At 46.7% G+C, this 72,089-nt stretch overlaps 1 protein-coding gene across 1 annotated transcript; it reads right to left on the reverse strand.

The window, feature by feature from the left end:
* Positions 1-22,182: 22,182 nt before the first annotated feature.
* LOC143768001 (uncharacterized) lies at positions 22,183-58,748 on the reverse strand. Its single transcript, XM_077256620.1, has 7 exons — positions 58,576-58,748; positions 55,413-55,550; positions 55,108-55,287; positions 54,902-55,025; positions 54,721-54,818; positions 54,435-54,525; positions 22,183-25,073 (listed from the first exon to the last, which is right to left on the reverse strand). Exons 2-7 carry the CDS (start codon positions 55,485-55,487, stop codon positions 23,455-23,457), a joined length of 2,187 nt encoding a protein of 728 aa, XP_077112735.1. The 5' UTR covers positions 55,488-55,550; positions 58,576-58,748; the 3' UTR covers positions 22,183-23,454.
* Between the last annotated feature and the right edge of the window lie 13,341 nt (positions 58,749-72,089).

Raw genomic sequence — 72,089 nt, forward strand, 5'->3', positions numbered from 1 at the left:
CCTATTTGTGATGCATAATTACAGAGAAATCCAAACTTTTTTACCTGATGGAGTTAGAAGCTCATGTTTACAGCAGTTGACAGATCCACCGAGGGAGATTCCAAATATGTATTTATTATTCTCCTATCTTAAATTGTTTGCCTAATATCTTACAATAACAGAACAAAGGACCCTCATGGATTCTAGAGTCTTCTAATCCAGTTCTAGCTGGCAAAGCTTTCGAATGCAGCTATGCCGGTCGTAAATTCCTCTCTTTAATAAAACTCCCCCACATACATTGGCAAGGCAAGGTATTGCCTGAGTGAAAAAGAAGGGGGTTTATTTTAGCCCACATCCTGGGCTGACAAGAGAAACTAAATTATTTATTTATATGATATTTCATACAATATCGTGACAGGAATCCTTTATGAATCTTTGGGATCGCATAGAATGTGGCAATTACTGGATATTTTGGCATGAGGTAAGCATATTCATTTTTTTAAATCAAGCCAGCTGTTTTAGCTTTGATTAGAATTTCCTCCAACTATCTTTCGTATTCTTTCGTAGGGTCCCGACGTAAAATCTCATAAGTTGTCTTATCAGCTAATATGTCCATACACATAACAACATATTAATCTCTACTCATAAGTACCATATTTCATCCTTTGTCTGAAGGTTTTACCACCAGAGATGTATCTGCACATAGATTCTCTAGGGCATTTTTTTCAGACTCGGTTATGTTAGAAGGTATTGATCTATTTCTTGGATTAATCCTCTTAATTTCCTCTGCTACCAATTTCATAAAAGTATCTATAGTGCCCTGTTCTCCTACGGGTGGCATTTGTGTGCTTTTTGGTTTCAGGTCTGTAAAAGTACCGTCCCCTATCCCCCTGGCTCCTTCTGCTAGATCCATCAGAAGGCACACATCACTTAATTCATCTGCTTTTATACCTAGTTCTTGACATTTTGTCCCGTCATTTTAAGCAAAGAACTTCCTCCATCTGAGTTTCCTCAGAAAGAGGTTAATATCGTTCACCCACAAGAATGGATCAAATTTTGAACAAATAACATACCTGCCATTAAAATCTGTCTTTCATCTGATGTTAAAATATGATTTGATAGATTAATGATGTTATTTTTTCCGTCATTCCCTTTTTGACGTCTCACTATATTTTCAGGTATTCTATCCTCTTTCAATTTTATTTGTTGTGTGCAATCGTACGACCCCGAAGATGGTATCGTATATCTCGATTCTCTAAAAAAGAGGGAGTGGCTGATGACGTACCCCAAGAGGATGACGCATATGCTTGTCCCTGTTCCATACGTTCTGAGCTTCACCATCTACTTGTATTTCCTCTTTTCCCCCTTCCTTTTGGTGTTCTAAAGGGTCTATAGTGGGCCCTTGAGTGACATTCAGGATCTGATGACTCAATGTCAGACGAAGAAATATCAATCATGTTGGTGGGTCTAATATTTGTCTGGGTATTGTTCAATGGAGGGTAGGCTTTCTTCTCCTTAAAATCTGTAAGGTCTTTGATAAACTTTTTATGTTTTCTGTCCTTTAAGGACAGCTGGTATTTTTCAACTGCTTGTTTCAGGTTTTCCTCTTTTATTGTAAACTCAGGGGATGTTTTAAACTTTAAAATGCTGTCAATTATTTCTTTCAAACTAGTTGAGGATTTTTCAAAGGTGGTCTTTTCCTCCTCTAGCAGGATCTGCATATACCTCAAAGATGAAGCTATGCTTTCTTTTTCCCACTTGTCTAACAAACTTGTAGATCTACTCCTTAAAGCTGGATAAATATTGATCCTAAGGCCCCCAGGTACAATACCTTATTTAATATAATTTTCTAGTGATTGTACCTCCCACCACGACTTAATATTTTCTTTATATGCAAAGAAACCCCGCCATTGCATTTGGAAAAAATCCAAATGAAATTTTCACTTAGGGTGTCATCATCCGATCTCATTAAAATAGGGGATTCCTAAGGGAGAGTTCCTCAGATTACGGAGGAACTGTTCCATGGACATTGACTATCACAATAAGTCTAAGGAACTAAAAATGAGATTCCATGATCGTGGATATCTGAGGGTTATTATAGATCAAGCCTGCTATAATGCCAGGACTTCTGATAGACCCACTTTACTTAATCCACGCAAACCAACTAATGAAGACTCCATGACGAGACTATAGGCACATATGATGACCAACAGCCAGAAATAATAAGAATACTAAGAAAATACTGGGGAATTCTAAAAACTGACCCCGATCTGTCCAAATGGATTTCCCCATATCCATCAGTGACATAGAGAAGGGGGAGATCAATAAAAGATCAAATCGTTAGTAGCCACTATACCCCCCCAAAAAAAGAAGGGTCATGGTTAGATCAGAGATCGGTAGGACCTTTAGATGTGGACATTGCAGCTCCTGTAAATATATTACACCCTCAAACACGTTTCAGAGCTCAGTTACCAAAAGAATTTATAAATACAAATGCTTTGCAAACTGTAGGACCGAGGGGGTGAACTACTTGGGAACCTGTTCCTGCCCCAAAGATTATGTGGGTAAAACCAAGAGACAATTACGTATTAGAATAGGAGAGCATCTGGGAGATATCAGGAACAAGAGAGACACCCCAATAGCAAGGCATGTGAGTTCTCAAACATCTGGGTGACCTTGAAAGCATTAGATTTAGAACCATTGAAGTGGTTACTCCATCTGTAAGACAAGGCAACTGATACAAGAAAATTCTACAGAGGGAAAGTAGGTGGACATTTTGGCTAGAGAGTTTGAGTCCAGCTGGTTTAAATGAGCAAATTAGCTTCGTAAGCTTCATATGAGTTTGTTGTTTTGTAGAAAAACTTCTGATAAAAGAACCCTATTAAGCCAATTGAACCTACTATCGGTTGATGTGTGCCAATATTGGATTGAGCACTATAGCAATGGAAGCACTTATAATGGTATGTAAATATACGGGAGGGGGTTATCGATAACCCTTCTTCTGGGTCCCATTATTCTCTTTGGATCCAATATGTATAACCTACCTTGTGGACTGTGCACAATTTTACAAAAGACAATCAAAACTTGTCTTTAATCAGCCGCTAAGTTTTAAATTATATATCGGTGGCGCTTTAAAAATAAATAAACATCTGTAATAAAGGTGCATAATGCGCACCTCAGTGGATTTAAATACATGTACAGTAGCAGATTAAACTGTCTGACTACGGGCTAGATGGATAATGCGGAGAGAATGCCTGTAGCTGCAGAATAGTAAATACGGTGTGCTCCTACTATCAGTGGAACGCAATCTGCGTGCCAAAGACCGGAAGTCTGCTTTTAGGAAGCTAGGCTGACACGCATATACGTTCCACCGACCGGAAGAATATCCGAATACCGGAAGTACTATCCAGCGCAGCAGACACAAGATTGTAAAGACAGCTAGGGTCTCACAAGTGCCTCTGATTGAGGTAATCATGGGTCCATGGCTATAAATAAGAGGCGTGAACAGCCCATTTCCACCTATTTTTATTTTATATCCTAGCTGGGCTGAACTTGGTGTCATACACATCTTGTTGTTTGGTATGCATGTTGGACTTATTCTCCTAGATGAGGGGTTTGCAGGGATATAAGGGACAGTCAACGTGGAGCGGGGGCGCCATATCGAATTTAGGGTGCCAACCTCTGCTGTCAGGAAGGCTACCAGATTATTAGGGTGTTGGTAGGGACATGACAGGAATATTTTTTTCCTAAAATCCCTGTATAAGTGTGTCTATACTAATATACACAAACCTTGGTCTTAAGGACTGAAAGGTGCTGTTTTGTATCTGCATTTTTTTGGAATTTTTAAAGCATATTTAATAAAAATAACGTTTTTAGGGATTTCCTGTGTTTTTTTTTTTCAAAGATCTTCCTGTGTCCTCAGGCTGTACTGTCAGATAGTGGTAGATCACTTCACGACAATGGCACATTTCACTCCATTGTCAGGTCTTCAGTCTGCTCCAGAACTTGAGAACTTCATTCAGCACACCTTCTGTTTTCATGGAAATTAGTGTCACATCATTTCTGACTGAGGTGGCCAGTTCAGATACAAAGTTTGGTGGGCTTTGTGTAAACTTCTAAACCTTGTCTTGAATTTCTCATCTGCATACCATCCTCAATCTAATGGACAAGTGGCAGATACTGGCAAACCTCTTGAGGCACTTCACTAATGCACATCATGACAATTGGGTCAAACTCTTACCTTGAGCAGAGTTCTCCTACAACAACCACATAAGTGAGTCTTTTGCGAGTTCTCCATTGTTGTAGAGACACGCGGGTTAGTAGTTGCTATCGTCAGCTAGCCCGGCTGCCTTAAAAAAGACCGCATGGACGTGGGCTCATCCCACTGAACATCCAAACTCCTTTCCCGTGGGCAAAATACCACTCAGGAAACACAGGATGATGGAAAAACAGTGTAGCAATAATTTATTGAACCAACAGACAATAACATGGTGGTGCAAAATTACAAAGTTTCACCCTCTGCTGACTCGTTGGGTGTAGAGCAGATGCAACTTTGGAGCTTTCAGGGCCAATTACTCCCACTTGTGGCACCCCACTTTTGTCAGGCACCCACAGAGAGGAGGTAAGGACAAGCTTAGGAAGCTGACAGTCCATTGAGGCATATGACTGAAGGGTCACAACCTGGATTGTCCGTACATCTCCATGGGGCAAGGTGAAGGATGCTTCCCCAAACGTACCATGGGTTCAGTGATGATCAGTGGAGCAGATCTGTATTCTTGCAGCTAGGGCCATGGTCCTTAAGCTGGCATCCTGTACAATGTCAAATCTTTGTTCCTTTTGATGGAGCCATGGTGGAGCTTGGCAGATGTCCTGTATTGTGTTCCTGGCTGTGGTTTTGTAAAGTAACTCTGATAAAGGGGCAGATTCCTTTTATAGTTCACAGCTCTTATTCAGGCATTTTTCCACAGGATTGGGTGAATTGTGGCAGGGGCTCATCTCTCAATGTTTGAATATTTAATCAATCTGCATAGTTTGTCCTCTGTTTTGCAGGTTAACAAACTGGATGATCTGGTACAATGAGTAATGAACACAATAGCAAACATCGATTGTTCAATGACCTTGCCTCCCTTGCTTGCAAAGATAGCAGACGATAACCTGCAGGAGCTGATATAAGAGGTAAACAGCACCCATTCAGCAATTTCACAATTATAAATTCTAGAGTCAATATTCAGATTCATATGACAATAGTCCATGTGTCTTGAACAACTAAAGAAAAAACACAAATTCAATAGTCCACTTTCAGACAATAGCCTATGTCTGCTGGCCTACTGATATAGATGTCTGGAAAATTAAGATCAAATGCTGTGTCATCACAATTGTTTTTGGACAACAGCCAGGAATTCCTCTTCATGTATCGGCGGCTTCTGGTGTTCATGCCGCCGATGATCTTACTGGGGATTTCTTGAAGATATGGTTTGACACTAAGGTCACTCTGGGGAGACTCTGCGTATGAATAAACATGTGTATTAAAGATGATTGGATTCACATTGTCATTTTCCTGGAGATAAGGTGTAGTTGTCCTTTAAGAACATTCCTTTTTGGCGGTGTGGCTTAGGCACCATCAAGAGAGGAAGCTTCTTCCAGGAGCTCCTGATCTCCAGCCTGGAAATCAACATCCATCAGCCACACTGCTGCTGTAAATCATCTTGTCTTACCATCTAAGCCTCCATGAGAGTGTGCTGCATTTGGTGGACCACAAGAAAATAGCTCTTACAGACTGTGAAGGGATCTCTGGAGCCTGAGCCTTGAGGCCTGGTGAGTGTAGCAGACCTGTGCTTCCCCTGTGGAGGAGAGCCTGTAATTTGCTCTCTGCACCTCTCGCTTCCCAAACATCTAACAGCAGAAACACCAGCACTTTTATCATCTTCCAGAGGTTTCCTTAATCCTTCTCTGCTCACAGCCAGATCTATTGGGAGATTCCCCCTGAGCGGAGGGGTGATTACAGCCTGCACACACTTGCAATAAGGCCCCGTCTCACATAGCGAGATCGCTAGCGAGATCGCTGCTGAGTCACAAGTTTTGTGACGCAACAGCGATCTCAGTAGCGATCTCGCTATGTGTGACACGTACCAGCGATCAGGCCCCTGCTGCGAGATCGCTGGTCGTGTCGGAATGGCCTGGACCTTTTTTTGGTCGTTGAGGTCCCGCTGACATTGCTGAATCGGTGTGTGTGACACCGATCCAGCGATGTCTTCACTGGTAACCAGGGTAAACATCGGGTTACTAAGCGCAGGGCCGCGCTTAGTAACCCGATGTTTACCCTGGTTACCAAAAAAACAAACAGTACATACTCGCCTTTCGGTGTCCAGGTCCCTTGCCGTCCGCTTCCTGCTCTGACTGCCGGCCGGAAAGTGAGAGCAGATCACAGCAGTGACGTCACCGCTGCGCTCTGCTCTCAGTGTACAGCGGCACTGTCAGAGCAGGAAGCAGACGGCAAGGGACCTGGACACCGAAAGGCGAGTATGTACTGTTTGTTTTTTTTGGTAACCAGGGTAAACATCGGGTTACTAAGCGCGGCCCTGCGCTTAGTAACCCGATGTTTACCCTGGTTACCGGGTGCTGCAGGGGGACTTCGGCATCGTTGATGACAGTTTCAACGATGCCGAAGTCGTTCCCCTGATCGTTGGTCGCTGGAGAGAGCTGTCTGTGTGACAGCTCCCCAGCGACCACACAGCGACAAAACAGCGACGCTGCAGCGATCAGCATCGTTGTCTGTATCGCTGCAGCGTCGCTGTGTGAGACGGGGCCTTTAGCCCTGTTCTCACAGTGGGGGGGCCCGGACAGATCCTCCTTTGCTGAGCAAACAGGACTCCAGTGTGAGAGATAAGGGAGGCTGACAATATCCCTTCTAGTCAACAGAAGCTGATCGTCTACCACTGTCACTCTCCTCCATAAGAAGAAGATAAACTACTTTGGAATCCCACCCCTTTTCCAGCAGCAGCACCCAGGAGAACAGTAAAGGTATCGTCACACTAAACGATATCGCTAGCGATCCGTGACGTTGCAGCGTCCTGGCTAGCGATATAGTTTAATTTGACAGGCAGCAGCGATCAGGATCCTGCTGTGATATCGCTGGTCGTTGATTAAAGTTCAGAACTTTATTTGGTCGTCAGACCGGCGTTTATCGTCGTGTTTGACACCAAAAGCAACGATGCCAGCGATGTTTTACACTGGTAACCAGGGTAAACATCGGGTTACTAAGCGCAGGGCCGCGCTTAGTAACCCGATGTTTACCCTGGTTACCAGTGTAAAATGTAAAAATAACAAACAGTACATACTCACCTGCACGTCCCCCGGCGTCCGCTTCCTGCACTGACTGAGCGCCGTAAAGTGAAAGTACAGCCGGCGCTCAGTCAGTGCGCAGGAAGCGGACGCCGGGGGACGCGCAGGTGAGTATGTACTGTTTGTTATTTTTACATTTTACACTGGTAACCTGTATGTTTTTTCCTCTGCTTCTACAACATCATCACTGAGTTGTACCCTCAAGTACACTGTCCTGGGCTGGTCCCACACCTAACCTTGTCATGCTGGACCTAAAATGAGGTGACGAGCTTCGGCACCACCAGACATAACGCGGCTCATACCGGCTTTCACTGACTCTCCTGACCTCTGAGGCGCTTACCGCTAGCACCGCAGCACAACTGGGCACATGATGACCCGAGGCAGATCTAATAAGAAGGCCTCTCCTCCTCGCCTGCCAGACTTCTTTCCGCGGTCTCAAACCGCACATGCCGCAGGGAAAATGGCGGCGGTTTCTCCCTCCAGATCATCATACTCTAAGGCTGTGTGCACACGTAGCAGATTTTTTGCATTTTTTTTGTGGTTTTTCGCTATAAAAACGCTATAAAACCGCGAAAAAAACGCTTACATTAAGCATCCTATGTAACAGAATGCAATCCGCATTTTTTGTGCACATGCTGCATTTTTTTCCTGAGCGGAATCGCAATCCAGGAAAAAACGCAGCATGTTCATTAAAATTGCGGAATCGCGGCGATTCTGCACACATAGGAGTGCATTGATCTGCTTACTTCCCGCACGGGGCTGTGCACACCATGCGGGAAGTAAGCAGATCAAGTGCGGTTGGTACCCAGGGTGGAGGAGAGGAGACTCTCCTCCACGGACTGGGCACCATATAAGTGGTAAAAAAAAAGAATTAAAATAAAAAATAGCGATATACTCACCCTCTGGCGGCCCGACCTCAACGGCTTCTGTGGTGTGTGTGAAGGACCTGCGATGACGTCACGGTCACATGACCCGCGGTCAATGGAAGGTCCTGAACACACAGCATTAGGAACGGACGCCGCTGAGGTGAGTATTACCTTTTTATTATTTTTTTTATTATTTTTAACATTCTATCTTTTACTATTGATGCTGCATAGGCAGCATCTATAGTAAAAAGTTGGTCACACTTGTCAAACACTATGTTTGACAAGTGTGACCAACCTGTCAGTCAGTTTTCCAAGCGATGCTACAGATCGCTTGGGAAACGCTAGCATTCTGCAAGCTAATTATGCTTGCAAAACGCTAGTTTTCTGCGGGTATATGCATGCAAATTCTGCATGCGATATACCCGCGGCAGGAGGCGCAGAATTGCCACAGAAATTTCCGCGGCAATTCTGCTACGTGTGCACATAGCCTAACTCTTACTTTAGCACACCAAGCTAACCCAGCCTTTAGGTGGCGATTAAATGACGCATTGCTGCTGAATGGGGAGGTTTTAGATAAAGTAATGTTCCAACTCCGAAGATATTCTAAGATAAATGATAATGGAGAGGTTTCTGATGAGTCCTTATGGTTGGCGCATAAAGTAGTGATTAGAGGTGTGCTTCTCCAACAAGCTTCCTACCTGAAAAGGAAGAGGGAGAGTGACAGAGAGGTATTACTTTCCCATCTGCAATATTTAGACAATATCAACAAGTCTGCTCCCACGCCTTCTATCTCCGAGGAGATCTATCAGATTAGGTTTAAATTGAGAGAAAATCTCCTGGCCAGATATGCACATACCATGAAGAAATTCAAGACTAATCTATATGCCGCAGGTGATAGGGCAGGTGCACTCCTGGCGTGCAGAGTACGTAAGAGGGAAGCTAAATCAAGAGTGGACCATATCTTAGATAAAAATGGGAAGGCCCTCAGGAACCCTTAGGACATAGTCCAAGCTTTTGCAGAATATTATACCGGATTGTATAACTTAAAAGATGACCCTTCTACTCCCCAACTGGATCACCAATCTATTTATAAATATCTAGACTCTATAAAATTACCCCGTATTACATCTGAGCAGCTAAACTACCTTAATTCTCCCTTCACAGATGTAGAAATTAACTCGATGATTAAACAAACTAAATCTCATAAGGCCCCAGGCCCAGACGTGCTGACGAATGACTATTATAAATCCTTTTATCTGTTGCTGACTCCATATTTGCAGAGATTATTCTCGGTGTGGAGAGACTCGGGTACTGTGGCGGCTCCTGGTTTGGAAGCTACCATATCTACCATACCCAAGCCTGGGAAACCCCTCACACACCCTGGTGACTTTAGACCCATTGCTCTGCTCAATTCGGATGTCAAAATATTCACTAAAATTATAGCGTCCAGACTAAAGCTTATTATCCCAACTATAATTTCACCGGACCAAGTGGGTTTTGTGGCCGGACGTGAGTCGAAAGATGGGGTGCGGCGCATGCTGAATCTGATTAAAATAGCCGAGCTGTCTGGCCTACCCAGTGCATTCCTGTCGCTTGATGCTGAGAAGGCTTTTGACAGGGTGCACTGGGGGTATCTTCGGGCAGTATTGGAAAGGTTTGGACTGCCGGGCCCAATATTCTCAGCAATCTGTGCTATGTACTTGACTCCTTGTGCCAGGGTCTTGACGTCCGGTTTTTTATCTGGTCCGTTTCAGATCACGAATGGCACTCGTCAAGGTTGCCCACTCTCTCCTATTATTTTCGCACTGTGCATGGAGCCGCTTGCTGAACGCATAAGAACCTCTACTAATATCACCGGCATCAGGGTTAGACAGATGGAGCACAGAATTGGCTTGTATGCTGATGATGTTATTCTATCCTGTATCCTTGGAGACATCCTTGACAGCTATTACCTTGGAACTCGGGGAATTCAGTAATGTGTCATACTACATATTGAATCCCACAAAGTCCTTGTTGTTTCCGGTGGCAGTTCCATGCGCGGCCAAGTCGAAAATGGAGGCTGAGTTTCCATTTAAATGGATGACAAAGGGTATCCCGTACTTGGGAGTTATTTTGACGGGCTCTGAACAGATTGTTGAGAAGAATTTCTCTAAATTGATCACACAGGTTAGGGCACAACTTGACCATTTTCACATAGTTATGACAACCTGGATTGCCAGGATTAATGTTTTCAAAATGATGATCCTGCCTAAAATACTGTATCTCCTTAGGTGTATCCCATTAAAAATCCCCAAACGTTTGATTTCGAAATTACAAACTATGACATACGATTATATTTGGTCACACAAAAAATCTAGAATCTCTAGGACCTTGATGTACTATCCGTACAAACGGGGAGGGCTGGGAATGCCGAACCTCATGCTGTACCATAGAGCGGTCATACTAACTGGACTTAGAGACTGGTGGCAGGCGGACAAAGACCATAGATGGCTCCAAATAGAAAACTACTATGCCAAAACTAGATCTACCCGCACGATTCTTGAGGCCGAATCTATTGCAATCACTGATTATTCCCCTACCTTACCAACCATGAAAATCGCCCTCCACTATTGGAGGACACTGGTCCCTTCCTTGATTAAATTATCTCATGACTCCCTATCCTTAAAAGCCCTTGAGACACACATCCCATTTATTAATCTCCAGCCTTGGGTTGATGCTGGAATCATAACATTACGGCAGATATTTGATACCACTGGCCTTATCCCCTTTGACCGCTTGGCCTCCAACTTCCCGAATGTCCGGAGATATTTCTATCAATATTTGCAGATACGTCATCTACTTCATAACTCCCCAGACTCGCCTTTCTTCAACTCCCATTTAAATAACAGGGTTAATGGTTATTTCTTGTTGCCTGACTCTGGCCCGAAGGGAATTTCAATATTATATAAAGCCTTAAATGACCCAGCAGAAGATGTTAAACTGCCATATATGATCAAGTGGGAACAGGATCTGGACTTCCTATCTGACCCGATGGATTGGGAGGAGGGACTGGGTGAAGTATTACGGGTATCTGCCTGCGCCAATCATCTCGAACAATTGAAAAAAGTACACCTTAGATGGTATCAATATCCGGTTCAGGTGGCTCACTATGACCCTGCCGGGTCGGATAAATGCTGGAGGGGGTGCGGTCACAGGGGAACTCTGGAACATACCTGGTGGTCGTGCCCAATTCTTCAACCCTGGTGGAGAGATATGGACCTTTTAATTGCACAGGTCTTGGGGATCCAGCTGACTCTGTCACCTAGGCAGGTCATTCTTCACATCGGCCTGGAGGACATTCCACACATACTTCGAGGTACACTATCACATATTCTAATAGCTGCCAGGTTATTAGTCGCCTCAAGATGGAAAGACACTAATTCTCCCAATATTAGAGAATTAATTAATAAACTTAATGTCCACTGCCAATATGAACTCGCCTTGGCTCACTCCATGACTGCCAACACCAAAAGACAAAATATTTGGCACCCTTGGTTACATAGCGGTCATTCCTCTATTGACCCGCACCACCTTGTTTGACCGTTTACTTGAGTGGGAATAAGTAAGCATAATTGACATGTATGTTTTTGTGTTTGTAATATTCGTATTCTGCCACAGTTTGCCAGGACCCCTTGTCTATAACTGAACTGCTAGATAATGTCTTGTGAATGCCTATACTCCTTTCCTCCCCCCCTATTCCCCCTACCGTACCAACCCCTCCCCCCCTTTCTGATTGGTTTTGTTTTTCTCCTCACTTATTTCTGGTCATTTTTAGTTGACCTCTGTTACTGTTATTACTGTTTGACTGTACTGTATTGTTTTGGAAATCTTAAATAAACACTAATTGATAAAAAAAAAGAACATTCCTTTTTGGAAGTGCATTTGAACAGCAAGGTGGCTTGTTGTTGAAGGGAAATAGAGAGAAAAAAAAATCTATAAATCTTCATCATAGCGAGTGTGAGCGAGCTGAGTGTGACCTGAGCGTAAGTGTGGAAGGCGGTAAGTGTGACTTGTGATTCAGTGACTTTGGAATCAGGGAGTTTCCAAGGGAGGAATTGCTCTCTGTTTTTTAGTAATACTTGTATTTATTTTTTATTTAACGTTTCTGTCTGGTGCAATCCCCATTAGGAATGTGCTCCACAATTGTTAATGCCATCCAATGCACATCTTGCCACATGTATGCAGTCCTTGACCAGCCGGTCGAGGGTGCATACTGCTGTGCGAGATGTGAGCACGTTGTGCATTTGGAATCCCAGATTCTGGATCTAAATGTGCAGCTGGCAACACTGAGATCCATAGACAATATGAAGAGGAGTCTTCTGCTCACAGAGCAGATGCTCAATGGGATAGATGAGAAGGGGGATGGTAGGATGGAGCTGCAGGACAGTGAAGTAGCAAGCTGGGTGACAGTTAGGAAGCGGGGTAGAGGGAAGAGTGCCAGGGAGGTTAGTCCTGATCTGGCTCACCCCAATAAGTTTGCTAAGTTGGCAGATGAGGGGGGTACCAGTACAGGGGTAGCACTGCTGCAGCCAGGCATGTCCTCTGAAAGCCGGAGGAGTGACTGCTCCAGTAAGGAGGGAAATAGGAGAGCAGGGCAGGCCAGACAGGTGCTGGTAGTGGGGGACTCAATTATTAGGGGAACAGATAGGGCAATCTGTCACAAAGACAGGGATCGTTGAACGGTGTGCTGCCTACCTGGCGCTCGAGTCCGACACATCGCTGATCGGGTGGACAGATTACTGGGAGGGGCTGGTGAGGACCCAGCGGTCATTGTGCACATTGGCACAAATGACAAAGTTAGAGGTAGGTGGAAGGTCCTTAAAGATGATTTCAGGGACTTAGGCTGTAAGCTGAAAGCAAGGACCTCCAACGTGGTATTTTCCGAAATACTGCCTGTACCACGTGCCACACCAGAGAGGCAACAGGAGATTAGGGAGGTTAATAAGTGGCTCAAGAATTGGTGTAGGAAGGAGGGGTTTGGGTTCCTGCAGAACTGGGCCGACTTCTCAGTTGGCTACAGGCTCTATGCTAGGGACGGGCTGCACCTCAATGGGGAAGGTGCAGCTGTGCTGGGGGAGAAAATGGCTAGAAGGTTGGAGGAGTGTTTAAACTAGGGATTGGGGGGAGGGTATTCATTTTATAGGAGGGGAAGATAGTGCAGATAGAGACCTGGGCACAAATAAGGAAGTTGGGGGTGGCGGTGGCATGGGGGGGTGGGGTTAGAACAGTTAGTAATTTAAGAAAGAATAGAAGTACAGAGAGGAACATCAAGTGCATGTATACTAATGCCAGAAGCCTCGCCAACAAAATGGACGAATTAGAACTAATGTTGTTGGAATATAATTATGACATGGTGGGGATATCTGAGACATGGCTGGATGAGAGCCATGACTGGGCTGTTAACTTGCAGGGCTATAGCCTTTTCAGAAATGACCATACAGATAAGCGAGGGGGTGGGGTGTGTCTGTATGTAAAATCGACCTTAAAACCCATCCTGCGTGATAATATAGGTGAATCAAATGAAAATGTAGAGTCCCTGTGGGCGGAGATAAGGGGAGGGGGAAAAAATAAATTACTGATAGGGGTTTGTTATAAATCTCCAAAAATAAGGGAAGCAATGGAGAATATCCTCGTAAAGCAAATAGATGAAGCTGCGACTCAAGGAGAAGTCATTATTATGGGGGACTTCAACTACCCTGAAATAGATTGGGGAACAGAAACCTGCAGTTCCAGTAAAGGTAATCGGTTTTTGACAACTAAGAGAGACAATTACCTTTCACAACTGGTTCAGGACCCAACAAGAAGGGGGGCACTGCTAGACCTAATATTAACCAACAGGCCAGACCGCATATCAAATATAAGGGTTGGGGGTCACTTGGGGAATAGTGATCACAAAATAATAAGTTTTCATGTCTCCTTTAATAAGATGTGTAGTAGAGGGGTGACAAGGACACTAAACTTCAGGAGGGCAAATTTCCAACGGATGAGAGAGGATCTTGGTGCAATTAACTGGGACGATATCCTGAGACATAAAAGTACACAAAGAAAATGGGAGATGTTTATTAGCATCCTGGATAGGACCTGTGCACAGTATATACCATATGGGAATAAACATACTAGAAATAGGAGGAAACCAATATGGCTAAATAGAGCTGTAAGGGGCGCAATAAGGGACAAAAAGAAAGCATTTAGAGAATTAAAGGAAGTAGGTAGTGAGGAGGCATTAAATAAATACAGAAAATTAAATAAATTCTGTAAAAAGCAAATCAAGACAGCAAAGACTGAGACAGAGAGACTCATTGCCAGAGAGAGCAAAAATAATCCCAAAATATTCTTTAACTACATAAATAGTAAGAAACTAAAATATGATAGTGTTGGCCCCCTTAAAAATAGTCTGGGTGAAATGGTGGATGAGGAAAAAGCCAATATGCTAAATGACTTTTATTCATCAGTATTTACAAAAGAAAATCCCATGGCAGACAAAATGACTAGTGATAAAAATTCCCAATTAAATGTTACCTGCTTAACCCAGCAGGAAGTACGGCGGCGTCTAAAAATCACAAAAATTGACAAATCTCCGGGCCCAGATGGGATACACACCCGAGTACTGCAGGAATTAAGTACAGTCATTGATAGACCATTATTTTTAATCTTTAAAGAGTCCATAATAACAGGGTCTGTACCACAGGACTGGCGTATAGCAAATGTGGTGCCAATATTCAAAAAGGGGACAAAAACTGAACTCGGAAATTATAGGCCAGTAAGTTTAACCTCTACTGTGGGTAAAATCCTGGAGGGCATTCTAAGGGATGCTATACTGGAGTATCTGTAGAGGAATAACCTCATGACCCAGTATCAGCATGGGTTTACTAGGGACCGTTCATGTCAGACTAATTTGATCAGCTTCTATGAAGAGGTAAGTTCCGGACTGGACCAAGGGAGCCCAGTGGATATAGTGTATATGGACTTTTCAAAAGCTTTTGATACGGTGCCACACAAAAGGTTGCTACATAAAATGAGAATAATGGGGATAGGGGAAAATGTGTAAGTGGATTGAGAGCTGCCTCAGGGATAGGAAACAAAGGGTGGTTATTAATGGAGCACACTCGGACTGGGTCGCGGTTAGCAGTGGGGTACCACAGGGGTCAGTATTGGGCCCTCTTCTTTTTAACATATTTATTAATGACTTTGTAGGGGGCATTCAGAGTAGAATTTCAATATTTGCAGATGACACTAAACTCTGCAGGGTAATCAATACAGAGGAGGACAATTTTATATTACAGGATGATTTATGTAAACTAGAAGCTTGGGCTGATAAATGGCAAATGAGCTTTAATGGGGATAAATGTAAGGTCATGCACTTGGGTAGAAGTAATAAGATGTATAACTATGTGCTTAATTCTAAATCTCTAAGCAAAACCGTCAATGAAAAAGACCTGGGTGTATGGGTGGATGACAAACTCATATTCAGTGGCCAGTGTCAGGCAGCTGCTACAAAGGCAAATAAAATGATGGGATGCATTAAAAGAGGCATAGATGCTCATGAGGAGAACATAATTTTACCTCTATACAAGTCACTAGTGCGACCACAGTTAGAATACTGTGCACAGTTCTGGTCTCCGGTGTATAAGAAAGACATAGCTGAACTGGAGCGGGTGCAGAGAAGAGTGACCAAGGTTATTAGAGGACTGGGGGGTCTGCAATACCAAGATAGGTTATTACACTTGGGGCTATTTAGTTTGGAAAAACTAAGGCTAAGGGGTGATCTTATGTTAATGTATAAATATATGAGGGGACAGTACAAAGACCTTTCTGATGATCTTTTTAATCATAGACCGGTGACAGGGACAAGGGGGCATCCTCTACGTCTGGAGGAAAAAAGGTTTAAGCATAATAACAGACGCGGATTCCTTACTGTAAGAGCAGTGAGACTATGGAACTCTCTGCCGTATGATGTTGTAATGAGTGATTCATTACTTAAATTTAAGAGGGGACTGGATACCTTTCTGGAAAAGTATAATGTTACAGGGCATATATTAGATTCCTTGATAGGGCGTTGATCCAGGGAACTAGTCTGATTGCCGTATGTGGGGTCGGGAAGGAATTTTTTTCCCCGTGGTGGAGCTTACTCTTACCACATGGGGTATTTTTGCTTTCCCCTGGATCAACATGTTAGGGCATGTTAGGCTATAGGTTGAACTAGATGGACTTAAAGTCTTCCTTCAACCTTAATAACTATGTAACTATGTAACATTTATCTTAAAATCCCATTCTACAAGTTATGTCCTCGCTTCATTTGTCCCTTTGAAGTCATCAAATTAATGCGGTGTCCTACAAATTGAAGTGGTCAGCCTCCTTACTGATACCCAATTCCTTCTTTGAATACAGCCGGAGGCCAATCATTTTAAGTCCCTTCTTCAAGGATGTCTTCCAGATGTCTAAACATTATTTCTAGGATCCATAGTAGAGATGTCTCCAGTTTAAGATTTTCTGTTCTCGAAAAAGTGTATAAACCCATACGTGGGGGAGACCATAAACGTAAACTATTTAATACAGAATCCTTTTGGATATTAATGCTAGAAACCAGATGGGTTTCTTTTAACCCCTCTGTGACCTTTGACGTACTATCCCGTCGAGGTGACCTGGGCCTATCTGACCCTTGACGGGATAGTACGTCATAGCCAATCGGCCGCGCTCACGGGGGGAGCGCGGCCGATCGCGGCCGGGTGTCAGCTGACTATCGCAGCTGACATCCGGCACTATGTGCCAGGAGCGGTCACGGACCGCCCCCGGCACATTAACCCCCGGCACACCGCGATCAAACATGATCGCGATGTGCCGGCGATGCAGGGAAGCATCGCGCAGGGAGAGGGCTCCTTGCGGGCTTCCCTGAGCCCCCCGCAGCAACGCGATGTGATCGCGTTGCTGCGAGGGTCTTACCTCCCTCCCTGCCTGCTTCAGACCCGGATCCAAGATGGCCGCGGATCCGGGTCCTGCAGGGAGGGAGGTGGCTTCACAGAAGCCTGCTCAGAGCAGGCACTGTGAAGCAGCCTGCACTTCTCTCAGATCGGTGATCTGTCAGAGTGCTATGCAAACTGGCAGATCACCGATCTGTATTGTCCCCCCCTGGGGCAAAGTAAAAAAGTAAAAAAAATTTTTTCCAAATGTGTAAAAAAAAATAAAAAAAAATATTCCAAAATAATGAAAAAAAAAAAAATATTATTCCCATAAATACATTTCTTTACCTAAATAAAAAAACAAAAACAATAAAAGTACACATATTTAGTATCGCCGCGTCCGTAACGACCCGACCTATAAAACTGGCCCACTAGTTAACCCCTTCAGTAAACACCGTAAGAAAAAAAAAAAAAGAGGTAAAAAACAACGCTTTATTATCATACCGCCGAACAAAAAGTGGAATAACACGCGATCAAAAAGACAGATATAAATAACCATGGTACCGCTGAAAGCGTCATCTTGTCCCGCAAATAACGAGCCACCATACAGCATCATCAGCAGAAAAATAAAAAAGTTATAGTCCTGAGAATAAAGCGATGCAAAAATAATTATTTTTTCCATAAAATAGTTTTTATCGTATAAAAGCGCCAAAACATAAAAAAATAATATAAATGAGATATCGCTGTAATCGTACTGACCCGAAGAATAAAACTGCTTTATCAATTTTACCAAACGCGGAACGGTATAAACGCCTCCCCCAAAAGAAATTCATGAATAGCTGGTTTTTGGTCATTCTGCCTCACAAAAATCGGAATAAAAAGCGATCAAAAAATGTGACGTGCCCAAAAATGTTACCAATAAAAACGTCAACTCGTCCCGCAAAAAACAAGACCTCACATGACTCTGTGGACCAAAATATGGAAAATTTATAGCTCTCAAAATGTGGTAACGCAAAAAATATTTTTTGCAATAAAAAGCGTCTTTCAGTGTGTGACGGCTGCCAATCATAAAAATCCGCTAAAAAACTCGCTATAAAAGTAAATCAAACCCCCCTTCATCATCCCCTTAGTTAGGGAAAAATAAAAAAAAATGTATTTATTTCCATTTTCCCATTAGGGCTAGGGTTAGGGCTAGGGTTGGGGCTAGGGTTAAGGCTACAGTTAGGGTTGGGGCTAAAGTTAGGGTTAGGGTTGGGGCTAAAGTTACGGTTAGGGTTTAGATTACATTTACGGTTGGGAATAGGGTTGGGATTAGGGTTAGGGGTGTGTCAGGGTTAGAGGTGTGGTTAGGGTTACTGTTGGGATTAGGGTTAGGGGTGTGTTTGGATTAGGGTTTCAGTTATAATTGGGGGGTTTCCACTGTTTCGGCACATCAGGGGCTCTCCAAACGCGACATGGCGTCCGATCTCAATTCCAGCCAATTCTGCGTTGAAAAAGTAAAACAGTGCTCCTTCCCTTCCGAGCTCTCCCGTGTGCCCAAACAGGGGTTTACCCCAACATATGGGGTATCAGCGTACTCAGGACAAATAGAACAACAACCTTTGGGGTCCAATTTCTCCTGTTACCCCTAGGAAAATACAAAACTGGGGGCTAAAAAATAATTTTTGTGGGAAAAAAAAAGATTTTTTATTTTCACGGCTCTGCGTTATAAACTGTAGTGAAACACTTGGGGGTTCAAAGTTCTTACAACACATCTAGATAAGTTCCTTGGGGGGTCTAGTTTCCAAAATGGGGTCACTTGTGCGGGGCTTCTACTGTTTAGGTACATTAGGGGCTCTGCAAACGCAATGTGACGCCTGCAGACCATTCCATCTAAGTCTGCATTCCAAATGGCGCTCCTTCACTTCCGAGCCCTTCCATGCGTCCAAACGGTGGTTTCCCCCCACATATGGGGTATCAGCGCACTCAGGACAAATTGGACAACAACTTTTGGGGTCCAATTTCTCCTGTTACCCTCGGGAAAATACAAAACTGGGGGCTGAAAAATAATTTTTGTGGGAAAAAATTTTTGTTTTATTTTTACGGCTCTGCATTATAAACTTCTGTGAAGCCCTTGGTGGGTCAAAGCGCTCACCACACATCTAGATAAGTTCCTTAGGGGGTCTACTTTCCAACATGGTGTCACTTGTGGGGGGTTTCTACTGTTTAAGTACATTAGGGGCTCTGCAAACGCAATGTGACGCCTGCAGACCATTCCATCTAAGTCTGCATTCCAAATGGCGCTCCTTCACTTCCGAGCCCTTCCATGCGTCCAAACGGTGGTTTCCCCCCACATATGGGGTATCAGCGCACTCAGGACAAATTGGACAACAACTTTTGGGGTCCAATTTCTCCTGTTACCCTCGGGAAAATACAAAACTGGGGGCTGAAAAATAATTTTTGTGGGAAAAAATTTTTGTTTTATTTTTACGGCTCTGCATTATAAACTTCTGTGAAGCCCTTGGTGGGTCAAAGCGCTCACCACACATCTAGATAAGTTCCTTAGGGGGTCTACTTTCCAACATGGTGTCACTTGTGGGGGGTTTCTACTGTTTAGGTACATTAGGGGCTCTGCAAACGCAATGTGACGCCTGCAGACCATTCCATCTAAGTCTGCATTCCAAATGGCGCTCCTTCCTTTCCGAGCCCTCCCATGCGCCCAAACAGTGGTTCTCCCCACATATGGTATATCATCGCACTCAGGACAACTTGGACAACAGATTTTGGGGTCCAATTTCTCCTGCTACCCTCGGGAAAATACAAAACTGGGGGCTAAAAAAAATAATTTTTGTGGGAAAAAATTTTTGTTTTATTTTTACGGCTCTGCATTATTAACTTCTGTGAAGCCCTTGGTGGGTCAAAGCGCTCAAAACACATCTAGATAAGTTCCTTAGGGGGTCTACTTTCCAAAATGGTGTCACTTGTGGGGGGTTTCAATGTTTAGGCACATCAGTGGCTCTCCAAACGCAACATGGCGTCCCATCTCAATTCCTGTCAATTTTGCATTGAAAAGTCAAACGGTGCTACTTCCCTTCCGAGCTCTCCCATGCGCCCAAACAGTGGTTTATCGCCACATATGGGGTATCAGCGTACTCAGGACAAATTGTACAACAACTGTTGGGGTCCAATTTCTTCTCTTACCCTTGGGAAAATAAAAAATTGGGGGCGAAAAATAATTTTTGTGAAAAAATGATTTTTTATTTTTACGGTTCTGCATTATAAACTTCTGTGAAGTACTTGGTAAGTCAAAGTGCTCACCACACCTCTAGATAAGTTCCTTAGGGGGTCTACTTTCCAAAATGGTGTCACTTGTGGGGGGTTTCAATGTTTAGGCACATCAGGGGCTCCCCAAACGCAACATGGCGTCCCATCTCAATTCCAGTCAATTTTGCATTGAAAAGTCAAATGGCGCTCCTTCGCTTCCGAGCTCTGTCATGCGCCCAAACAGTGGTTTACCCCCACATATGGGGTATCGGCGTACTCAGGACAAATTGTACAACAACTTTTGGGGTCCATTTTCTCCTGTTACCCTTGGTAAAATAAAACAAATTGGAGCTGAAGTAAATTTTTTGTGAAAAAAAGTTAAATGTTCATTTTTATTTAAACATTCCAAAAATTCCTGTGAAGCACCAGAAGGGTTAATAAACTTCTTGAATATGGTTTTGAGCACCTTGAGGGGTGCAGTTTTTAGAATGGTGTCACACATGGGTATTTTCTATCATATAGACCCCTCAAAATGACTTCAAATGAGATGTGGTCCCTAAAAAAAAATGGTGTTGTAAAAATGAGAAATTGCTGGTCAACTTTTAACCCTTATAACTCCCTAACAAAAAAAAATTTTGGTTCCAAAATTGTGCTGATGTAAAGTAGACATGTGGGAAATGTTACTTATTAAGTATTTTGCATGACATATCTCTGTGATTTAAGGGCATAAAAATTCAAAGTTGGAAAATTGCAAAATTTTCAAAATTTTCGCCAAATTTCCATTTTTTCTGCAAATAAACGCAGGTAATATCAAAGAAATTTTACCACTATCATGAAGTACAATATGTCACGAGAAAACAATGTCAGAATCACCGGGATCCGTTGAAGCGTTCCAGAGTTATAACCTCATAAAGGGACAGTGGTCAGAATTGTAAAAATTGGCCCGGTCATTAACGTGCAAACCACCCTTGGGGGTGAAGGGGTTAATACAAGATCTTATTCTTCAATATTAACAATATTTTTATATGCAAATGGGGTTGTCATTACTTGCTATGTTTTGCTTAATAATTCATTTGTATTTCTATTTTGTACAAGCACTTTTTTTTTTGTATGGCATTTGATATTCCCTAATTGGATACCACACACGTGTATGGTAACGACTATTACTTGACTATCATTTTCTTAAATTGCCTAATTGTTCAGACAGCAAGTAGACCACGAGTAAGACTTTTGGCAAAACGCGTAGATCTGAAACCTTCTTGTTGCACTGTCATATTACCATCAAGTTTGTTTGGAGCATGTTATATATGGCTAATTAAAAGCTAAGTTTTACAAACAATGTACAAGCTTCCTCGCTGAATTTTTCACACTTTTGGTGTTCGTGCTGCAGCTACTCTGGCTTATTTCTTGCAAAGTATTTCATGCTTAATACCCTGAAAGGTGAGTGGACTTTTTTATTTGTTTGCACTGCCTCCAGTCTATAAGACACACTCACTTATTAGCAAGATCTTTTTCTTGCTAAAAGTGTGTGCGTCAAAGATCCCGCTCAAGGGGGTAATGCTGAACCCCACCGCTGCCAACAATTGTCAAGACATGAACCGGAGAGATCACACAGAATCCCTCCACAACCACCAATTGTCAAATATCACCACCTCAGAGGTTGCGCACTGTTATCTTTCTGTCAAGAACAGCGCTCTGCTGCTCCTATCTTCCGAACAATTATGCGAAAGTTATTTATACAGGCTGACTGGATGCCTGATTTCTGTTAGCATATGGCTTCAGGGTGCGGCTTACAGAATAAAAGGGACAGAATTATTAAATTTTATGTTTAATCCAGAACGATAGGCAGAGTTTATTAAAAAAAAATATACAAAAAGTTTTACAAAGGGGACAAACACTACAGCATATGCAGTGCATAAAATAAACAAGAGTAAAGCAAGAAGCTTACTATGGTGACCAGAGAGATGATTTGGCTTAGGGAAGGAGAGCACTTTGATTGGGAATGTCCAGTGAGAGAGATTGTGCATACACCGATATACAGTATATCTTTCTGCATGAACCCAGATCTTAATTAACCTTGACCTTTTATCAGCACCTAAGTTACACCCAGACTCCCCTCCTTGATGACCTCACGTGGGCTGAGTAGTGGGATGTTCTCAGTCCTTCAGGATTTTATATAATTACCAACAATAGCAAGAGCATCACTCCTGAAGACTGCAGAAGTTCAAGATCACCACTATGCTTTTTAGCGCGATTCCATATAGATAGTAAACATGACATAGCTGGAGTCAGCGATCTACTGATTTGGGGCTTATAGGCAGGCATTGCTTTATGGATTTTAAGGTTTTCCATGATAGTGTCAAAAAACTATGGTAAGTTGTAAAGTAATTTCCCTTTCTTATTTAATTATATGACTGTCTGTTACATCTTTTTGTACAATTTGTCAATAACAATATATCTATTGTTTCTCCTCTAATGAGTTATTTTTGACGGTCAATAAAATATGATTTTCCAGTAATTAATTTTTCACGCTATAGGTATGATAATGGATTCTCTGGCATTTTCCAGCGGTGTCGGCACCTGCATTCCTGGGGTTGATGTAAGGTTGTTACATTATGTGAAACCTGCCCCCAATCAGCACTGGTGTCACCATCCCCACATCAAACATCACAAAGTCAGAGAACAGCTGCAGCCCTGGCTTCCAGTTGATATTCAATACATCCAAGGTGTTGAGGACAGTAAAGCTGGCACTGATTGGGAGCAGGGCTCATGTGATGCAACGACCTCTTGTGAGCCTCGGGAATGTAAGTCCCGACACCACTGGAATGGCACCGGCACCACTGGAATGGCACCGGCACGGAAGCCGAGATGAGTGTTTTTATTTTAACGAGGCCAAACATGGGTAATGACATGGGGTTGTCAGGTAAATCATTTCCAACATGATGAACATGGAAAAAAAGCTTCTCCCCTGTGTGACTGCTCTGATGTTCATTAAGTTGAATTACAAGCAAAACAGTTACCACATTAAGATTATAAAAAAGGTTTCTCCCCTAAGAGACTTTACTGGTCAAAAAGAAGAGTTGATTTCTTCACAAAATATTTTCCACATTCTGCACAGAAAAAGGCTTCTCCCCTGTGTGAGTTCTCTGATGTGCGTTAAGACTTGATTTCCTTGTAAAATATTTCCCACATTCTGAACATGAAAAAAACTCCCCTGTGTGAATTCTTTGATGTTTGACAAGACTTGATTTCTCTGCAAAACATTTCCCACATTCCGAACATGAAAAAGGCTTCTCCCCTGTGTGAGTTCTCTGATGTGCGCTAAGATGTGATGTATATCTAAAACATTTCCCACATTCTGAACATGAAAATAGCTTCTTCCTTGTGTGACTTCTCTGATGTGTGATAAGATTTGATTTCGTTGTAAAATATTTCTCACATTGTGAACATGAAAAAGACTCCGTGTGAATTCTCTGATGTTTGACAAGACTTGATTTCTCTGTAAAACATTTCCCACATTCTGAACAGGAAAAAGGCTTCTCCCCTGTGTGAGTTCTCTGATGTGCACTAAGATGTGATGTATTTGTAAAACATTTCTCACATTCTGAACATGAAAATAGCTTCTCCCCTGTGTGACTTCTCTGATGTGTGATAAGATTTGATTTACTTGTAAAATATTTCTCACATTCTGAACAGGAAAAAGGCTTCTCCCCTGTGTGAGTTCTCTGATGTTTGACAAGATTTGATTTCTCTGTAAAACATTTCCCACATTCTGAACATAAAAATGGTTTCTCCCCTGTGTGAGTTCTTTGGTGTCTATCAAGATGCATTTTCCTGTTAAAACATTGCCCACATTCTGAACATGAAAATAACTTCTCCCCTGTGTGACTTCTCTGATGTGTGATAAGATTTGATTTCCTTGTAAAATATTTCTCACATTCTGAACAGGAAAAAGGCTTCTCCCCTGTGTGAGTTCTCTGATGTTTGACAAGATTTGATTTCTCTGTAAAACATTTCCCACATTCTGAACATGAAAAAAGCTTCACCCCTGTGTGAGTTCTCTGATGTTCGAGAAGATTTGATTTCACTGTAAAACATTTCCCACATTCTGAACATAAAAATGGTTTCTCCCCTGTGTGAGTTCTTTGGTGTCTACCAAGATGCATTTTCCTGTTAAAACATTTCCCACATTCTGAACATGAAAATAGCTTCTCCCCTGTGTGACTTCTCTGATGTCTGATAAGATTTGATTTACTTGCAAAATATTTCTCACATTGTGAACATGAAAAAGGTTTCTCTCCTGTGTGAGTTCTCTGGTGATTAACCAGATTTGGTTTCTTGTTAAAACATTTCCCACACTTGGAACAAGAATAGTTATTCTTTACTGAGTGAATGTTTTGATGTTTCAGTAAAGATTTTTCAGAAGGAAAATGATTTCCATATTCTAAACCTGAAAATGATTTTTTTGCTTCATGAGCAGTTAGTTTTTGAATGCTTAATTTGTGACTTTGATTTTCCTTAGTAGTCTGTAATGAATCAGATTCCAGGACATGTTTGAAAGCATCAGATGAGAGATCATCGCTGTGAAGGGATGATGGTGTGTTTGGAGTAATGGCAGTCCCTTTATTTGTATCCCGTGGAATCTCAAGATCATCTGATTTAAAAATTGAAGATATCAGCTCTCCTTCTGTTCTCCTGGTACAGTCATCTGCCAAGAATAAAATCAGTTATTCATTTTTAATAAAATATCCTTAACTTATATTTTTGAACATTTCTAACTGCCTGTAAAAATAGCAAGTTATGCAAAAATATTGATTTACTAAGACAATGACAGTTCATAGGCTAATCGAAAACCTCATAACATGCACGAGTAGATTGTAGTGCTCGAATAAAAAGCCACCAAACTGTATTGTAGGCAAAAATAATACCAATTAAAACTATACTCATTTAAAAAAAAAAGTCCCCACTCAGGTCCATCATCTGTCAGTGGAAAAACAGATTTCCACATTATTAGTGGCTCAAAGTCTTTTGAAAAGCAACATGGCTTCTAAAAACCAATCCAGCAATGTCAGCTCTGCTGGAAGGTGCCAGATACAAGCTTATTCTCCTCTGGTTCAGTTCTCTGTTCTCAGCTCCCGACTTCTGAATTCGTTACCTGTTGTGACCCTGGCCCCTTTACGGACTACTCTTGCATCTTCTGATTTGGCATTTTCTCCGCCTTCCTTGTTCTGACCCGGCATCCTAACTATTCTTCTTCCCATCTCTCACAACAGAACAGCAGGTAACAACGTGGCCCAAGCCTAGGTGTCTCTATATCAGTCCAAATCCGTGTATATCTTTTAACCTCTTTCTGACATATGGGCATAATAGTACGCCGCTGTCGAACACTCTGCCTTTGATGAGGGCACTGGCGGTGAGCCCACATCTTTCCACTCACGTCAGCTGTTTTGAACAGCTGACATGTGCCCAGAACAGCCGCGGGTGGAATTGTGATCCACCCGCAGCTATTAACCCGTTAGATGCCACTGTCAAACGCTGACAGAGGCATTTTAACATGCTCTTCCGGTAATCATAGCTAGAAATCTCACCCACCGGTAACCCGTAATGTGATGGCAGGTCACCGATGCATTGGCATTACTACCAGAACTCTCCTGGAGACCTCTAGGTATGTCACTGCTGGATTGCTAGGAGTGCCACCCAGTGGTGGACACTCATAGCAAGTGAGTAATTCTGCTACATACAGGTGATCTGATCATCGCCAGTATGTAGCAGAGCTGATCGAGTTATGGCAGCTTTTAGTCTCCCATGAAGACTATTGAAGCATGCCAAAAGTAAAAAAAAAAAGTTTTTAACATAAAAAAAATATATAAGAGTTCAAGTTACCCACCTTTCTCCCCATTCAAAATAAAAGAATAATAATAATAATAATAATAAAAAAATCAAACATACACATATTTGGTATAACCGCATTCAGAATCGCTAGATCCATCGATAAAAAAAAAAAGGATTAACCTCATCGTTAAACGGCGTAGCAAGAAAGAAGTCAAAACACCAGAATTATGTTTTTTTTTGGTCGCTGCGACATTCCATTAAAATGCAGTAACGGGAGATCAAAAGATCGTATCTGCACCAAAATGATATAATTAAAAACGTCAGCTCGGCACGCAAAAAATAAACCCTTACCCAACCGGAGATCCCGAAAATAGGAAACACTACTAGTATCGTAAAATGGCACAATTTTTTTAAATTTTTTTCTTTTTAAACAAAGTTTGGATTTTTTTTTCACCACGTAGACATGTTTGGTGTCTATGAACAAGTAATGACCTGGAGAATCATAATGGCAAGTCAGTTTTAGCATTTAGTGAACCTAATAAAAAAGCAAAAACGAAAAACAAGTGTGGGATTGCACTTTTTTTGGCAATTCCACCGCACTTGGAATTTTTTTCCCGTTTTCGAGTACGAGACATGGTAAAACCAATGGTGTAGTTCAAAAGCACAACTCGTCCTGCAAAAAACAAGCCCTCACATAGCCATTTTGACCAAAAAATAAGAAAGTTATGGCTCTGGGAAGAGCAAAAAATGAAAATGCAAAACCAAAAATACCTCTGGTCGATAACGGGTTATAGGAAGATGAGCAAGGCAATCCCTGTGATATGGAAAATGGAGTAGATCGCGCCAAGCTTGTTCGTAGTAGCCATATTTGAGTTGCCAGGTGACCATGAACAGTGCCCCCACTATATTGTGTCTCCAAACTATTCAAGCAAGATTTAAATTCGAAAAGCTAAATGGCGCTCCTTCTCGTCTTAACTCCACCATGTGCCCAGACAGTAGTGTACAATTGTATATAGGGTATTGTTGGATTCAAGAGAAGTTGTAAAATTATTTGTAAGGTCCATTTGTTTCCTATTACACTTTTTGATGAATTCCAAAGATATCACAACATAAAGTGACACATGTCAAATTTGAAATATGAGACCTGACTAGGAAGATAAAACTGGCTGTGGTTAGTGGTTAAATCAAAGTATTTCGGGAACTAACTGCTGGAGTCAAAAACCGAGTATAGAAAATAACATCTACTGAAATGATCAAACAGTCTTCATCAGTAAAACATGAGTAACTAAAGGTGAACTTCTCTGGAATAATTAGAGTATGTGGATTGGTAATTCTTGCACGTTTTGTGGCTGTCTAACAGTCGCAAAACATGCGGCCGCAGAGACTCACACAAGTCATTCAAGAATAGAGAAATTAAGAGTTTACAGGGAAAAAAGTACTTTACTTTTACTGTATAATGACTTGCATATAAAAAGTATTTATTAAAAAAATTATCAATTAAAGTAAACCGAAATTGATTTTTTTAATTCAAAAACTGGAAATTTCAGTGTAATTTATGAAGAAAGCAAGAAGAGCCAAAAATTAAGGACTCAGATACACCCTTTATTAGACATAAGGGAGGTCCTACTACACATTCTGTTCAAATTGTCATGCAGTGGTACTTGTAAACCCATAAAGCTATACGCCAAGTGCCAAAAATTAAAAGCAGGGTCATTCATACTCACTTCAAGGCACCAACTGTACTACCTTATTCAAATATTGTGAACAAAGTGTAGTTGTAGTACTGCTGTCATCTGGTGGTGTGAAAAAGCCATGTCTAATCCTGGCTTTGTTCATTTCTATCAGAGTGAGCCTGTCAGCAGTTTCTGTTGACAGGTGAAAGTGCCAGTCTATTAAGATCCCCCAGCGGCACTAAGAACTCGCTCAGACAAGATGCTAGCGCAGGAAAGCACAACACCTCCAAGGCATAGAGGGACAGATCATGCCAGGTGTCCAGCTTTGAGACCCAATATCTGAACGTCACAGAGGAATTATGGAGTATGCTTGTTTTGTAAGCCAGTTACTGCATGACCCTATTTAAAAACATTTCCATCCTTGACAAAAATACCTAGTAATCAGGGCCTGGACGCTAAGAGGGTGTCATGAAATTGGGCCAGGTCTTTGACAGTGTACCCCTGCATCTGCTGTACATGGTGTGCGTCTCACTCGCCTTGCCTCCTTGGATGGGCAAGCTGCCCCCTGCTGCTAGTGTTGTCTGATGGAGAATGTGTCAACATCTTTTCCTTCTGACCTTCTGGTATATCGCCATTTTAGTACACCCCTCCATCTCAGGAGGGAGAGGTGCAAACGGGCGCCGCTATCATGAGGCAAGTGGAGCCCTTTGCTTCAGGCGGCAGTCGTCACTCAAAGAACCTATTGGCTGCTCTGTGCGCACAGGACCTGTGATGAGATCACAGGAGGGGAGAAGTCAGGGGTCACATGATCGGGACCTCCATGGATTGCAGGACTCTGCTTTGCTGGTTGCCATGGTAAGCATGGCATGCTACCTTATGTGTGGGGTCAGGAGGGGTTTACAGTGTGGATGTAGCAGAGAAGTGTGTGTATGAGGTGTATGGAGTGGAGCTGCATGTGGATGAGGTGTACGGAGCGGAGCTGCGTGTGTATGAGGTGTACGGAGCAGAGCGGTGTATGAGGTGTATGGAGCGGAGCCGCGTGTGTACAGAGCGGAGCCGTGTGTGCAAGGTGTGTAGGAGTAACTATGTGTGGCCATTATACGGTACTCAGTATAATGTGCGGCCATTATACAGTATTGAGCACTGTGTGTGGCCAATATACAGTATGGAGCATCATGTGGGGCCATTATACAGTATGGAGCACCATGTGTGGCCATTATACAGTATGGAGCATCATGTGTGGCCATTATACAGTATGGAGCATCATGTAAAGGCAATATACAGTATGGAGCACTGTGTCGCCAATAAACAGTATGGCGCATCATGTGTGGCCATTATACAGTATGGAGCTTCATGTGGGGCTATTATACAGTATGGAGCTTCATGTGGGGCCATTATACAGTATAGAGCATCATGTGGGGCCATTATACAGTATGGAACATAATGTGGAGCCATTATACAGTATGGAGCATCATGTGGGGCCATTATACAATATGGAGCATCATGTGAGGCCATTATACAGTATGGAGCATCATGTGGGGCCATTATACAGTATGGAGCATCATGTGTGGCCATTATTCAGTATGGAGCATCATGTGCGGCCATTATACAGTATGGAGCATCATGTGTGGCCAATATACAGTATGCAGCATCATGTGTATGGAGCAATATATGGGGCTCATTATTCTGTATGGGGCACTGTGGTGCCCAGAATACTGTATAGAGGACTATACTGTCTGATATATGACCTATTGTAGAATGTATGCAGCGCCCCAGAGTCCTGGTCGTTGCAGTACTGATGCTCCGCCGCTAAGGGGAGTGATGGTACGTCTGATGGCACTTAAGGAGTTCACCTGACCAGGTATCACAGACACCAATACACTTCATAGTCTGACCTCCAGGGGGAGCAAAGGGCACTATGCATTAGGCCACTCCTCGCAATCTGGTAAAACTGGGGGTTGGATAGAAAGTTAGAGAGAAGCTGACTGGGTTGGAACCAGGCAACATCCTGTGGCAGAGGGTGTTGCAGGGGAAGATTCAGGGGGGTCCCTGTCAGGGGTGGGATCCTGACAGAGGCCTAGCGAACAGGAAAGAACGTTACAGGACCGCGCCTGCACTTCATTGCGGCGGTACCCCAAGAAAGGCCAAGAAGCGAGGTTTATTGTGAAGAGTGAGAAACGAGATCATAGCAAAAAGGAGACAACACCAGTAGGAGTCGTGCTGTAAGATCGAGGCAACATCCTACTGAGGCGCGACGCCGGTGGCCGGAAACACCGAGGAAGTATTGGCTCCAAGCATTTATTCAAAGCAACGGCAGGACAGTTAATTATAGGTTGGCCGTCTCACCTAAATCACCTAAGCAGACATAGGTGGCAACTGTGGGAGAGGGGCGTCACTAGTGTCCCGGAAGAACTCCAGGTCTACCCGTCATACGGTTGCTTCCTAGCCATATCATCTGGGGGACGGAGAAGAACATTAGAATAGTTGTGTGAGAAGAGAACATCAGAGAAAGACCAACAGGAAGAGAGAGAACATCAGAGAGACACAACAGTTGTGAGGACTATCCCGTGGGTTCAGCAGGGACGTACTACAACACACAGGCGCTAGAAGGTAGGCAAAGATTTCCGCCTGCAAAGGGAACTCTGGATGTGCCATCGGACCGGCCGGTCTCAGCCAGCCCTGTTAGCAGTACTCTGGATTGAGGATCCTGAAGCCTTCAGTAAAGAGACTGCAACCCTGAGTCCTCGTTATTCACCGCGACTTGCACCACGCACCACCATCACACCTTTTATTGGACGCCCCTTAGCCGGGTCACGGACCGGGTCTAGCCACCGTGACAACCCCAGAACTGAGACAGAGAGGCCCAGTACCGGGTACCCCACGGCCCTGCATCAGGGGGCGCTCCATGTACAATAGTTATCACTCATGTAATGTATGGGGGACTGTATATGAGATGGGAGCCCTATAGGGGGGCTGTACTGTATATGTGTTTGAGGGGTCGCTGTTTTGAAGTTTGCCTCAGGCAGCAGTGTGGCTAGGTTCACCCCTGGGTGCAAACTTCTCCTTGAAGCGTGGGTCTAGCAGGGTGTACAACAGTACTCTTTTCTGGCTAAAATGAATATAACACGAGAGTCACGGGAAAGGCAGCAGTACATGAAGTATGCCATATGTGCCAAGTTCCCTACAGCCAAAACTTCCCTGTCTCCACCATGCTGACTATTCCCCATCTCCTCTAATCTCTTCCTACTCATTCCCCTCCTCAGCCCATCCACATAGGAAACTTGTGTGTGTACTAGACTCTGTTGTGCTCCTATTTCTCTACCTCCTCATTGTTAGCCAATTTGCACTGAGCATATTAAATGAGGCTGAGCTGGGTAGTATCTCCATGTCTCATGCCTTCCTCCATTTCCACCTGATCTGCAAGTAAAGCTTCATGTTTGTCAGCAGCAACTGTTGAAGTAGGCATAGAAGCGGAAGCATTGTGCTGGTGATGGCATCATCACTGCTCATGATCTTTGTGGAGTTCTCAAAGTCTTGGAGAACCGCAAACATGTCATACATCCATGCTGACTCTTCAGTTATGTGCAGAGTCTGACCAGAATACAGACAAGCACGATGGAGCTGGTATTTCACAACTGGTCTCTGCCACTCACAAAGCCTTGCCAGCTTGTGCAGTGTGGCATTCCAATGCATGGCCACGTCGCACACCAGTCGGTGAGCTGGCACCTGCATGTGCTGCTGCAACACTGCCAGAGCGACGGTAGCTGTAGCTGACTGTGGAAATGGGCGCCCATGCGGCATACTTTGATCAGAAGCTCTGGCAACTGTGTAGGTTTTCAGCAACTGAGGGCTAGGGCCAATTTCAGTGTCACATTCAGTTAGAGAAAGTGTGGTGAGGTGACTGCAGCAGTCACAGTCAATAGGCTGCTAGGGAAAGTGTGAGTATGTTAATCAAAGCAGTGCATTGTCAAAAACCCTTCCATGCAAATCCATCTGTAGGCTTGGGAACCTTGAGATGGACATCGGGGCCTTTAAGTGCTCTAAGCCTGCGGAGCTGCAGGGAAAGAAGGACTTAAACTCTCAGAGGCAGGAGGTGATGGAATTTGGGTGCATTGCTTGTGATGGAGAAGAATTCCTAGGGCTAGCGGAGTTAGCAAGAGAGATGCTCTGCCCATACCGAGAATTAGGGTTAAAGTTAAGTCCAGTACCTGTGGGAAAGTCCTTAACCCATTGAGCCCTATCCTATATGCCTTATTGTAATGACCGAAGGCTGTCAATAAAAGTTTGACTGCTTTAACAAATTCAATGTCCCCCGGATTGTTTGCTTTGAAGGTTCTGGAATATGGGAGCATACAGACAATGGAAGCCTATGGGCCACAAGTAAATGTGGTGCACCCCACACACAGCAGCACTCTGGGACTGGGACACGTTTTGTCTGTAGGGTGCCAGAATGTGCAGAAGCAGCAGCTCGCCCACAAATACCTCAATCAGTCACCTTACACAAGCATGGTACGTGTGTGAGCTTGCCAACCTTCAGAATCTCCACCAGGTTACACCCATTATCACACACCACCATAGCTGGTTGTAGGGTCTGCGGAGAGAGCCACATATCTGTCTGGTCTGTTATTCCTTTCAATAACTCTGCAGCGGTATACAGTTTGTCTCCTTGACAAATTACTTTCAGCGGTCTGTTTCCGCTTTGCTAAGGCAGTGCTGCAGAGCTTCCAGCTGATGTAGACAACATGCTCTGAGATAGCAAATCAAAGATGATAGATGAGAAGTAGGGGCTCCAGGAACTGGAGTAGGATGTGGAGGAAACCATGATAGAAGTAGGTCCAACAATCCTACGTGTAGGCAGCACATGTGCCATGCCATGGTGGGACTCGGGCCCAGCCTCCACAAAATCACTCAGTGTGTTGTCAGGGAATTGTAGCATGCCTCAGCACACGCGATTATCAATGTGTTGGACGTTAATTGGACAATCACAGAAACCATGTTGGAAAGGGCACGGGTGATCATAGTGAACACGTGCTGGTATAAGGTGGAGACGCCTCACCGGGACAAAATAGTGGCGGCTGGGGACCAAGTAGCAAAGGACCAAATGTGTATACCTGTAGCAGGCCATTTCTTTAATTTATTTCTAGCTATGGGAATTTCACACAAACCAAGTTCTACAGTATATATGGCAATAGTCAGTTTTGGAACAACCAAATGTGCAGACCTGTAGCAGGCCAATTTTTCTTTTTTATTTCAAACAAAAAATTTCACCCAAAGCAGGTTATACAGTATGTACACTCCCTGACAGAAGTTATGTGGCTTATCCATGTTATGTAAATAAAAGCTTATAACCTGACGTTAAATTCATCCATTGGTTGTATAAATTATTCTTTTGAAAGCTGAAACCCTCCGAAATGTGGTTTAGGTTAAGAAAATAAATTGGCATCAATGCAGAAATATTGATTAGTTAATATTTCACAGAATGGTCAGATTTTGGCAAGACAAAAGTTTTGTCACCCACAGAAAGTAATGTGATATTCAAACAAATAATTAACTTAAAATACAAATATATGTTGCCTAACATTGGTGAATGAAGTTGTGGTGCTATTTCATATTTTGTGTGACTTCCATGAGCTTGAAGGACTGCATCCATGCAGTTCAACAATGATTCATACAATTTAATAATGAAGTCATCAGGAATAGAAAGAATGCCGTCTTACATGCCTCCCAGAGTTCATCTAGATTCTTTGGTTTTGTCTTCCAAGCCTCCTCTTTCATCCTACCCCAAACATACTCAGTGATGTTCATATGTCTGGTGACTGGGTTGGCCAGTCCTTGAGCACCTTGATCTTTCTGTTTGGAGTATCTAGGGTTAAATCTGGATAGCCTCATTTTGGCTTCTCTGAGGCTTTTTATAGCCTCTTTCTGGGACCTGCTTTGTCGGTTATTCTTCTGCCCTCGGCTTAGAGTGACGACCCCTGTGTGCCTGTGCCTGTTTGTCAGGACTCTGAACATTTTTTACCTTTTGTGCATTACTGCCCTTTTTCAACATGGCTTCTTTGGTCTCATGTGCACTTGTCTTCCTGCTATAAAACTCCACCCCAGCCTTCAGTCTGTGCTAGATTATACTGCTTTGCATCCAGCTCCTGATTACTCCCTGGCCTTGCACCTGCTCCTGTGAACCTGTGTTGGAGATCCTGCCACACTGCTCTGAGTTCCTGCTGCCTACACAAGTGTTCAGTAATCCTCCTTTATCTGCTGCTCGTGTTACTTCCATCTGCATTTGCTAGACATGTAAGCCGTTTCTGCTCTGCAAAACCTGAGACTATTAACCAGGCCTCCCTGGTTGAGCTAAGATATGATTTGAACTGCCTAATAGCATATCTATCTGTGTCTGGACTAAGTCAAGGATCTATTCGTGTCAAGTTTCCTCAAGAATAACTGTGCTTCATAGACTTTCTGTTTGTTTGCATCTACCTCTGAAGTTTCCTCTTGACTGCTAAGCTGCATTTATTATTTGCACCAGGTGTTGTGGACTTGAGTTTCTCTCTGCACCTGCTTGAATCACCGTGTGATAATATAAACTTTACCACTTATAAAACTGTGTCCTGTTGTCTTGTTCCACGCAAAGAGTCTCCTGAATTATCCCCTATAATTATTACAGGATAATCTAGCCATAAAAAAAAAGGAGACTGCTGGAACAATGACTGCAGAGAGCAGATTAGAGCAGGTGTTTTCCATAATTAGATCACTGCAGAAAGATGTGGAAGGTCTGCAATAGAAGTAGTTTGGAAGCTTTGAACACAATCAACAAGTGTTTGGACAAACTTTGCAGGACTTAAGCAATCGCATGGCAGCCCAGGAAAACAAACTTACTGGCATAGAGTCCCAGTATGGATGGGCTTTTCAGGACATAAGCACGCAAATAGCTGCACAAGTGACTTTACCCTCTGGGCAACCGCCACCAGCTAGCCCACCTAAGTTGCCCCCATTCAGATTTAATGGTGATCGCAACAAATTTTGTGGCTTTGTGAATCCATGTATGCTATATTTTGATGTGCATGCTGACAGTTTTCCTACTGATAGATCCAAAGTATTGTGTGTAATAATGCTACAGACCTCTCGAGCGCTTGCCTGGGCGAATCCGATGATTGAGTCACGTGACCCACGGTTAAATGACTTGGATGATTTCTTGGCCGCTATGGCATTAATGTTTGATGACCCTAATCATCGTGCAACCGCTGAATCTGCTTTGTTGTCTTTACGCCAGGCTAAAAGTTCTGTTATTGAGTATGCCACTGAATTCAGGAGATTGGCGGTAGATACCAATTGGGACAGTTATGCACAATTGCCTATTTTTAAAAGGGGTCTGTCTAGTATAAAAGATGAACTAGCTCGCTCAGAGTCACCACAAGAACTAGAGACATTTATACAGCATTGTGTGTGCATAGACATTCGCCTTACTGAGCGTAGGCAGGAGAAATTTGCTGCATATAACCGTATTTCTAACTTTTCCCTTCCTTCCAAAGACCATGCAGGTAAAACATCTCGGGAAGTGGAGGAGGTGCCCATGCAAATTGATTCCGTTCAGAGATGCGAGATCAATGAATGCCGGGAGCATCGCCTTCGTGAAAGTCTATGTTTCTACTGCGGCCAGTCTGACCACTTCTTGATCAATTGTCCTAAGTGTCCTAGACGGCCTAACAAGGTGCTAGCAGAAATAGGGGAGTATGACAACTGTGATGATGAATCTGACATCTCTGAATGTAGCCTGCCTTTAAACGCTGTATTCCATTCACTTTCTATGACTTCACCCCCCAAGGAGCTGAAGGAAAAGAACGCTCACTGTTCTCTCCCTATTAAGATCCTGTGTTCAAGAAAGTGGATTTCCAGTTCAGCTATGATTGACTCTGGTGCAGGTGGCAATTTCATGGATGTCGCATTTGCCAAGGAACATGGTATTAAAATTCAGCAAAGAGCCTCTCCAATTACCATGGAAACAGTGGATGGGTCACCTTTAATCTCTGGGCCTGTGGATCAGGAGACCGTACCCCTTGAAATTTTGTTGGAGCCTAATCATCAGGAGCAACTTTCTTTCTTGCTAATTTTTTCTCCTCATTTTCCTGTGATTTTAGGCATTCCTTGGTTGCGTTCTCAGAACCCAATTATCAACTGGGAGACAAAGGAGATTATCTTTCCAACAAGGAGCAACTCAGCGTTAACAGAAGCTGTCCCTGAGTCCACGGCTACGGAACCACATGTACAGGTATCTTCTTTACCTCCAGCATATAAAGAGTTCTCTGACCTCTGTGACAAGAAGAATGCAGATCAACTTCCTCCACACAGGCATTATGACTGTTCCATTATGTTGCTTCCTGGGACAGATATTCCTTTTGGTCACGTATACCCTTTGGCCACACCTGAGCTTCAAGCCTTAAAAGGAGTATATTGATGAAAATCTGGCCAAAGGCTTCATACGTCCTTCATCCTCACCAGCAGGGGCACCCATTTTTTTGTAAAGAAGAAGGATGGGACCCTGAGACCCTGTGTTGACTATCGGGAACTCAATAAGGTAACCGTACGAAACCGTTACCCTTTGCCTCTGATTCCCGAATTACTGGAAAGAGTCCGCCATGCTAAGGTGTTCTCCAAGCTGGATCTTCATGGGGCTTATAATTTGGTGTGTATTCGTCAAGGGGATGAGTGGAAGACAGCATTCAGATGCCGGTATGGACACTTTGAATCTCTTGTGATGCCCTTCGTGCTTTGTAACGCCCCTGCAGCATTTCAACACCTTGTTAATGACATCTTCAGAGATTTGTTGGACCAGTTTGCGGTGATCTATTTGGACGATATACTAATCTTTTCTGACTCTCTACAGGAACATGAAGAACAGGTCAAAACTGTTTTAAGACGTCTGAAAGAGAACCAACTGTATATCAAGCCGGAGAAATGCGAGTTCCATCGTTCTGAGACACAGTTCTTGGGTTATATCATCTCTCCCCAGGGGCTGAACATGGAATCTGGTAAGATTCAGGCTATCCTTGACTGGCCGGCATCCAAGAACATTAAGGAGGTCCAACGTTTTATTAGTTTTGCAAATTTCTACAGACGCTTCATTCGAAATTTTTCTGATATTGTCCGTCCCATTACTTCCTTGACAAAGAAGGAAAAGCCCTTTAAGTGGTCATCAGAGGCTCAAGAAGCTTTTGATCTGTTTCACATCAGCAACGCTGTTGATACACCCAGATCCAACACATCCTTTCATTGTGGAGGTGGACGCTTCTGATAATGCTTTGGTGGCTATTCTCTCCCAAAGAACTGGAGAGAAGGGTCTGCTACATCCTTGTGCTTTCTTTTCCCGTAGACTAACCTCAGCAGAGAAGAATTACGACGTGGGAGACAAGGAATTGCAGGCTATTATTGTGGCTTTCAAAGAATGGAGGCATCATCTGGAAGGAGCTGCACAACAGATCATAGTGCTAACTGACCATCGCAATCTAGAGTTCCTTAGATCCGCTAGAGGTCTTTCTCTTCGTCAGGCTCGGAACTTATTCTTAAATCAATTTAACTTTGTTATCTCGTACCGTCCAGGTTCTCGTAATGGGAAGGCTGATGCTTTATCCCAAATCCATGCAGCGGATTCCGTACCTGGAGCCCCGTCCAAGACCATTCTATCTGATGCCAATTTCATTGGAGTTATCCACGATCAGGACTTGTGGAAGGAGTGCAGGGAGGCCTATGAAGGTGATGTATTTCTGGCCAACCCACCTGTTGATATTAATCTTGTCTTTAAGGGTGGCATGTGTTTCAGAGATCGACGTATCTATGTCCCGGAGGTCATCCGTCTGCAGATCCTCAAGTTGGTACATGGCTCCAAGTTGGCTGGTCACAGGGGGGTACAGAAGACACAAGAGTTCCTGAGCCGATTCTTCTGGTGGCCAACTTGCCTGAAGGATACCAAGGACTATGTTCTCTCTTGCGAGGTATGTGCCCGTTACAAGACTCCTCATGTGGCACCTACGGGTCTTCTACAACCATTACCTGTTCCATCCCGCCCTTGGGGGTCTATATCAATGGACTTTATTGTGGAGCTGCCTACATCGGGGGCATGAATACAATCATGGTGGTAGTTGATCGCCTGACTAAAGCTGCTCATTTTGTTCCCTGCACCGGCCTCCCCTCTGCTAAAGATACAGTGAACTTGGTTATACAGAATGTCTTTCAGTTGCATGGGGTGCCGGATGAGATCATCTCTGACCATGGAGTACAGTTCACTTCAAGATTCTGGAAGGGGTTTTGCTCTGCACTCAATATTAATGTCTGTCTCTCTTCTGCTTACCATCTCCAGACAAATGGTCAGACTGAGCGTACCAACCAGACGCTGGAACAATATCTAAGATGTAAGCGGTTTATACCTTGTGGGAATAAAAGGACTAGAAATAGGAAAAACCCAATGTGGCTAAACAAAGAAGTAAGACAGGCAATTAACAGTAAAAAGAAAGCATTTGCACTACTAAAGCAGGATGGCACCATTGAAGCTCTAAAAAACTATAGGGAGAAAAATACTTTATCTAAAAAACTAATTAAAGCTGCCAAAAAGGAAACAGAGAAGCACATTGCTAAGGAGAGTAAAACTAATCCCAAACTGTTCTTCAACTATATCAATAGTAAAAGAATAAAAACTGAAAATGTAGGCCCCTTAAAAAATAGTGAGGAAAGAATGGTTGTAGATGACGAGGAAAAGGCTAACATATTAAACACCTTCTTCTCAAAGGTATTCACGGTGGAAAATGAAACGCTAGGTGAAATCCCAAGAAACAATGAAAACCCTATATTAAGGGTCACCAATCTAACCCAAGAAGAGGTGCGAAACCGGCTAAATAAGATTAAAATAGATAAATCTCCGGGTCCGGATGGCATACACCCACGAGTACTAAGAGAACTAAGTAATGTAATAGATAAACCATTATTTCTTATTTTTAGGGACTCTATAGCTATGGGGTCTGTTCCGCAGGACAGGCGCATAGCAAATGTGGTGCCAATATTCAAAAAGGGCTCTAAAAGTGAACCTGGAAATTATAGGCCAGTAAGTCTAACCTCTACTGTTGGTAAAATATTTGAAGGGCTTCTGAAGGATGTTATTCTGGATTATCTCAATGAGAACTGTTTAACTCCATATCAGCATGGGTTTATGAGAAATCGCTCCTGTCAAACCAATCTAATCAGTTTTTATGAAGAGGTAAGCTATAGGCTGGACCACGGTGAGTCATTGGACGTGGTATATCTCGATTTTTCCAAAGCGTTTGATACCGTGCCGCACAAGAGGTTGGTACACAAAATGAGAATGCTTGGTCTGGGGGAAAACGTGTGTAAATGGGTTAGTAACTGGCTTAGTGATAGAAAGCAGAGGGTGGTTATAAATGGTATAGTCTCTAACTGGGTCGCTGTGACCAGTGGGGTACCGCAGGGGTCGGTATTGGGACCTGTTCTCTGCAACATATTCATTAATGATCTGGTAGAAGGTTTACACAGTAAAATATTGATATTTGCAGATGATACAAAACTATGTAAAGCAGTTAATACAAGAGAAGATAGTATTCTGCTACAGATGGATCTGGATAAGTTGGAAACTTGGGCTGAAAGGTGGCAGATGAGGTTTAACAATGATAAATGTAAGGTTATACACATGGGAAGAAGGAATCAATATCACCATTACACACTGAACGGGAAACCACTGGATAACTCTGACAGGGAGAAGGACTTGGGGATCCTAGTTAATGATAAACTCACCTGGAGCAGCCAGTGCCAGGCAGCAGCTGCCAAGGCAAACAGGATCATGGGGTGCATTAAAAGAGGTCTGGATACACATGATGAGAGCATTATACTGCCTCTGTACAAATCCGTAGTTAGACCGCACATGGAGTACTGTGTCCAGTTTTGGGCACCGGTGCTCAGGAAGGATATAATGGAACTAGAGAGAGTACAAAGGAGGGCAACAAAATTAATAAAGGGGATGGGAGAACTACAATACCCAGATAGATTAGCGAAATTAGGATTATTTAGTCTAGAAAAAAGACGACTGAGGGGCGATCTAATAACCATGTATAAGTATATAAGGGGACAATACAAATATCTTGCTGAGGATCTGTTTATACCAAGGAAGGTGACGGGCACAAGGGGGCATTCTTTGCGTCTGGAGGAGAGAAGGTTTTTCCACCAACATAGAAGAGGATTCTTTACTGTTAGGGCAGTGAGAATCTGTTATTGCTTGCCTGAGGAGGTGGTGATGGCGAACTCAGTCGAGGGGTTCAAGAGAGGCCTGGATGTCTTCCTGGAGCAGAACAATATTGTATCATAGAATTTTTAGGTTCTGTAGAAGGACGTAGATCTGGGGATTTATTATGATGGAATATAGGCTGAACTGGATGGACAAATGTCTTTTTTCGGCCTTACTAACTATGTTACTATGCTATGTCAGCCATCTCCAGGATGATTGGTTGGAGTTGTTGCCGTTAGCCGAATTTTCATATAATAATTCTCAGAGCGCCTCCACTAAATTTACACCTTTCTTTGCCAATCTGGGTTATCATCCGTGTATTTTACCTAGGTCTCCAATTAATTCTCCGGTTCCAGCAGTGGAAGAAAGGCTGACTGCGATGAGACAAAATCTGGAGGTTCTGAAGGAATCTCTGACCACGGCTCAAGAACGTTATAAGAGATCGGCTGATAGATTCCGTAAACCTGCACCGTGAAGTTAAACGTTCCTTCACAAAAACGTGGACAGAAATTCAGTGGCCCTTTCAGGATCAACGGTATTGTGAGCTCTGTTGCCTGCCGGCTGAAGCTACCTAGGACAATGAAGGTACACCCAGTTTTTCATGTATCTTTACTAAAGCCTGTATCTCCTAATACCTTCCAGGGACATGTTGTGCCACCTCCGCAGCCTGTGGTGATTGATGGGCAAGAACAATTCGTGGTGGAGGAAATTATTGATTCCAGGATTCGCAGGAATCGGCTCCAATATCTGATAAGATGGCAGGGATATCCCTCTGAGGAAGACTCTTGGGAACCTGTGGAAAACATCAATGCCCAACAGAAGATATCTCGTTTTCATCAGAGATTCCCTGAGAAACCAGGTCCAGGATCGTCCTGAGGCCACTTCTAAGGAGGGAGTAATGTCAGGACTCTGAACATATTTTACCTTTTGTGCATTACTGCCCTTTTCCAACATGGCGTCTTTGGTCTCATGTGCACTTGTCTTCCTGCTATAAAACTCCACCCCAGCCTTCAGTCTGTGCTAGATTATTCTGCTTTGCATCCAGCTCCTGATTTCTCCCTGGCCTTGCACCTGCACCTGTGAACCTGTGTTGGAGATCCTGCCACTCTGCTCTGAGTTCCTGCTGCCTACACCAGTGTTCAGTAATCCTCCTTCATCTGCTGCTCGTGTTACTTCCATCTGCATTTGCTGGACATGTAAGCTGTTTGTGCTCTGCAAAACCTGAGACTATTAACCAGGCCTCCCTGGTTGAGCTAAGATATGATTCGAACTGCCTAATAGCATAGCTATCTGTGCCTGGACTAAGTCAAGGATCTATTCGTGTCAAGTTTCCTCAAGAATAACTGTGCTTCATAGACTTTGTTTGTATCTACCTCTGAAGTTTCCTCTTGACTGCTAAGCTGCGTTTATTATTTGCACCAAGTGTTGTGGACTTGAGTTTCTCTCTGCACCTGCTTGAATCACCGTGTGAGAATATAAACTTTACCACTTATAAAACTGTGTCCTGTTTTCTTGTTCCACGCAAAGAGTCTCCTGAATTATCCCCTATAATTATTACAGTGTTCTAGCTTGCTTGTATGGTTTTGACCTGGTTCTGTTCCCCGTTGAGATTTTGTCCTTTGATTCTGTACTGTGTATTCTGCTTCTCCGAGGTTCTGACTCCTGCTATGTCCCTGAATTTTCTTGATTAGCCTGCCCCCTGTGTACTGTGTTTGCCTTTCTGGTTCACTGTCCACCTCTTGTCTTGGATTCCGTCTTCCTCCTGTTTTCTGTTATTTCCCTGGTGTCTGGCATGCCTCTCTCCCCTCTCCCTGGCCCCGGTAGCGTCCATCACTCATCTTCAGGAGCAGCGCGCAAGGCCCAGCCTCCTTCCCCTCTGACCTGCGGTCACGTGCCACAGGTCCTGTCAGTACACTCAACCACCCAGCGCTCTGTTGTCTGCAGCCCCACTGTACAGCTGTAATCTCGCCCAGCTCCTGGATGCTGCGAGTTCAGCTGTCACAGTTTGTCTGAGGCGCTGGCTCTCACTATCAGGACTGCTGAAACCGCTGTTAAGTGCCCATCCGGCGGATTCTCCTGACACTTTTCTCTGCTAAGGGCCATTTGGATATTTATACAATCCTTGTACAAACTCCGCCCAAAAAGTACATCCTGACTGGCACTGATTTCAGGACGTAATCTTTCATTGCATGCCCTTCAGTGTTCAGTAGTGGACACTGCATATGTGTGCTAACAGACCAAGAAGAAATTAATGAGCTGGTTGTAATCAAAATAGACCTCTCTGCCCAAGAAAGCGGTCCATGAGAATCTGCCAGGGGCCTGATAAAGGGTCATTGAGGGCTAGAAATGGCCCTGGAGCCTGAGGTTCCCAACTCCTGTTATAAAGGAAGATAATCCATAGACCCCTGAAAGGCAACAACTGGCGGGCCTCATTCAAATATTTTTAAAATGTATTTGCGGTACTCGTACAATCAAAAAAGGCTAGGTAAAATGTGCAAAGCCATGAAAACATTATAAGTAGTGATGAGCGAGTATACTCGTTGCTTGGGTTTTCCCGAGCACGCTCGGGTGGTCTCCGAGTATTTGTTAATGTTCGGAGATTTCGTTTTCATCGCTGCAGCTGAATAATTTACAGCTACTAGCCAGCTTGATTACATGTGGGGATTCCCTAGCAACCCCCACATGTACTGAGGCTTGGTAGTAGCTGTAAATCATTCAGCTGCTGCTATGAAAACTAAATCTCCGAACAGTAACAAATACTCGGAGACCACCCGAGCGTGCTTAGAAAAACCCGAACAACGAGTATACTCGCTCATCACTAATTATAAGGAGGGTAATGCAGTAATCCTCTTCAAGTGTGAGCATCTTCTTCCTCGGTAGGCCTGAGTGACTGCGTCCCGTTTCCTGAAGCCCAGTGCAGGGCTGCCATCAGGGCATTACTGCCCTGACTGGCATATGGGGCCCGGTGGGCAGAGGGGGCCCGCATTGGGCCACGTCTCATCTGCTCACCGGGCCCCTACCGGCAGGCTAAACCGGGCCCTTAGTGGCGCTGCGGCAGTTTTTACGCTACTGACGTGCGGGAGGCTGGGAGCGGACATCAGCCACAGCACGCACGTCGCCGACATCATTGTCAGTCGCGGGCGAGTGCGCATTTCAGCTGCATGGAGGGAGCTTCGCCCGCCGCAGGAGCGTGGCCAGGTAAGAAGAACTTTTTCTTTACTGAGAGTGGCGAACTGAAGGGCCCGGGGAAGACAGACATGGGGACAGATTGGTGAACATGGGGGGGCAGAATGCTCAACAGGGGGGCCCAGAATGCTGGACACGGGGGGGGGGGGCAGAATGCTGGACACGGGAGGGCAGAATGGTGGACACGGGGGGGGGCAGAATGGTGGACATGGGGCAGACTAGTGGACATGGGGGCAGAATGCGAGATACGGGGCATGACAAGACACTGGTGGCATGACTGGAGACACTGGGAGCATGACTGGAGACACTGGGGGCAGGATTGGAGACAGATGGGGCAGAATTGGAGACACGGAGCATGATTGGAGACACGGGGCAGGATGAGAGACATGGGGGCATGACTGGAGACAGATGGGGCAGGATCATGGGGCAGGATGGATACGATGGAGACAGATGGGGCAGGATGGGGAGATCATATGGGGCAGATTGGATACTCATGAGGGCAGAATGGGAGAACATATGGCTGAAGCCAGGAATGAGACACACAGGGGCCAGGATGGGGAATATTATTACCATAGGGGCTAATTAAGGGATATTATTACTGCAGTGATGTATTTATGTTTTGAGTATACTGCTTTAAATGGGGGGGGGAGGGGCGGTCCTGTTACTGTGTAGAGTGATACTATGTAGCCTTTTTTTCTTCATGTGGTGTAATGTAGAAGTTGGGAAAAATTAATTAATGTGTTCTGCAAGCGGAGCTTGAGATAACTTTTATTTCCTGCAGAGACGAGCCCAGGCTGTGCTGGATGAAAGATGAAAAACAAAGATGAAGGACTTCACCTAGAGACGTCACTGGTGAGTCAGTGTGTTAGGCCGGTTTCACATTTGCGTTGCGGACGGCTGCGGACTTCCTCAGTGAAGCCCCGCCCTTGGCCGCACCTCTACCACTAGCTCTGCCTATTTCTGTATGCAGCCGGCATGCGGCCAGCGTACCCATCTTTAACATTAGGTACGCAGGTCGTGCTGCTATATGTGGATGCTTCCGCATGCGTCGTTTTGACGATGCGGTGACCAGCGTAGAACGCAGCTTGTAGCAATTTTTTTTTCTCTGCATCGTCAAAACGACACATGCGGAAGCATCCGCATACAGCGGCACGACCTGCGTACCTAATGTTAAAGATAGGTACGCAGGCCGCATGCAGAAGTAGGTGGAGCTAGCGGCCGAGGGCGGGGCTTCACGGAGGACGTCCGCAGCTCCTCAAAACGCTAGTGTGAAACTAGCCTTACCTATACACTGACACTATACACTGTATACTATATACAGAGCTCCTGTGTATAATGTCACCAGTGATCACTGTATTACCTGTACACAGACACTGCATACTAAGTACAGATCTCCTGTGAATACTGGCACTTATGGTGATAGTATTGTATTATTTTTATTATTGCTGATCAGTATTGTGGTATTCAGTCACTATGTGGTGGTAATATGTGGTCTGGACATGGTGTTTCAGCATTTATCCCTTGTATATGCTATTTGGTCATTTTGTGGTGGTAATATGTGGTCTGGTCATGGTGCGGTGGTATTTGTTCCTTGTAAGTGATATTATTCGGTCACTGGTGGCAATATGTGGTCTTCAGTTTTTGTTTTGCGGTATTTGTCCCTCGTTTGTGATATTATTTATTTATAAAGCACCATTGATTCCATGGTGCTGTACATGAGAAGGGGTTACATACAAGTTACAGATATCACTTACAGTAAACAATCTTACAATGACAGACTGATACAGAGGGGCGAGGACCCTGCCCTTGCGGGCTTACATTCTGCAGGATTATGGGGAAGGAGACAATAGGTTGGGGGTTGCAGGAGCTCCGGTGTTGGTGAGGCGGTAGCTTCGGTGGTGATGAGGAGGCAGCGGGGTCAGTGCAGGCTGTAGGCTTTCCTGAAGAGATGAGGTTTCAGATTCCATCTGAAGGATCCGAATGTGTTTGATAGTCGGACGTGTTGGGGCAGAGAATTCCACAGGATGGGGGATATTCGGGAGAAGTCTTGGAGGCGATTGGATGAGGAGCGAATAAGTGTGGAGGAGAGAAGGAGGTCTTGGGAGGACCGGAGATTACGTGAGTGAAGATATATGGAGATTAGATCAGAGATATATGGAGGAGACAGGTTATGGATGGCTTTGTAGGTCAATATTAGTAATTTGAACTGGATACGCTGAGGGAATGGGAGCCAGTGAAGAGATTTGCAGAGGGGGGAAGCGGGGGAGTAGTGAGGAGAGAGATGAATTAGTCAGGCAGCAGAGTTAAGGATGGACTGGAAAGGCGCAAGGGTGTTAGCAGGGAGGCCGCAGAAAAGGATGTTGCAGTAGTCAAGGCGGGAGATGATGAGGGCATGCACAAGCATTTTAGTAGATTGAAGGTTGAGGAAAGGACGGATTCTGGAGATATTTTTGAGCTGGAGGCGACAGGAGGTGGAAAGAGCTTGGATGTGCGGTTTGAAGGACAGGGCAGAGTCGAAGGTTACACCGAGGCAGCGGACTTCCGGTATGGGGGAAAGCATGATGTCATTGATTGCGATAGATAGGTCAGGTAAGGAAGATCTGTGGGGTGGAGGAAAGATGATGAGTTCAGATTTGTTCACATTGAGTTTGAGGAAGGGAGAGGAGAAGAAGGAGGATATAGCTGATAAGCACTCTGGGATTCAGGACAGCAGAGCGGTGACGTCTGGGCCAGAGAGGTAGATCTGAGTGTCATCAGCATAGAGGTGGTACTGGAATCCATGGGACTGTATGAGTTGTCCCAAGCCAAGTGTGTAGATTGAGAAGAGTAGGGGTCCTAGAACAGAGCCTTGGGGGGCTCCAACAGAGAGAGGGTGGGATGAGGAGGTAGTGTGGGAGTGGGAGACACTGAATGTGCGGTTGGAAAGGTACGAGGCGATCCAGGATAGGGCGAGGTCTTTGATGCCAAAGGAGGAGAGGATCTGTAGTAGGAGGCAGTGGTCAACTGTGTCAAAAGCAGAGGACAGGTCTAGAAGGAGGAGTACAGAGTATTGTCCAGTAGCTTTGGCGGTAAGTCGGTCGTTGGTGATTTTGGTCAGGGCAGTCTCAGTTGAGTGATGGGGGCGGAAACCAGATTGTAGATTGTCGAACAACAAGTTAGATGAGAGGTGGGAGGAAAGTTCAGCGTGGACGTGCTGCTCCAGGAGTTTGGAAGCGAATGGGAGCAGCGATATTGGGCGATAGCTGGACATAGCAGTTGGATCGAGGGTTGGCTTTTTAAGGATAGGCGTGATTGTGGCATGTTTGAACACAGAAGGGAAGGTGCCAGAAGTTAGTGATAGGTTGAAGAGGTGGGTTAGGGATGGGATTAGTGTGGTGGTGAGGTTGGGGAGGAGGTGGGATGGGGTCGAGCGCACAGGTGGAGAGGTGCGATTTGGAGAGGAGACAATTAAGCCCCCCTTCAGTGATGTTGGATAGGGAGGTTATGGGGTTTGGGCATTTGTCTGGTATACAAAGGGGTTGTGGTGGTTGAACAATGAAGACTTGCCTTGTCTGGTCAATCTTATTTTTAAAGTGTGTGGAAAAGTCCTCAGCAGAGATGAGGGAGGTTGGAGGGGGCAGTGGGGGGCGGAGGAGGGAGTTAAAGGTTTTGAATAACTGTTTGGGGTTGTAGGATAGGGAAGATACGAGGGTTGTGAAGTAGGTCTGTTTAGCAGAGGTGAGAGCAGATTTAAAAGCGAGTGTTGCCTGTTTGAATGCAGTGAAGTCATCTTGCGAGTGTGTTTTCTTCCAATGCCGCTCCGCAACCCTGGACACTTGCCGGAGCTTTTTAGTGGTGTTATTGTGCCAAGGTTGTCTACTGATACGTCGCACTCTGCCATGGACGAGAGGGGCAACCGTGTCAATAGCTGATGCGAGAGTGGCATTGTAGAAAGCAGTGGCAGTGTCTGTGTCGTGAGGATATGGATGCCAGTGGTAGGATGGAGTCAGAGAGTGTGTGGGCGTCTAGGTGTGCAAGGTTTCTGCGGGGGTGCGCATGTTGTTGGACATGGATGACCGGTGAGGAGGACAGGGATGAGAAGGTGAGCAGATGGTGGTCGGATAGAGGGAGAGGGGAGGTGGTGAAGTTAGATAGGGAGCAGAGACGGGTGAATACCAGGTCTAGTGTATGCCCGTCTGTGTGGGTGGTTGCGGAGGACCATTGAGTAAGTCCAAAGGATGAGGTAAGGGACAGAAGTTTGGAGGCTATTGACTGAAGGGTATCAATGGGAATGTTGAAGTCACCCATGATGATGGTGGGAATGTCAGCAGAGAGAAAGTGAAGAAGCCAGGTGGAGAATTGGTCAATAAAGGCAGTTGCTGGGCCCGGAGGTCAGTATATGACTGCCACTTGGAGGTTGGAGGGAGAGTAGATGCGGACAGAATGGACTTCAAAAGAGGGGAGGATAAGGGAGGGAAGAGGCGGGATTGGGTTAAAGGTGCAGTTTTAAGAAAGGAGAAGACCCACTCCTCCACCATGTTTGTTGCCGGGTCGAGGAGTGTGGGTGAAGTGGATGCCTCCATAACACAGAGCAGCAGGGGAGGCAGTGTCAGAGGGTGTTAGCCATGTTTCTGTGAGGCCAAGGAAGGCAAGATTGCGGCAGAGAAAAAGGTCGTGAATCACATGAAGCTTATTGCAGATTGAGCGGGCATTCCAGAGTGCTCCAGAGAGAGGGAGCAGGGGGGTGGGCGTCAGGGGCACGGGGTTTAAGTTGGAAAGATTGCGGTGGTTCATGTTGGATAAGGAGCGATAGGAGGGAGTAGTAATGGGAGGTATGAGATGTGGTGGTCGAGGGATGGGAGATATGTCTCCAGCAGTAAGGAGAGGGGGGGGGGGGAGAGAGAGAGAGAGAGAGAGAGAGAGAGAGAGAGAGAGAGAGAGAGAGAGAGAGAGAGAGAGAGAGAGAGAGAGAGAGAGAGAGAGAGAGAGAGAGAGAGAGAGAGAGAGAGAGAGAGAGAGAGAGAGAGAGATATGATTACTAGGTTAGAGAGTGCTGGGGTTTGTGATAGCGAAGGAGAGAGAGAGGATTAACTTTTGCCATGCTTCAATGGTCTCCATGGGAGGCTAGAAGCTGGCACCACTCGATCGGCTCTGCTACATAGCAGCGATCTGATGTTCGCTGCTATGTAGCAGAAATATTAGTAGCCAGAAAAACCTCTTTAGCATACTTGCATCCACCTGATGGGCGACCGTTAGCCCATACAAGGAAGAAATATACCCACTCAAAGCAACATATTCATAGAGAGAAACAAGAGTTCTTTTGGGTATGAGAAGATCAAAGACAAAAGTTTATTGAAAATTCACATTACATATAAATACCAACAATATAAAAAGAAAGAGACCCAATAAAGTGACACATGCGCGAACAGGATAACAGGGCAACCAGAAGCCTCCAACAACTGTTGTTGGAGGCTTCTGGTTGCCCTGTTATCCTGTTTGCGCATGTGTCACTTTATTGGGTCTCTCTTTCTTTTTATATTGTTGGTATTTATATGTAATGTGAATTTTCAATAAACTTTTGTCTTTTATCTTCTCATACCCAAAAGAACTCTTGTTTCTCTCTATGAATATGTAGCAGAAATGCAGGTGTGCTGTGAGCGCCGACCACAGGGGGGCGCTCACAGCAGGCCGGCATTAGTAACCATAGGGGTCTCAAGGACCTCTATGGTTACCAGCCTGATGCATCGCCGACCCCCGATCATGTGACGGAGGTCGGCGACGAGGTCATTTCCGGCTGCACGGCCGGAAGCGCCGCTTAAATGCCGCTGTCTGCGTTTGACAGCGGCATTTAACAGGTTAATAGCGGCGGGTGAATCGCGATTTCACCCGCCGCTATTGCGCGCCTATGTCAGCTGTACAAAACAGCTGACATGTTGCGACTTTGATCACCGCCGGAGCCCACATCAAAGGGGGAGACACGACTTGCGCAGTACTAGTACGGCGCATGTCGTGAAGGGGTTAAAAAATCTTTTTGCCAAAACAAAAGCTGCCGGCTATATGTGTGATCTAGTGATGGGAACTGTTCATGTGTGATAGGTGAGAAGTGGAGTTTTTCCAAGAGAGAGAGGTGGGACTGTGGACAGTTCGAGGGGTGAAGGCGGGTGGAGTCAAGTGGGCCCCGAAAATTTTGCCCGTATGGGGCCCCAAAATTTCTAGTGGCAGCCCTGCCCAGGTGCAAGGGCTGTAAGTGACCTGACTGCGGGCTGTGCCGGAGTCCCCGACATATAGAAATGGGCAACAGAATTCTGTCACCTGCACCATCGGATGCTCCCATATAAGAGGAGGAGAATCCGGGGACAGTACGATCTCTCGGGAGTGGTCTCAAGCGGCATCGAGGAGCTTCTCCCAGGCCCGTTCATTCTTCAAGAAGGGTTGATCCTGCTCCCTTCCTTCTCAGATCATACCCACTGCATAACAGCAATGTTGCCCCTCCATTTTGAGGAATGTGACAACTGGTTCCAGCAGTCAGCAGTTGCAGCCTTCAAAGCAAGTGTTCCTCCTCTACTGCCCACTGGTTCAATGATATGTGATGAAGGAACCTGAACTCTATGGGCTCCCATCTCCGATGCCAGTTGTATGCAGTGACCTCACCCAAGATGCCAATTGTGGGTGTTATGATCCTAGTGGCTGAGGATCACAAAACGGACTAGCTAAGTTTGTGAACATAGACACGAGCTCTAGGGAGGTGGTAACTGGACTGACCGCAAACCTGATCCTAACCAACACACTAAAGGCAGCCGGTGAACGTGCCTAAAATCCTGGACGTCTCAACGCAGCCTGAGAAACTATCTACTCCTGGAGGGAAAGTAAGACCTCACTTGCCTCAAGAGAAATCACCCCAAAGATATAGGAAGCCCCCAACAAATAATAACGGTGAGGTAAGGGGAAAACACAAACGTAGAAATGAAAACAGATTCAGCAAATGAGGCCCGCTAATACTAGATAGCAGAAGACAGATAGGGAACTGTGCGGTCAGTAAAAAACCCTATGCAAAATATCCACGCTGAGAATACAAGAACCCCCACACCAACTAACGGTGTGAGGGGAGAAACTCAGCCCCCTAGAGCTACCAGCAAGCAAGGAAATCACATATTAGCAAGCTGGACAAGAAACAAAAATAAACCAAGAAACATATGACCACTGATGGTCAAAAAATGAACCAAGCAAAACTTCGCTTCTCTTGAAGAGACTGATAACGAAGGACTGCAGGAGAGCTCCAAAATAGCACTGATGACATTGACAGCAGGCAACAACTGAGAGTCCAGGTGAACTAAATAGGAAACCAGCTAACAGATAACGAGACAGCTGATCAGCCTCAGACCTGCAAAATGACACAAAGAACCACCAGAGGGAGCCCAAAGACAGCACTCACACAGTACCAGTTGTGACCACAAGAGGGAGCCCAAAAACAGAGTTCACAACATGTGGGTACCTTGTGGCTAGTGGGCACCATAGCATTTCTCCAGTCCTGGTCCTGCCTCGCCTCCTTGTTTCTTCTGACAACCCTAGGTCCCGCAGTCCGTGCACCACTTCCTGGGTCCTAACTCTCCCAACTGCAGTCCACAATAACCCCAGCAATAAAGGCTGCAGCCTGGGTTAGTCCTTGGAGGTTCCAGGAAAACATTCTGCTCCTGCCACCCCTGCTGTTGTGCAAGCTTTGTCTGGCTCAGACATTCCTCCGGTCACTCCCTCGGGAGTCTGACGTGATTCCACCATCTTTGCTGTCCACCAAGGACGTTTCCCTGCATGGATGACTAATTGAATCCGGAAACATTTTTTAACGCTTTTTTGGAGTGTTATATATCACATATAAAATTACAGGAGGGGCTGGGGGGGCATACACATCACAGGAGATGCTGGGACATATTCATCATTGGGGAGGCCCGGGGGGAATAGACAACACTGAAGGGCTATATACATTACTAGGAAGCACAGACAGCACTCGGGGTATATATGTCCCTAGGGGGAATATACATCACTGGTGGCACATACATCACTGGGGGCTATATGCATCACAGCTGGGGGGATATACAGTACATCTGGGGTAAATGCAGCACTGGGGAATATACATATCATTTGAGGGCACATACAGCCCTGGGGGAGATATACAGCACTGGGGGAAGGGGGATATATAGCACTGGAAGGGACAGACCACCTGGCAGGCACATAGATCACCAAGGGGTCACAGATCACCGGGGGGGGGGGGGGGGAAGGGGCATGAAGAAAACAGGGTGGCACAGAGATCACAAGGGGGCACATAGCTGAAGGAGACAGATCACAGGGGGCACAGGGAACACATGGGTGCACAAATACCACAGGGGGTACAAAGTAGGGGGACACAGGAATGACATAGATCACAGGGGAGGCACAGATCACAAGGGGGGTATAGAGCTGGGGGAACAGAGAGATCACAGGGGGAACAGATCACCGGGGGGGGGGAAGGGGCATGAAGAAAACAGGGTGGCACAGAGATCACAAGGGGGCACATAGCTGAAGGAGACAGATCACAGGGGGCACAGGGAACACATGGGTGCACAAATACCACAGGGGGTACAAAGTAGGGGGACACAGGAATGACATAGATCACAGGGGAGGCACAGATCACAAGGGGGGTATAGAGCTGGGGGAACAGAGAGATCACAGGGGGAACATATCACCGGGGGGGTGGCACAAAGATCATAGAAAGGGGGGCACATAGCTGGGGGGTCACAGAAATCACAGGGGATATATAGATTTGGGGCACAGAGATCACAGGGGTGCCCATAGATGGAGACACAGATCAGAGGAGGGTCATAGAGTGGGGGGGCACAGAGATCATATTGGGGCAAATAACTGGGGGGGGGGGGGAGGGGGCACATAGCTGAGGGGCAGAGATCACCAGCAGAAAAGTACAGAGCTGCAGACACAGATCACTCTGAACTCTCTAGCAGCAGCTCCTCTTCCGGAACAGGAGGACGGGAGTGCATTGGGCACTAACCCCGCCCACCCCAATGACATCATTCATATGCAGGCAGCGTTCTGTAATGAACGCTGAATACTGTGCACTTGAGGGTTAAGGGGCCGGCAGCTGGCAGGATATGGCTGCCGCCCGAGCCTTGTTGACTCCGGGGACCTGCCTGCGGGCCGCACGAGGTTCCCCACCCCTGCCCTAATCACTGCCTACAGACAGTATTCAGCCACTCTCCCTGCTCCTGCAACTCTCCCTTCCTCCCTAGGCTAAAAGCAGATTGCATCTGATACAAAGATGCACAAGATTAGAAGGGCTGGTAGTATGATGGTTCAGCTTCAGAACCAGTATCTACACTACAGGACTCTGAGACGTTGTACTGCACACACACACCTGGACAAGCACTCTCTCCTCCAATAACAACTGTCACAGAGCTGTGCAATGGTGTCACTGTGCCGAGCCTGACACCGCCTACCATTTTAACAACCCCCTGATGATGTCACACAGCAAGGAAGGAGAGTAATGCCACTACTAAGATGGCTATAGCATTACAGTGACCCACAGACAATCCCCGCATGCTTTTTGGCTGTGTAACAGGCGCTATACATGTGGGGTGGGGATTCAATTTTGAAAGTGAGCACCGGATAATGGTCACCGAGTAACGAGCACATCCGTGCACCCAGATAATCAAGTGATATCTGAGTATCACTGAGCACATTCGCTCATCCCTAATCGGGATTCTAGGAAGCCAACAGCATCATTACCCTCCGCTTTCTCTTAGAGGACCATCATAATATTTTTTTCAAGTGATTTTCTAACTTGTCAGCACATTCTACGTGCACTGTTATTTGGGTTTTACAGATCTGGACAGGTAAAGATCAGAATCTTCTAATGGGTCGTCCGCCAGGGCCTGGGGTACTCGGTACCAGGTCCGGTCTTAAAGGGAATGTCACGGTGGCTGCGACCCCGTTCGTGCCCTGGGTGCCCAATTAAAGGGGATTGGTCATTAAAGGGGTTTTTGAATAAAGTTTGTCTGGACGTCACCTGTGGTGTTCGGTCAGTGGGGACGACGCCGCTTAAAGGGGTCATCTGGGCTGATGGTACGGCAGCTAGATGGTGATGCTTCCCACAGGTGAAGTGGAGTCCCCAGGGCTCCCAAGGTATATGGCAAAAATGGGGGGTTGCCGATAAATAGAGGACACAGGGTTGCAGTCTTTACCTGGTTTACTGAGATGATATTCAGCCTCAGTCCAGGGTACCGGCAACAGGTACAGAAGGAGTCCAGGCAGCCCGGAAACAAGTGGAACTCCCCTTGGCAGGTCAGGTTGGGAGCCTTCCACTTTGCACTCACTATTAGTCCCTTGCTACCTGAAGTGTCCTCACAAGGTCCTCGTTTTTCCCTGTCCTGGGACAGTATCTGTATGGAAGGCAGCTTGAGCAGTTCCTTCTGGGGTCTCTGCACGGTGACTCCAGGCTCCTGAATGCTGCTGTACCACAGGTGTGGTGTGGGCAACTCACGTATAGTCCTATGCCCTCTGGTTTTGCTATGGGGCTTGCAGTTCCCCACAGCCTAGCCTCGGGCTCCCGGTACCCAGTTTCTGCGCTCTGGCTTAAGGAGGCCCACTCGCAGCCTCCTCTAGCCCTTGATCTCTCCTCTGCTCCTTTCCCTTCACTGTCTGCTCCAGACTAAACTGACTCCTCCTCCAGACCAGGATCTTTATTCAGGGAAGCAGCACTGAAACCGGGTTTAGAGCTTCCCCTCCTGGCCTGGATTCAGAAGGTGTTGTGTGCATGGTTTACGTGCCAAAGAAATTCTTCTTGTTTCCAGGCATAGTACTACCCTCCCCGAGAGGAAGGCAGCACTACTGTGGTACCTGAACTCCTGGGGTGCCACACTAATCCCAGGGGGTAGGTGGATCCTCCAGGTTGTAAGTTCAATAGAAAAGGGCTTTCACAAAATCATTTGAACATTTTCAGGTGGAGAATGTTCTATTCTAGAGGCAAAATGGTGATCACACAATTGTGATACGGCCAAACTACACGACTGATAAAGCAGCCACAGCCGGTGACTGAAAAGAATCTGTGACTTCTCTGTATTTAGTGGTCACTACTCACCTGGGTAGTCATATGTTGGAATCTCCTCTTTACACCGCTCATCCCCCCTCACATATGTCTCTGTAGTATTAATATGGGTCAGATCTTTACCCTGAAACAAATGTTGTAAATGTCACAGACAGATGGAGAAGTCACATCTATGAAGAGCTCTAATCCTGCCATCTCCACCGTTCTCATTACACAAGTATAAAACATATAATACTGGGGGATAAAACAAGACTGAGCACAAGACCTTCACAGCTGTCTACACATAGGGGAGATCTCATGACACCTTCTCTCCATCTACCTGATGATCCTGAGGAACATTGGGATCTTCTTGTTTACAGTCCTGTGGAAGAAGAGGATGAGGACATCTCTCTGGTGTTGTCCTCTTACTGGATAGATCTGAAGGAAACACATACAGGGACTGAATTCATTCTTTACATACAGATAATTATAGGCCGTGTGTATTTAGTCCTGTCTATTACCTGGTGATGTGAGGGGCTGAGGAACCTCCATCATGACGTCCTTGTACAGATCTTTGTGTCCTTCTAAATACTCCCACTCCTCCATGGAGAAATAGACAGCGACATCCTGACACCTTATAGGAACCTGACACATACAATGATACCGTCATCCCCCGATCCCTTCATAGTGTTACTGTATAATGTCCCAGCATTCCCAGCAGTGTCACCTCTCCAGTCAGCAGCTCAATCATCTTGTAGGTGAGTTCTAGGATCTTCCGGTCATTGATGTCCTCATTTATCAGGGGGTGAGGTGGAGGCCTAGAGACTGGGCTCAGGGGTCTTCCCCATTCCTCAGACACAGGGTCCTGACAGCGCTCACTAGAGGTCTTCTTCACTACTGTGTAATCCTGGTTATGGCGAGACACATTAATAAATCTCACTACAGACATTTCCAGAGTCCTCACCTCTCCAGTTCTGCCTGTTATTCCCAAAGATGAGAATGATGTAATGTGACGTCATCAGAATCTCTCACCTCTCCAGTAACCCGGAAGAGGATCTCTAGGGTGAGGTGTAATATCCTCTCCATCTTGTCCCTGTCCATATCCATCCTTGAGGATTAATTCAGAAAAATTCTCTTAATATACAAGATGTCCACTGAGAAGATCTGACACTGTAGGGAAATGAATAGGAAGAAAATGAGCCAATGTAACCTCATAAAGAATGACAACAAGGGGAACCATACTAGGAGAAAGAATATGTAGATATTGTATTCTCTAGTCTTGTACAGACCGGAACACAAGTTGAATTGCTGACCACGACATCTCTTCCATGCTCCCAATCACTAGCTAAGTTGGCCACTGCGTAGTCATCTTATTGGCTGTAGGAATCATATGTTTTTTGGGACTGAAACCATCATTGATTGTGGATACTTCACACTAGACCTTGGAAATCAAGGTCCCAGAGACTGGAGGAAGAGCGGAGAGACAGACAATCCAAGCTGCTTGAGGTCTAGTGTGAAGCTTCCACAATCAGTGATGGTTTGGGGAGCTATGTCATCTGCTGGTGTAGGTCCACTGTGGTTTATCAAGACCAAAGTCAGTGCAGCAATCTACCAGGAAGTTTAAGAGCACTTCATGCTTCCCTCTGCCGACAAGCTTTTTGGAGATGGAAATGTCAGGGTATGTGCACACGTTGCAGGTTTGCCTGCTATTTTTCTGCACTGAATCTGCATCTCTTGGCAGAAAACGCAGGTACATTTTTGATGCGTTTTTTGCGCGTTTTTGTAAGCTAAATAAAGATGTATTATTGAACAAAAATATTTGTGATGTAATTTCTTGTCCAACCTCCTCTTTTACGTTTGTCCAACCCACACTCCATTACACACACAGATAGATAGATAGAAGGAATGAGATGAAGGAATGAGATAGATATATCTATCTCATTTCTTCTATCTATCTATCTATCTATCTATCTATCTATCTATCTATCTATCTATCCCGTTCCTTCTATCTATCCCATATCTATAGATAGATAGAAGGAATGAGATAGATATATAGATAGATCTACATATAGATAGATCTATAGATATATGAATAGATAGATCTATGTATCTATCTATAGATATATGTATGGATAGATGTAGATAGATATATGGATAGTTGGGCTACTTTCACACATCAGGTTTTTTTTCAGGCAGGCAGGATCCTGCAAATTTTTGAAAAAACGGATCAGTTGCAAATAGTGAAAAACTACTAATCCTATAGTAGTGAAAGTTAAAAAAAAGAGCCAGAAAAAAGTATTTTAATATTCTTAATTTCACCATACTTATCATATTCAATCGCCTGCAAAAAATTAAAAGTAATAAACCAACCGTATACTCCCTGTCCGACGCAGTCCAATTAATAACGAGTGTCCCACGACGATCTCCCCTATAGAACAGTGACATCGGGTGATGTCACCACTCTATAGGCCTCCAGTGATACAATGACAGGAGACAATAATCCGATGGGCGTTGAGGTCCGGTCCGGGGCCTCCCATCTTCTTACAATCACATCCTCTTCTTGTCTTCATGCTGCAGCTCCGGCGCAGGCGTACTTTGCCCTGTTTAGGGCAGAGCAAAGTACTGCAGTGAGCAGGCGCCGGGAAAGGTCAGAGAGGCCCGGCGCCTGCGCACTGCAGTACTTTGCTCTGCCCTCAACAGGGCAGACAAAGTACGCCTGCGCCGGAGCTACGGCGTGAAGACAAGAAGAGGACATCAGTCAATGAAGATGGGAGGCCCCGGACCGCGACGCCCATCGGACCGGACCGCAGCGGGGAATGCCCCTGGGTGAGAATATTATAACCTCTTTTTTTTCATCTTTCAGAATACATCGGGGGCTTATCTACAGCATTCGAGAATGCATAGAGAATAATGGAGCCTCCAGCACCGACCTCCACCCGCAGAGCCGCACTCCACATAGAGAATAATGGAGCCTCCAGCACCCACCGACCTCCACCCGCAGAGCCGCACTCCACATAGAGAATAATGGAGCCTCCAGCACCCACCGACCTCCACCCGCAGAGCCGCACTCCACATAGAGAATAATGGAGCCTCCAGCACCGACCTCCACCCGCAGAGCCGCACTCTACATAGAGAATAATGGAGCCTCCAGCACCGACCTTCACCCGCAGAGCCGCACTCCACATAGAGAATAATGGAGCCTCCAGCACCGACCTCCACCCGCAGAGCCGCACTCCACATAGAGAATAATGGAGCCTCCAGCACCGACCTCCACCCGCAGAGTCGCACTCCACATAGAGAATAATGGAGCCTCCAGCACCGACCTCCACCCGCAGAGCCGCACTCCACATAGAGAATAATATGGCCTCCAGCACCGACCTCCACCCGCAGAGCCGCACTCCACATAGAGAATAATGGAGCCTCCAGCACCGACCTCCACCCGCAGAGCCGCACTCCACATAGAGAATAATGGAGCCTCCAGCACCGACCTCCACCCGCAGAGCCGCACTCCACATAGAGAATAATGGAGCCTCCAGCACCGACCTCCAACCGCAGAGCCGCACTCCACATAGAGAATAATGGAGCCTCCATCACCGACCTCCACCCACAGAGCCGCACTTCACATAGAGAATAATGGAGCCTCCACCACCGACCTCCACCCGCAGAGCCGCACTCCACATAGAGAATAATGGAGCCTCCAGCACCGACCTCCACCCGCAGAGCCGCACTCCACATAGAGAATAATGGAGCCTCCAGCCCCTACCTCCACCCGCAGAGCCGCACTCCACATAGAGAATAATGGAGCCTCCAGCACTGACCTCCACCCGCAGAGCCGCACTCCACATAGAGAATAATGGAGCCTCCAGCACCGACCTCCACCCGCGGAGCCGCACTCCACATAGAGAATAATGGAGCCTCCAGCACCTACCTCCACCCGCAGAGCCGCACTCCACATAGAGAATAATGGAGCCTCCAGCACCTACCTCCACCCGCAGAGCCACACTCCACATAGAGAATAATGGAGTCTCCAGCACCGACCTCCACCCGCAGAGCCGCACTCCACATAGAGAATAATGGAGCCTCCAGCACCGACCTCCACCCGCACTCCACATAGAGAATAATGGGGCCTCCAGCACCGACCTCCACCCACAGAGCCGCACTCCACATAGAGAATAATGGAGCCTCCAGCACCGACCTCCACCCGCACTCCACATAGAGAATAATGGAGCCTCCAGCACCGACCTCCACCCGCAGAGCCGCACTCCACATAGAGAATAATGGAGCCTCCAGCACCGACCTCCACCCGCACTCCACATAGAGAATAATGGAGCCTCCAGCACCGACCTCCACCCACAGAGCCGCACTCCACATAGAGAATAATGGAGCCTCCAGCACCGACCTCCACCCGCAGAGCCGCACTCCACACAGAGAATAATGGAGCCTCCAGCACCGACCTCCACCCGCAGAGCCGCACTCCACATAGAGAATAATGGAGCCTCCAGCACCGACCTCCACCCGCAGAGCCGCACTCCACATAGAGAATAATGGAGCCTCCAGCACCGACCTCCACCCGCAGAGCCGCACTCCACTTAGAGAATAATGGAGCCTCCAGCACCGACCTCCACCCGCAGAGCCGCACTCCACATAGAGAATACTGGAGCCTCCAGCACCGACCTCCACCCGCAGAGCCGCACTCCACATAGAGAATAATGGAGCCTCCAGCACCGACCTCCACCCACAGAGCCGCACTCCACATAGAGAATAATGGAGCCTCCAGCACCGACCTCCACCCGCACTCCACATAGAGAATAATGGAGCCTCCAGCACCGACCTCCACCCACAGAGCCGCACTCCACATAGAGAATAATGGAGCCTCCAGCACCGACCTCCACCCACAGAGCCGCACTCCACTTAGAGAATAATGGAGCCTCCAGCACCGACCTCCACCCGCAGAGCCGCACTCCACATAGAGAATACTGGAGCCTCCAGCACCGACCTCCACCCGCAGAGCCGCACTCCACATAGAGAATAATGGAGCCTCCAGCACCGACCTCCACCCGCAGAGCCGCACTCCACATAGAGAATAATGGAGCCTCCAGCACCGACCTCCACCCGCAGAGCCGCACTCCACATAGAGAATAATGGAGCCTCCAGCACCGACCTCCACCCGCAGAGCCGCACTCCACATAGAGAATAATGGAGCCTCCAGCACCGACCTCCACCCGCAGAGCCGCACTCCACATAGAGAATAATGGAGCCTCCAGCACCGACCTCCACCCGCAGAGCCGCACTCCACATAGAGAATAATGGAGCCTCCAGCACCGACCTCCACCCGCAGAGCCGCACTCTACATAGAGAATAATGGAGCCTCCAGCACCGACCTTCACCCGCAGAGCCGCACTCCACATAGAGAATAATGGAGCCTCCAGCACCGACCTCCACCCGCAGAGCCGCACTCCACATAGAGAATAATGGAGCCTCCAGCACCGACCTCCACCCGCAGAGTCGCACTCCACATAGAGAATAATGGAGCCTCCAGCACCGACCTCCACCCGCAGAGCCGCACTCCACATAGAGAATAATATGGCCTCCAGCACCGACCTCCACCCGCAGAGCCGCACTCCACATAGAGAATAATGGAGCCTCCAGCACCGACCTCCACCCGCAGAGCCGCACTCCACATAGAGAATAATGGAGCCTCCAGCACCGACCTCCACCCGCAGAGCCGCACTCCACATAGAGAATAATGGAGCCTCCAGCACCGACCTCCACCCGCAGAGCCGCACTCCACATAGAGAATAATGGAGCCTCCAGCACCGACCTCCAACCGCAGAGCCGCACTCCACATAGAGAATAATGGAGCCTCCATCACCGACCTCCACCCACAGAGCCGCACTTCACATAGAGAATAATGGAGCCTCCACCACCGACCTCCACCCGCAGAGCCGCACTCCACATAGAGAATAATGGAGCCTCCAGCACCGACCTCCACCCGCAGAGCCGCACTCCACATAGAGAATAATGGAGCCTCCAGCCCCTACCTCCACCCGCAGAGCCGCACTCCACATAGAGAATAATGGAGCCTCCAGCACTGACCTCCACCCGCAGAGCCGCACTCCACATAGAGAATAATGGAGCCTCCAGCACCGACCTCCACCCGCGGAGCCGCACTCCACATAGAGAATAATGGAGCCTCCAGCACCTACCTCCACCCGCAGAGCCGCACTCCACATAGAGAATAATGGAGCCTCCAGCACCTACCTCCACCCGCAGAGCCACACTCCACATAGAGAATAATGGAGTCTCCAGCACCGACCTCCACCCGCAGAGCCGCACTCCACATAGAGAATAATGGAGCCTCCAGCACCGACCTCCACCCGCACTCCACATAGAGAATAATGGGGCCTCCAGCACCGACCTCCACCCACAGAGCCGCACTCCACATAGAGAATAATGGAGCCTCCAGCACCGACCTCCACCCGCACTCCACATAGAGAATAATGGAGCCTCCAGCACCGACCTCCACCCGCAGAGCCGCACTCCACATAGAGAATAATGGAGCCTCCAGCACCGACCTCCACCCGCACTCCACATAGAGAATAATGGAGCCTCCAGCACCGACCTCCACCCACAGAGCCGCACTCCACATAGAGAATAATGGAGCCTCCAGCACCGACCTCCACCCGCAGAGCCGCACTCCACACAGAGAATAATGGAGCCTCCAGCACCGACCTCCACCCGCAGAGCCGCACTCCACATAGAGAATAATGGAGCCTCCAGCACCGACCTCCACCCGCAGAGCCGCACTCCACATAGAGAATAATGGAGCCTCCAGCACCGACCTCCACCCGCAGAGCCGCACTCCACTTAGAGAATAATGGAGCCTCCAGCACCGACCTCCACCCGCAGAGCCGCACTCCACATAGAGAATACTGGAGCCTCCAGCACCGACCTCCACCCGCAGAGCCGCACTCCACATAGAGAATAATGGAGCCTCCAGCACCGACCTCCACCCACAGAGCCGCACTCCACATAGAGAATAATGGAGCCTCCAGCACCGACCTCCACCCGCACTCCACATAGAGAATAATGGAGCCTCCAGCACCGACCTCCACCCACAGAGCCGCACTCCACATAGAGAATAATGGAGCCTCCAGCACCGACCTCCACCCACAGAGCCGCACTCCACTTAGAGAATAATGGAGCCTCCAGCACCGACCTCCACCCGCAGAGCCGCACTCCACATAGAGAATACTGGAGCCTCCAGCACCGACCTCCACCCGCAGAGCCGCACTCCACATAGAGAATAATGGAGCCTCCAGCACCGACCTCCACCCGCAGAGCCGCACTCCACATAGAGAATAATGGAGCCTCCAGCACCGACCTCCACCCGCAGAGCCGCACTCCACATAGAGAATAATGGAGCCTCCAGCACCGACCTCCACCCGCAGAGCCGCACTCCACATAGAGAATAATGGAGCCTCCAGCACCGACCTCCACCCGCAGAGCCGCACTCCACATAGAGAATAATGGAGCCTCCAGCACCGACCTCCACCCGCAGAGCCGCACTCCACATAGAGAATAATGGAGCCTCCAGCACCAACCTCCACCCGCAGAGCCGCACTCCACAAAGAGAATAATGGAGCCTCCAGCACCGACCTCCACCCACAGAGCCGCACTCCACAAAGAGAATAATGGAGCCTCCAGCACCGACCTCCACCCGCAGAGCCGCACTCCACAAAGAGAATAATGGAGCCTCCAGCACCGACCTCCACCCGCAGAGCCGCACTCCACATAGAGAATAATGGAGCCTCCAGCACCAACCTCCACCCGCAGAGCCGCACTCCACATAGAGAATAATGGAGCCTCCAGCACCGACCTCCACCCGCAGAGCCGCACTCCACATAGAGAATAATGGAGCCTCCAGCACCCACCGACCTCCACCCGCAGAGCCGCACTCCACATAGAGAATAATGGAGCCTCCAGCACCGACCTCCACCCGCAGAGCCGCACTCCACATAGAGAATAATGGAGCCTCCAGCACCGACCTCCACCCGCAGAGCCGCACTCCACATAGAGAATAATGGGGCCTCCAGCACCGACCTCCACCCGCAGAGCCGCACTCCACATAGAGAATAATGGAGCCTCCAGCACCGACCTCCACCCGCAGAGCCGCACTCCACATAGAGAATAATGGAGCCTCCAGCACCGACCTCCACCCGCAGAGCCGCACTCCACATAGAGAATAATGGAGCCTCCAGCACCGACCTCCACCCGCACTCCACATAGAGAATAATGGAGCCTCCAGCACCGACCTCCACCAGCAGAGCCGCACTCCACATAGAGAATAATGGAGCCTCCAGCACCGACCTCCACCCGCACTCCACATAGAGAATAATGGAGCCTCCAGCACCGACCTCCACCCGCAGAGCCGCACTCCACATAGAGAATAATGGAGCCTCCAGCACCGACCTCCACCCGCACTCCAAATAGAGAATAATGGAGCCTCCAGCACCGACCTCCACCCGCACTCCACATAGAGAATAATGGAGCCTCCAGCACCGACCTTCACCCACAGAGCCGCACTCCACATAGAGAATAATGGAGCCTCCAGCACCGACCTCCACCCGCAGAGCCACACTCCACATAGAGAACAATGGAGCCTCCAGCACCGACCTCCACCCGCAGAGCCGCACTCCACATAGAGAATAATGGAGCCTCCAGCACCGACCTCCACCCGCAGAGCCGCACTCCACATAGAGAATAATGGAGCCTCCAGCACCGACCTCCACCCGCAGAGCCGCACTCCACATAGAGAATAATGGAGCCTCCAGCAACGACCTCCACCCGCAGAGCCGCACTCCACATAGAGAATAATGGAGCCTCCAGCACCGACCTCCACCCGCACTCCACATAGAGAATAATGGAGCCTCCAGCACCGACCTCCACCCGCAGAGCCGCACTCCACACAGAGAATAATGGAGCCTCCAGCACCGACCTCCACCCGCAGAGCCGCACTCCACATAGACAATAATGGAGCCTCCAGCACCGACCTCCACCCGCAGAGCCGCACTCCACATAGAGAATAATGGAGCCTCCAGCACCGACCTCCACCCGCAGAGCCGCACTCCACATAGAGAATAATGGAGCCTCCAGCACCGACCTCCACCCGCAGAGCCGCACTCCACATAGAGAATAATGGAGCCTCCAGCACCGACCTCCGCCCGCAGAGCCGCACTCCACATAGAGAATAATGGAGCCTCCAGCACCGACCTCCACCCGCAGAGCCACACTCCACATAGAGAATAATGGAGCCTCCAGCACCGACCTCCACCCGCAGAGCCGCACTCCACATAGAGAATAATGGAGCCTCCAGCACCGACCTCCACCCACAGAGCCGCACTCCACATAGAGAATAATGGAGCCTCCAGCACCGACCTCCACCCGCAGAGCCGCACTCCACATAGAGAATAATGGAGCCTCCAGCACCGACCTCCACCCGCAGAGCCACACTCCACATAGAGAATAATGGAGCCTCCAGCACCGACCTCCACCCGCAGAGCCGCCCTCCACATAGAGAATAATGGAGCCTCCAGCACCGACCTCCACCCGCAGAGCCACACTCCACATAGAGAATAATGGAGCCTCCAGCACCGACCTCCACCCGCAGAGCCGCACTCCACATAGAGAATAATGGAGCCTCCAGCACCGACCTCCACCCGCAGAGCCGCACTCCACATAGAGAATAATGGAGCCTCCAGCACCGACCTCCACCCGCAGAGCCGCACTCCACATAGAGAATAATGGAGCCTCCAGCACCGACCTCCACCCGCAGAGCCGCACTCCACATAGAGAATAATGGAGCCTCCAGCACCGACCTCCACCCGCAGAGCCGCACTCCACATAGAGAATAATGGAGCCTCCAGCACCGACCTCCACCCGCAGAGCCGCACTCCACATAAAGAATGGAGCCTCCAGCACCGACCTCCACCCGCAGAGCCGCACTCCACAAAGAGAATAATGGAGCCTCCAGCACCGACCTCCACCCGCAGAGCCGCACACCACAGATATGGTTGCTAGTGATGTGTCGTTCGCGAACGAGCCGACACAAAGAGCCGGCTCCCTGCTGTGAATGATGGGAGCCGGCACACCAGTGAGAGCCACTAAAATCCCTGAATGGCTCTCACTGGGCGTAAAATCCCGGACTTCGGGGGGCGTAACTCCGCCCACCTGAGCAAAACCCCGCCCACTCTTCAATTTAATTGGCTCTCTAAGAAGTGGGCGGAGTTTCTGCGGTAGGTGGGCGGAGTTTCGGACGCATGAACAGGTACTCAATAGGGATCTAATACGATCCAAAAAGAGTCGGTTCATGAGCCGAAAGAGCCGGCTCTTTTTGGTGAGCGGAGCCATGTGAGCCGGATCACCAAAAAGAGCCGGACTGCCCATCACTAATGGTTGCTCTGTGTGCACAGGACCTGTGATGAGGTCACAGGAGGGGAGGAGTCAGGGTCACATGATCAGGGGCCTCAGTGTATGCAGGACTCTGCTTGCTGGTTGTCATGGTGCTGGATGAGGGGAAGTTTCTGTGTGGGGTCAGGAGGGGTTTACAGTGTGGATGTAGCAGAGCAGTGTGTGTACGAAGTGTACGGATCGGAGTCGTGTGTGTGCGGAGTGTACGAAGCGGAGCCATGTCTGGACGAGGAGTACGGAGCGGAGTTGTGTGTGTACGAGGTGTACGGAGCGGAGCCGTGTCTGTACGAGGTGTAAGGAGCTGAGCAGTGTGTGTATGGAGCGAAACCGTGTGTGTACGAGGTGTACTGAGTGGAGCAGCATGTGTATGAGGTGTATGGAGCGGGAACCGCGTGTGTACGTAGCAGACCCGAGTGTGTATGAGGTGTACGTAGCAGAGCAGTGTGCGTACGAGATGTACAGAGCGGAGCCTTGTGTATGAGGTGTAAGGAGTTGAGCCGTGTGTGTACGAGGTGTACGGATCGGAGTGTGTGCGAGGTGTACGGATCGGAGTATGTGCTGTAACGTGCCCTGGTCTCCCATCACGTGAATATAATGTCCCCTCTGCGGCATACCTTCTGCACCATCAGGGTCCCTTCGGCTGAAGATCGGCTACTGGCGTTGTTGCATATAAAGAGACAGAGTCCATTTCAAACTTATAACGTAAAACTTTACTTTCCTCTGTTCGCAGCACATCTTGTTCAGATACAGCATCAGCATCAATTTCCATACTTTACAGATTCTCGACTGTCCCTGCACTTCTGTCTACGTCCTTCAGTACGTGCCCGTGTCTTACCGCCTCTTGCGGCATCGCAGCGTCCTCCCTGTCCAGACTCACTACACTTGGTATTCCCGCGTCCGTTTCGCGCCGGATCTGAGAGCATCAGCCCAGGCAATGATCTGAAACATGATGAGTGACTTGCATCCCCGTACTGCTTAGGACCTCTTTTCCAGCTTCTGCTCCACACTGTTGTACTTCTGACCCTTCTGGGCCCTGGATGGCTGAGCTGCTCGCTTACAACATTTCAGAGCTACTGGGTAGCTCGGGCTCTAAGACCCACCCAAGCTGTTCAGGCTCCCTAGCCCCTCTGACTCCAACCAGGAAACTGTTCCTGCCTTATCCCAGGAAACTCCTCCTATAATAACTATTTACTATACTAAGCTTTTACTACCTAATCCTACTGTGCCCCATTTAGTGTCCTAAAAAAGGTACTGCGCTTTCCTTAAGTAACTATCTTCATGAAACAGCATATACATAAAGACAATATATAAATATATGTATATAACAGCACTAGATACGTCATTTAACTTCAACAACATGCTTCATTTAGTACTAGCTTCAACCTGGACGTGCTTAAAGGGGTGAGGGCATATACCAGTCTCTGTCACCACTTACATTTGTCCATGTAGTATAAGTTTGAGGGAGAATTCTTTGTTTGCTAAAACTGAGAAATCAATTTTTTCTGCTCAAGAAATTTCACTTCTTGGGATCATTTTATTGGCTGATGAGTGTAAGATGGATCCTGGGAAGGTGAAGCCATAATAGATTGGGATAAACCTCGTGACCTGAAAGCATTACAACGTTTTGTAGGATTCACCATCTATTTTAGGAAATTCATTAGGGGTTTAGTCAGATTGCTGAACCTCTACATAAGGGGGCAGATATCAAAGTTTGGCCACCGAATGCTATCAGGGCTTTTGAAAAATTAAAAAAATGTTCTATGTCTGCTCCATTCAACACGATCTCCAAGAACCATTTATTGTGGAGTTGGATATTTTGGAGGTCGGGGTCATACCTCCCAACTTTTGAAGACGGGAAAGAGGGATAAAGTTTGCGGCGCGCGAAGCACGCCGTGGCAAATTTTAGGCCACGCCTCTGACCACACCCATTCATAATTAGTCACACCCATATCCACGTCCCAACCACACCCATTTAGCACTGCTGATCACACTGTTTCATATACAATAATTATAAACAAAAAAATATGGCCACGCAGTGCCCCATACTGTATAATGGCCACACATGATGCTCCATACTGTATAATGACCACATGATGCTCCATACTGTATAATGACCACACAAAATGCTGCATACTGTATAATGACCGCACATGATGCTCCATACTGTATAATGACCGCACATGATGCTCCATACTGTATAATGACCGCACATAATGCTGCATACTGTATAATGACCGCACATGATGCTCAATACTGTATAATGACCGCACATGATTCTCCATACTGTATAATGGCCACACATGATGCTCCATACTGTATAATGACCACACATGATGCTCAATACTGTATAATGACCGCACATGATGCTCCATACTGTATAATGGCCACACAGTGCTCCATACTGTATAATGACCACACATGATGCTCCATACTGTATATTGACCGCACATGATGCTGCATACTGTATAATGACCCTACATGATGCGCAATACTGTATAATGACCACACATGATTCTCACTACTGTATAATGACCGCACATGATGCTCCATACTGTATAATGGCCCCACATGATTCTCCATACTGTATAAGGACCACACATGATGCTCCATACTGTATAATGGCCACACAGTGCTCCATACTGTATAATGGCCACACATAATGCTCCATACTGTATAAGGGCCACATTATGCTCCATACTGTATAATGGCCACACATGATGCTTAATACTGTATAATGACCCTCCCCCCCTCCTGTATGCATGGCTCATATCCCCCCCTGTATGCATGGCTCATATTCCCCCCTGTAAGCATGGCTCATATTCCTCCCCTGTATGCATGGCTCAGATTCCCCCCCCCCGTATGCATGGCTCATATTCCCCCCTGTAAGCATGGCTCATATTCCCCTCCTGTATTCATGGCTCAGATTCCCCCTTCCTGTATGCATGGCTCATATTCCCCCCCGAATGCATGGCTCATATTCCCCCCCTGTATGCATGGCTCATATTCCCCCCCGAATGCATGGCTCATATTCCCCCCCTGTATGCATGGCTCATATTCCCCCCCCGAATGCATGGCTCATATTTCCCCCTCCTGTATGCATGGCTCATTCTCCCCTTCCCTATATGCATGGTTCATTCCCCCCCCTCATACTTACCTGTTCCTCACCGCGCGGTCATCCCTCTCGCTCTGTCCCGACTCCCGGCTCAGCAGTGCACCTTCTTCCTACCGGTCATTATAGGTCATGAATATGCGCATATTCATGACTCTAATGAGCGGTACAATGTGACAGCTCATTCAGGAGCGCTGCAGAAGCCGGAACCAGGCATCGCTGGAGCAGGGTGAGTATCGTCTTCAAGGAGGGTGGGTTGGAGGCGGGCGGGCGGGAGGTGGCCCAGCTTTTATTAAAAAAAATAAATAAATAAATAAACAGCAACAAACCTTGCGTAGTGCGGGACAACTAATGTCCCTCCCGGGATCGAGGGGCTGACTGTCAAAATCAGGACAGTCCCGCGGGATCCGGGACAGTTGGGAGGTATGGTCGGGGTTGGGGCAGTTTTATCTCAGGGTTCCAAAACACTGACCAATTTGCGGCCAGGTGCTTATTTATCAAAACAATTTTCATCTGTTGAAAGAAATGATGCTGTTGGAAATTGTGAGTTACTCACCATTAAATTAGCCTTTAAGTAATGAAGACATTTTCTGGAGTTCATCAAGTCACTGCGGACACTGACCATCAGAGTTTAGCAATTATAAAAACTTGGTTCCAGCTTGCCCACTTGCTCTATGCTCATCCACCTGGAACTCAGACATCGGCCTCGCCCTGGCATAACATCAAGGAAAATAGAAAAAATTGGAGCCCGGTTCAACAGGACTGGATTTTCCTTTTCTTTTTGTTTTTCAATAGATAATATAGTGCATACAAAAGAAAAATGTACATGGTCGTTTTGACCCAGTCGACGCGTTTCGGCTGCATTAAGCAGTCTTACTCACGAGTTTAGCGCATATTGAATCAGTTAAACAGCTAACTCCTAGACAGTCCACATGTCCCTAGTTTTCTCTAGATTCAATTTCTCCCTCACTTTCAGGCTGGTGTCCAAAATTGTGAAGATTGAGGCACTATCATGCAGTTTTAGTTCAGTTTCTCCTCCAAAACTTTCATTCTCCCTCAGGTCATGTGCTATACTCACAAGATGTCATTTATAAAGTGATGAAAGACAGCGGGCGTGTTCGTCAAGCCAAAAGGCATCACCAGATTCTCATAGTGTCCATCAGGCGTATTGAATGCAGTTTTCCACTCATCCCCCTCTTTAATGTGGATAAAATTATACGCCCCCTGAGGTCCATCTTAGGCTACGTTCACATTTGTGGTGTGCGCCGCAGCGTCGTCGCCGCAACGCACAACGCAACAAAAACGCAGTAGAAACGCATGGTATTTTGACGCATGCGTTGAAAAACGCTGCGTTTTTTTGAAACGCAGTTGCGTTTTGACCCAAAAACTCTGCGTTTTTCGACGCATGCGTTTTCCTACAGTGAGTCATTCTTCATCACCCAAAAAAAAAGTGTCTACACACTAGATAAGGACGACCAATGGCTAGAAGAGGGTTGGTGTAATGTAATTGTGTATATATACCCTGGCAGAGATGAATTCCTCCAATTTTGCTGGTATTCATGATGGAGCGTCCCATGGACAGTATCTACATGGATATGGAGATGGAATTTGCCTTGGCTAATGCCTATGCTGTCGCCTGTTTTCATCAAAGGGAAAGGGAAAAACGGAGATGGAGTCGTCGCCGCTTTTGGATACACCCTATCGTGGAAGTCCGGGAGAGCCGTGGAGCATACCATTGCTTGTTTGGCGAACTGAATGACAACCTGGAGAAATATTTCGAATATACCAGGATGTCTCAGGACAGCTTCCGCTATCTTCTGCTTCGGGTGGAAGGATCCATTAGCAGGCAGGACACGCAGCTCCGGAGAGCTATTTCCGCAGAGGAACGGCTGCTGGTGACTCTACAGTACGTAGCTGTTTGAATGACTGTGATATGTTCTTCCCTTTTTTTTTTTTTTTAAATTTTTTTTGGGTTTGGTATGGTCAATGTACTTTTATAAATTGCAATGTACTTTATTGTAATTTCTTTATCTTCTTGGCAGTTTCCTGGCTACCGGAGAGACCTTGAGATCACTTCATTTTCAATTCCGGATTGGAGTCTCCACTCTTTCCGGAATTATTGCTGAGACATGCCGCGCTTTGTGGGATAATCTCCGGGAGGAATTTTTACCCGTCCCGACAAGTGAAATCTGGGAGGCCAACGCACAGAAATTTGAGCAAGTGTGTTCTTTTCCAAACTGTATTGGTGCAGTGGATGGAAAGCACATTCGGATTACCAAGCCTGCGAAAAGTGGATCCCTTTTCTACAATTATAAAAAACACTTTTCAACTGTGCTCATGGCAATTGCCGGTGCGGACTGCCGTTTTCTCGCAGTGGACATTGGTGCGTTTGGCCGTGCAAATGACTCACGCACATTTAAAGAGTCGGATATGGGCCAAAAATTATATGGCAACAATTTTAATTTCCCCCAGCCACGACCTCTTCCCCACACCGAAGGCCCTGCGATGCCATTTGTTGTGGTTGGGGATGAGGCATTCCAAATGTCTGCCAACCTATTGAAACCCTACTCCAGTCGGGGCTTGGACCTTACAAAAAGGGTTTTCAATTACAGACTGTCCAGGGCCAGAAGGACTGTGGAGTGCGCCTTTGGCATCCTTGTCTCCAAACGGCGTATATTAGGATCCGCCATTAATCTTAAAATTGAAACAGTGGATGAGGTGGTGAAGGCTTGTGTGGGTCTCCACAAATACTGAATCCTGACCAAATCCTGATGCAATCCTGAGCGTGGACACATACCCTTAGTGTTTGAAAACACCTCATACACTTTAGTGTTTGTAAACACCTCATACAGCAATGAGAGACACCCAAAAAAAGGCAAAATAAAAATTGTAAAAATAATGTCTGACATTGCATATATGAGGTGTTTGAAGCACAAAATATGTGTAGAAGGCGCACGGCGTGAATTGCCGAGAAGTATACTGGAAAATAAGAACAAATATTGTTGTTTTAAATCAAACAATTTTTATTGGGGGGAAACAGAAAAAAAAAGGGGAAAGAAACTTAGGGGGTATCAACCTCCGCTACCAGCGGTGAATGGTAAGTCTCTGGTGTTTGGGAATGGGGAGAGGAAGAGGATGCTGAGCCAGAGTCCAGGAGGCTAGATGGCAGGTCCAAACCCTCCGCAGGGTATACTGGGGATGAAACCGCCACATCTGTAGGGGAGGGAGGAGGCAACACAAGCCTTTGCAAGGTTCTTGGTTGGCCCTGGCTGCTCCTGCTGCGGCTAGAGCCCCGACGCGCATTTGGTGTCTGTATTGGAGCAGCCAGAGCCTCCGTGTGTGTCCTCCTTCGTTTCCTTTTTCTCTTCTCTCCCGCGGTAGCTCCCCCAGAATGACGGCTACGGGAGGATGAGGGCCTGGCAGGAGCAGGAGTCAGCGGCATAATGCTATGGTGCCTGTGGTGGCGTCGCTCGGCACGTGGACCTCGGTGGGGTGGCTGGAGTGGCTCTGCAGCAGGAGTCGGAGTCATGCTAGCCAGCGACGGCACTACGGGCATTGTCGCTGACTGCATGACCCGAGCCTGCTGCAGAGCCCTCACGTAGGCAGTGTTGCAAGCCTGCATCACCGAAATCTGGAGTTCCGGCGTAAGGTGTTCCACCATGCCCTTAGCAATGGTACTAAAAAAATGTTTGGCCGGACTCGAGAGCTCGGATTCCATAGTTTCAAGGCGCCGGTTGATATTGGACAGACGAGTGTCCATTTTATCGCTCAACGCCTTGAAACAGTTCTGGAAAACCGTGCTCAAATGCAAAAATTCGGGCATGGCTGGCCTGTCCGAGGCCCGCTGGTGCTGACGGTAATTCCCGAACGAAGGTGCGCCAGAGGCCTCGGGCAGGGGAACACCTGATGGACCGGCTGCCGGTTCTCCAGATGGTGGTGCAAGCCTGCTGTCGCTGTGGGAGGGCTGTGACGGGTCAGATGGCGATTCATGAAGGTCCGCTTCTGCGGGGCGAGCTCGCTCGAGGGTGCTGCTGTGTGTCCTGTGAAAAGATAAGGGAAAAATTAGTCTTCAATTAATAACCTATCACATACGCCAACTCCTGTAATAAAATTAACATTACATTACACAA

Source organism: Ranitomeya variabilis, chromosome 4, assembly GCF_051348905.1.
Source record: "Ranitomeya variabilis isolate aRanVar5 chromosome 4, aRanVar5.hap1, whole genome shotgun sequence".
NCBI classification, from domain to species: Eukaryota; Metazoa; Chordata; class Amphibia; order Anura; family Dendrobatidae; genus Ranitomeya; species Ranitomeya variabilis.

What these genes read in the sequence shown, in the direction of transcription:
- LOC143768001 (XM_077256620.1), bottom strand. Translation starts at nt 55,487, where the DNA reads ATGGATATGGACAGGGACAAGATGGAGAGGATATTACACCTCACCCTA. An exon ending in TTGAGCTGCTGACTGGAGAG is followed by an intron (nt 55,026 to 55,107) that starts GTGACACTGCTG and finishes TGTATGTGTCAG; the next exon opens with GTTCCTATAAGGTGTCAGGA. An exon ending in TCAGCCCCTCACATCACCAG is followed by an intron (nt 54,819 to 54,901) that starts GTAATAGACAGG and finishes TGTTTCCTTCAG; the next exon opens with ATCTATCCAGTAAGAGGACA.